This window comes from Oncorhynchus mykiss, chromosome 10 (genome assembly GCF_057628025.1).
Source record: "Oncorhynchus mykiss isolate SJ-2025 chromosome 10, ASM5762802v1, whole genome shotgun sequence".
NCBI lineage: Eukaryota > Metazoa > Chordata > Actinopteri > Salmoniformes > Salmonidae > Oncorhynchus > Oncorhynchus mykiss.
The window spans coordinates 17,440,347-17,501,294 of NC_143031.1; the positions used below are offsets into that span (position 1 = coordinate 17,440,347).

The 60,948-nt window shown below is 42.6% G+C and overlaps 1 protein-coding gene across 13 annotated transcripts; it reads right to left on the reverse strand.

The window, feature by feature from the left end:
- Nucleotides 1-7,214: 7,214 nt before the first annotated feature.
- Nucleotides 7,215-59,493, reverse strand: LOC110533427 (CMP-N-acetylneuraminate-beta-galactosamide-alpha-2,3-sialyltransferase 4). 13 transcript variants are annotated; one of them, XM_090186037.1, is made up of 13 exons: nucleotides 56,416-56,558; nucleotides 54,027-54,110; nucleotides 41,577-41,648; nucleotides 40,774-40,849; nucleotides 32,268-32,486; nucleotides 31,775-31,849; nucleotides 31,006-31,103; nucleotides 30,520-30,583; nucleotides 30,210-30,305; nucleotides 29,896-30,085; nucleotides 28,216-28,359; nucleotides 19,372-19,524; nucleotides 7,215-7,528 (listed from the first exon to the last, which is right to left on the reverse strand). In XM_090186037.1, exons 8-13 carry the CDS (start codon nucleotides 30,570-30,572, stop codon nucleotides 7,328-7,330), a joined length of 837 nt encoding a protein of 278 aa, XP_090042163.1. In that variant the 5' UTR covers nucleotides 30,573-30,583; nucleotides 31,006-31,103; nucleotides 31,775-31,849; nucleotides 32,268-32,486; nucleotides 40,774-40,849; nucleotides 41,577-41,648; nucleotides 54,027-54,110; nucleotides 56,416-56,558; the 3' UTR covers nucleotides 7,215-7,327. The 13 variants fall into 13 exon arrangements, 12 of the variants coding, with proteins under 12 accessions (XP_090042163.1, XP_090042164.1, XP_021473291.2 ...); XM_090186038.1 differs by lacking the exon at nucleotides 56,416-56,558 and adding an exon at nucleotides 55,510-55,630; XM_090186039.1 differs by lacking the exon at nucleotides 7,215-7,528 and adding an exon at nucleotides 15,105-18,927 and having other exon boundaries at nucleotides 56,416-56,637.
- Between the last annotated feature and the right edge of the window lie 1,455 nt (nucleotides 59,494-60,948).

The following is a 60,948-nucleotide window of genomic DNA, read 5'->3' on the forward strand; positions in this document are numbered from 1 at the left end:
ATCCCTGAGCTGACAAGACAAAAATCTGTCGTTCTGCCCCTGAACAAAGCAGTTAACCACACTGTTCCTAGGCCATCATTGAAAATAACAATTTGTTCTTTACTGACTTGCCTAGTTAAATTAAGGTTACTTTTTATTTATTTTTAAACACACCTCCTCAGAAATGCTGAAGGATGCCATGCTTTCAACAGGAGAAAGGCACTTCCATTTCATTTATCTCGTTGGGTACATCAAATGTAAATAGTTATTTTCAGATTTTTGGTGGAATGACACACAAAGAAAAATGCAGAGGTGCCCCGTGGCGCCATACCTTCCCTGTGTAAAGACACCCTGTGACAGTTTAAGCGTACACTGTTGTTTTTGCAGCAAGTTACCTGTAAGTTTACAGTAATGTAATGTTAAACCAAAGTTACTTTGTAATTTATGCTAACATACAGTACCTTTTTTACAGTAACTTACAGGTAACTGGCTGCCAGTAATTTACAGTAAAAACTACTATATTTTGTACAGTGTAGTCCTGGACTTTAAACCAAAAATATCCATTGAACATGCTTCTTATTCCAGGACTAAGCTTAATAAAACTGACCCCTCAAGTTCAAGTACTTCACAGCATGCAGGGTTTTGTTGTGAACATCAATAAGTGCATCCAGAGCAAATGTCAAAGGAACTAACCAAAGTCTCTGCAATTTGCAGTGAGGAGCCATAAACCCATAAAAAATCAGTTCAGCTACAGAATCCCGCAGCTCATTATCACTGACATTCAAATCCTCCAACCTAGTTTGGTTTGATCTGATCACTGAGGCCAGACCCTCACAAGCCTTCTCGGTTAGTCTACACCTCTCTAGTCTTCAGAGAGTGGAGATGAGGAGGGAAAAGATAGAGAGAATTTGAAGTGACAGTGCACATCCAAACAATCAGGGCAGTTCACCTTGAAATGAAAATTCTCTCTGGATACCTTTACCCCTACCCAGTCCATGGATGTTGATTTGAGCATCCACAGACAGTGATTTTTGGTCCAGTCCAGCCTGGATTTGGCCTAAAAATAGATGTCTACGATTGGTTCCGATTTGGGCCGGAACGGCCTTCATTTGGCCTAAAAATAGACGTTAATGATTGGTTAGATTTGTTTCGGACCGGCCCAAAAATCAACGTCTGTAGACGTTCAAATCAAGGCAAGGGCAGACCGACCAAATTCGGGCCTTGTTTGGGGGCAGATCTCATCAGAAATATACCCAGTGTGCTTTGCAAGTGTTCGTTTTCACATTTACATTCTGGTAATTTAGCAGACACTTATCCAGAGCGACTTACAGTCTGTGCATTCAACTAAGGTAGATAAACAACCACATATCACAGTCATGGCAAGTCAAATGTTTCCATAGCCATTACTGAGAATGTTGCTGTAGATTGTTAAAGTGTTCTGTTGATTGTGTCAAAAGCCCTAGAAAATGATCACTACCAATTCTGAAGGATATGAAATGGCTAACATAAGTGTGAGTGATATATGGGAGCAATTATACATGTTTCTTACTTCAATATCTGTTTTGCTCCAATTAGATTTTTATTTAGTATTTTTTATATCTGACATAATGCTTTCCTCTAACATTATAGGAGTGGCTCTTTTTACTGAATCCTTTGACTCATTCCGTTAATTTGCTTCAGTCATGTCCAGAGTACGCAGTATCCATTACCGGATGACCAATGAACAAAAATCTCAAAATAATCAGAATTCTACCACTCTCTCGTTCACCAACATTGGACTTATAGGAGCTACCACTTGTGACTGAGACGTATAAAAGTGTGCTTCAAACGATGTACATTTGTCATTGCTAGGCATACAAATAAGATTATTTCCTGATAACGTTGAAATGAGGTCCGTTGCATCTGCAACAAGAATAGATTGTCAACAATTCTTGGCGGAATGCAATTGCTTGACTGCTGCAAGGGAGAATAGCACAATATCGTCAGCGAACTGCAGCAGCCAGCCCCCCACATGATTAGTTCTCGAGTTTGTTGAGCAGAGGTAGGCTGTGTATCCATTTTTTTTGTTCTACCAGGCTGCGTCCATGTCCATCAATTATATTCAATAATCAATTAATTACATTAATACTTGCACCATGCGATCAATCAGTTCTAAACATGTAGTTTCCTGCGCATAGGCTACATATTATAGACAGTGGATGGTCGGAACATGTCTGGAGCCGTTGAGCCGGAGGTGTCATGTTGTGTCTTTCTGTCCTGTCCTTTCACCCTGTCTCCCTCTGCTGGTCGTATTAGGTTACCTTTTCTCCCCCGCTTTCCCCCAGCTGTTCCTTGTCTCCTCTTGACTACCTCGTCACCCCTTCTCCCACCTGTTCCCCTTTTCCCTCTGATTAGTCCCCTATATCTCTCTCTGTTTTTGTTCCTGTCCTTGTCGGATTCTTGTTTGTTGTGTTTCATGCCTGAACCAGACTATCGTCATGTTTGCTGTAACCTTGTCCTGTCCTGTCGGAATCTGCCGGTCTATCTGAGCCTACCTATGTTTGGTTATTAAAGAAGCTCTGTTTAAGTTAGTTCGCTTTTGGGTCCTCATTCACTCACCGTAACAGAAGAATCCGACCAAGAATGGACCCAGCGACTTCGGATCCTCTCCACTTAGCCGTCGAGATCCAGGGAGCGATGCTAGGCAGACACGAGCAGGAATTGTCTGCTGCTCGACATGCCGTTGAGACCCTGGCCACCCAAGTCTCCAACCTCACAGAACAGGTTCACCATCTCCGCCTCGATCCACCGGCCACTTCCAGGGCTTTCGAATCTCCGGAGCCCAGAATCAATAACCCGCCGTGTTACTCTGGGGAGCCCACTGAATGCCGCTCGTTCCTCACCCAGTGTGATATTGTGTTTTCTCTCCAGCCCAACACTTACGCCAGGAGCACTGCTCGTGTCGCCTACGTCATATCTCTCCTTACTGGACGGGCTCGTGAGTGGGGCACGGCAATCTGGGAGGCAAGGGCTGAGTGTACTAACCAGTATCAGGACTTTAAGGAGGAGATGATACGGGTTTTTGATCGATCTGTTTTTGGGGAGGAGGCTTCCAGGGCCCTGTCTTCCCTATGTCAAGGCAATCGATCCATAACAGACTACTCTATTGAGTTTCGCACTCTTGCTGCCTCCAGTGGCTGGAACGAGCCGGCTTTGCTCGCTCGTCTTCTGGAGGGTCTCCGCGCAGAGGTAAAGGATGAGATTCTCTCCCGGGAGGTTCCTTCCAGCGTGGATTCCTTGATTGAACTCGCTATTCGCATTGAGCGACGGGTTGATCTTCGTCACCGAGCTCGTGGAAAGGAGCTCGCGTTCTCCGTTGCCCCCCTCTCCGCATCACTACCATCTTCCTCTGCCGGCTCGGGAGCTGAGCCTATGCAGCTGGGAGGTATCCGCGTCTCGACTAAGGAGAGGGAACGGAGAATCACCAACCGCCTCTGTCTCTATTGCGGTTCTGCTGGTCATTTTGTCACTTCATGTCCAGTAAAAGCCAGAGCTCATCAGTAAGCGGAGGGCTACTGGTGAGCGCTACTACTCCTGTCTCTCCTTCAAGATCCTGCACTACCTTGTCGGTCCATCTACGCTGGACCGGTTCGTCAGCTTCCTGCAGTGCCTTAATAGACTCTGGGGCGGAGGGCTGTTTTATGGACGAGACCTGGGCTCGGGAACATGACATTCCTCTCAGACAGTTAAGGGAGTCCACGGCCTTGTTCGCCCTGGATGGTAGTCCTCTCCCCAGGATTCAGCGTGAGACGCTACCTTTAACCCTCACTGTTTCCGGTAATCATAGCGAAACCATTTCTTTTTTGATTTTTCGTTCACCTTTTACACCTGTTGTTTTGGGCCATCCCTGGCTAGTTTGTCATAATCCTTCCATTAATTGGTCTAGTAATTCTATCCTCTCCTGGAACGTCTCTTGTCATGTGAAATGTTTAATGTCTGCTATCCCTCCTGTTTCCTCTGTCTCTTCTTCACAGGAGGAGCCTGGTGATTTGACAGGGGTGCCGGAGGAATATCACGATCTGCGCACGGTGTTCAGTCGGTCCAGGGCCACCTCTCTTCCTCCGCACCGGTCGTATGATTGTAGTATTGATCTCCTTCCGGGAACCACTCCCCCCCGGGGTAGACTATACTCTCTGTCGGCTCCCGAACGTAAGGCTCTCGAGGATTATTTGTCTGTAGCTCTTGACGCCGGTATCATAGTCCCCTCCTCCTCTCCCGCCGGAGCGGGGTTTTTTTTTGTCAAGAAGAAGGACGGGTCTCTGCGCCCCTGCATAGATTATCGAGGGCTGAATGACATAACAGTTAAGAATCGTTATCCGCTTCCTCTTATGTCTTCAGCCTTCGAGATCCTGCAGGGAGCCAGGTTTTTCACTAAGTTGGACCTTCGTAACGCTTACCATCTCGTGCGCATCAGGGAGGGGGACGAGTGGAAGACGGCGTTTAACACTCCGTTAGGGCACTTTGAATACCGGGTTCTTCCTTTCGGCCTCGCTAACGCTCCAGCTGTCTTTCAGGCATTAGTCAATGATGTCCTGAGAGACATGCTGAACATCTTTGTTTTCGTTTACCTTGACGATATCCTGATTTTTTCACCGTCACTCCAGATTCATCTTCAGCACGTTCGACGTGTCCTCCAGCGCCTTTTAGAGAATTGTCTTTTTGTGAAGGCTGAGAAGTGCACTTTTCATGCCTCCTCCGTCACATTTCTCGGTTCTGTTATTTCCGCTGAAGGCATTAAGATGGATCCCGCTAAGGTCCAAGCTGTCATTGATTGGCCCGCCCCTAAGTCACGCGTCGAGCTGCAGCGCTTTCTCGGCTTCGCGAACTTCTATCGTCGTTTCATCCGTAATTTCGGTCAGGTGGCAGCTCCTCTCACAGCCCTTACTTCTGTCAAGACGTGCTTTAAGTGGTCCGTTTCCGCCCAGGGAGCTTTTGATCTCCTCAAGAATCGTTTTACATCCGCTCCTATCCTTGTTACACCTGACGTCTCTAGACAGTTCGTTGTCGAGGTTGACGCGTCAGAGGTGGGCGTGGGAGCCATTCTTTCTCAGCGCTCCCTCTCTGACGACAAGGTCCACCCATGCGCGTATTTTTCTCATCGCCTGTCGCCGTCGGAACGTAACTATGATGTGGGAAACCGCGAACTGCTCGCCATCCGGTTAGCCCTAGGCGAATGGCGACAGTGGTTGGAGGGGGCGACCGTTCCTTTTGTCGTTTGGACTGACCATAGGAACCTTGAGTACATCCGTTCTGCCAAACGACTTAATGCGCGTCAGGCGCGTTGGGCGCTGTTTTTCGCTCGTTTCGAGTTCGTGATTTCTTATCGTCCGGGCTCTAAGAACACCAAGCCTGATGCTTTATCTCGTCTCTTCAGTTCTTCAGTAGCCTCCACTGACCCCGAGGGGATTCTCCCTGAGGGGCGTGTTGTCGGGTTGACTGTCTGGGGAATTGAGAGGCAGGTAAAGCAAGCGCTCACTCACACTCCGTCGCCGCGCGCTTGTCCTAGGAACCTTCTTTTCGTTCCCGTTCCTACTCGTCTGGCCGTTCTTCAGTGGGCTCACTCTGCCAAGTTAGCCGGCCACCCTGGCGTTCGGGGTACGCTTGCTTCCATTCGCCAGCGTTTTTGGTGGCCCACCCGGGAGCATGACACGCGTCGTTTCGTGGCTGCTTGTTCGGTCTGCGCGCAGACTAAGTCCGGTAACTCCCCTCCTGCCGGCCGTCTCAGGCCGCTTCCCATTCCCTCTCGACCGTGGTCTCACATCGCCTTAGATTTTGTCACCGGACTGCCTTCGTCAGCGGGGAAGACTGTTATTCTTACGGTTGTCGATAGGTTCTCTAAGGCGGCTCATTTCATTCCCCTTGCTAAGCTTCCTTCTGCTAAAGAGACGGCACAAATCATCATCGAGAATGTTTTCAGAATTCATGGCCTTCCGTCAGACGTCGTTTCGGACAGAGGTCCGCAATTCACGTCTCAATTTTGGAGGGAGTTTTGCCGTTTGCTTGGGGCTTCCGTCAGTCTCTCTTCCGGCTTTCACCCCCAGTCTAACGGTCAAGCAGAACGGGCCAATCAGACTATTGGTCGCATCTTACGCAGTCTTTCTTTTCGCAACCCTGCGTCTTGGTCAGAACAGCTCCCCTGGGCAGAATACGCCCACAACTCGCTTCCTTCGTCTGCGACCGGGCTATCTCCTTTTCAGAGTAGCCTCGGGTACCAGCCTCCGCTGTTCTCATCTCAGTTCGCCGAGTCCAGCGTCCCCTCCGCTCAGGCTTTTGTCCAACGTTGCGAGCGCACCTGGAAGAGGGTCAGGTCTGCACTTTGCCGTTATAGGACGCAGACTGTGAGGGCTGCTAATAAGCGTAGAACTAAGAGTCCTAGATATTGTCGCGGTCAGAGAGTTTGGCTCTCCACTCAGAACCTTCCCCTTAAGACGGCTTCTCGCAAGTTGACCCCGCGGTTCATTGGTCCGTTCCGTATTTCTCGGGTCATTAATCCTGTCGCAGTTCGACTTCTTCTTCCGCGATACCTTCGTCGCGTCCACCCGGTCTTCCATGTCTCCTGTATTAAGCCCGTTCTTCGCGCCCCCGCTCGTCTCCCCCCCCCCCCCCCCATCCTTGTCGAGGGCGCACCCATCTACAGGGTCCGCAGGATTTTGGACATGCGTCCTCGGGGCCGTGGTCACCAGTACCTCGTTGATTGGGAGGGGTACGGTCCTGAGGAGAGGAGTTGGGTTCCCTCTCGGGACGTGCTGGACCGTGCGCTGATCGAGGATTTCCTCCGTTGCCGCCAGGTTTCCTCCTCGAGTGCGCCAGGAGGCGCTCGGTGAGTGGGGGGGTACTGTCATGTTGTGTCTTTCTGTCCTGTCCTTTCACCCTGTCTCCCTCTGCTGGTCGTATTAGGTTACCTTTTCTCCCCCGCTTTCCCCCAGCTGTTCCTTGTCTCCTCTTGACTACCTCGTCACCCCTTCTCCCACCTGTTCCCCTTTTCCCTCTGATTAGTCCCCTATATCTCTCTCTGTTTTTGTTCCTGTCCTTGTCGGATTCTTGTTTGTTGTGTTTCATGCCTGAACCAGACTATCGTCATGTTTGCTGTAACCTTGTCCTGTCCTGTCGGAATCTGCCGGTCTATCTGAGCCTACCTATGTTTGGTTATTAAAGAAGCTCTGTTTAAGTTAGTTCGCTTTTGGGTCCTCATTCACTCACCGTAACAGGAGGAGCGAATATTGCCCGTAGGATTCATTGCGGCCAGCAGGTCAAATTAACAACTAAAATGAATGAGTTACTCAGAAAAAAATAAATTATGACTCTGGTGTCAGTAAAAAGAGTTGTTTAAAAATAATCGATCGCCAGCTAGACAGTGTTTCCTCCGACACATTGTTGCATCTGGGTTAAGCGAGCAGTGTGTGAAGAAGCAGTGCGGCTTGGCAGGGTCGTGTTTCGGAGGACGCATGGCTCTTGACCTTCGACACTCCGGAGTCCGGAGGGGAGTTGCAGAGATGGGACAAGACCGTAACTACAAATTGGGGAGAAAAAAAGGTAAAAGTACAAGAAAATGATGAATTGTTTGCGAACTGCACATCACTGACATCTAGATATTATGTGACATTATGTACAGTTGACATTTAAACCATAGAAACGACAAACAAAAAAACAAAACAATTCTTCGTCATTAAAATATGCACTTTATAACATAGGACAAAGACTGATTTTCAACATCCGCAGAGTTGTCTTTTCAATGTCTATATAAAATATATCATAAGTAGACATAATTGCAAATTATTAAATCCTTCCAATATAATTTTTTTAAACCAATTTAATTAAAAATTTAACTTTAATTAAATTAGTTGACTCTTCACATGAGATGATTTCACCGAACAACAAAAGAAAGGGAATATTGAATGATCCCCAATTATCCATCGCATTTCCAAAAAACGTTTTCAACATACATCTGTAAAATGATAGTTTAGAAACTAAAGCTTTGGTTGTCTTCCTCTCAGGTTTCCATGTCTTCTCCCTGGACCTCCTCAATGTCCACCTCTTCAACATCCGATTGTGAGGCCTCATCTTCACTGTTACTTTTCAACATTGTTGAGGATGGCTTGTTGTCAGGCTCAAAAAGCCTCAGATTTGCCCGGATGGCCACCAATTTTTCAACCCTTGTATTGGTCAGCCTGTTGCGTGCTTTGGTGTGTGTGTTCCCAAACAAGTGCCAGTTGTGCTCTGAGGTGGCTGATGTTGGTGACTCCGCGCCCTCCAGGAGACTGTCAAACAGGATGACAACACCATCCCGACGTGTGTTGCTGGGCAGCTTCAATGTGGTGCTCTTATTCTTCTCACTTTGCTTGGTGAGGTAGATTGCTGCTATATGACCCTTCACATACCTAACCATTTCCTTGGCTCTCTTGTAGAGTGTATCCATTGTTTTCAGTGCCATGGTGTCTTTGAGGAGCAGATTCAATGCATGAGCAGCACAGTCAATGGGTGTGATGTGAGGGTAGGACTCCTTCACTTTAGACCAAGCGGCCTTCATGTTCGCAGCATTGTCTGTCACCAGTGCAAATACCTTCTGTGGTCCAAGGTCATTGATGACTACCTTCAGCTCATCTGCAATGTAGAGACCGGTGTGTCTGTTGTCCCTTGTGTCTGCTCTTGTAGAATACTGGTTGAGGGGTGGAGATAATGTAGTTAATTATTCCTAGCCCACGAACATTCGACCACCCATCAGAGATGATTGCAATACAGTCTGCTTTCTCTATGATTTGCTTGACCTTCACTTGAACTCTGTTAAACTCTGCATCCAGCAAATTAATAGATAAAGCATGGCTGATTGGAGGGGTGTATGCTGGCCCGAAGAACATTCAGAAATCTCTTCCAATAGAGGTGAACCAGTTGCATACACAACTCATGCCAGACATTCATCAGCATTTATCTGACTACGTCCCTCCATTGAGTCAAAACAACTTCTGATTCCAGGAGGACCATGAGCTGTTGCTATCGATAAGGTGTCTGATTCATCATTTTCACCTCAAATAGAAAATAGGGGACTTTTGTTAGAGGTTGCTTGTTGTGAACACTGAGGGAACTTTATGCACTTGGCCAGATTATTCTGCATCTTTGCTGCATTCTTCACATATGATTTGGCATGGTATTTACAAATGTACACATTTCCTTCTATGTTAGCTGCAATGAAATGTTTCCACACATCAGATAGTGTCCGTGGCATTTTCCTGTAAAGATTAGAAAGGGAATTGTATAAAAAACAACAAATACAATTCCAGGTACATATAAATAGTTAAGCAGTTAGATTAACCAACTCCTTTGTAAGATAAATGTTTTAAAATGAAACATGTATGAAACAGCTTAATTAACACTCCTCAGTTAGCAGTTAGAAATTATTTAAACACACTTTTGTCACGTTCTGACCTTAGTTCTGTTATATTATCTTTGTTTTAGTATGGTCAGGGCGTGAGTTGGGTGGGTTGTCTATGTTCGTTTTTCTATAATTTGGGATTTCTGTGTTCGGCCAAGTATGGTTCTCAATCAGAGGCAGCTGTCAATCGTTGTCCCTGATTGAGAATCATACTTAGGTAGCCTGGTTTCACTTTTGAGTTGTGAGTGTTTATTTTCCGTGTTTGTGCCACATGGGACTGTTCCGTTTGTTTCACGTTGTTATTTTCTGGTGTAGGTTTTTTTTATATTAAAATGGACACATACCACGCTGCAAATTGGTCCGATCTATCTTACTCCTCATCAGAGGAAGACAACGAACATTACAACTTTTCTGTAGGCTACTATTTACTAGTTAACAAAAAATCATGTATGTCTTATAAAATATATTCACCCCACCCAGTATTGTAATCAAAACTTACCAGAAAGCATGTAGTTCTTGGCTCAGACAGCATAGTAGTATGGGCTCAATAGCATCTCATTAGTGTGCAAGATTTACAATCAGCTGTACATGTGATGGAAGAATGCACTGTGCATGCAGAGGGTTGCAATTCCATTGAATTGGGGATAGTTTAACCAAAATATGCCACAAGACCTATAATTGCCTTGTGTTTATCCCACAAAAAAGGTTCACTGTTATAAGCTAACATTTTTGATGAATTTAAGCTAAATTCCCCAAATTCCAGGGCTTAACTTCCCATGGAAGACTTCCAGAAAAATTCTGGAGATTAACAAGAAAGTTTCCAACCCTTTGCAACGCTACATAGTCTTTAAAACATTAACTTTAACATCAGACTTCTTTTTAACATCATTTCGCTCACTGGGTATGCCTCTCACTTTCGATCTTTATCCCACACCGTACCTGTCTCTCACTGTCACACTTGATCAGGAAACACTGGTGGTCGTATGGTGGGTCAACAACAAACACACCAAGACAGTCGTGAAGAGGGCACGACAAAGCCTTTTCCCCCTCAGGAAACTAAAAAGATTTGGCATGGGTCCTGAGATCCTCAAAAGGTTATACAGCTGCAACATCGAGAGCATCGCAACTGTCAAATGCCTGGTTGCATCAATGCCTGGTACGGCAATGGCTCAGCCTCCAACCGCAAGGCACTACAGAGGGCAGTGCGTACGGCCCAGTACATCACTGGGGCTAAGCTGCCTGCCATCCAGGACCTTTACACCAGGCGGTGTCAGAGGAAGGCCCTAAAAATTGTCAAAGACCCCAGCCACCCCAGTCATAGACTGTTCTCTCTACTACCACATGGCAAGCGGTACCGGAGTGCCAAGTCTAGGACAAAAAGGCTTCTCAACAGTTTTTACTCCCAAGCCATGAGACTCCTGAACAGTTAATCATTTGAGACTGTTGTTGTTGCTCAGATCCAGTTCTCTGATATAGTTATTGGCACACATTAGAGATAATGCCACAGTTTCAAAGCTGTCTGGTTGAATCCGACAGTGGTCCAACCTGAGAAAAGTGTCAATGAGTGTCAACAGAAGCAAATGAGTGGCATATATCTGTTGAAGGAAGTGCAAACTCAGTTCTGTGAATAAATATCAAACAACATTGCTGTAAGTGAAAATACTCACAGAATTGTATTGTGTAACTTGATGACTGGCAAGCGGTTTGAGTGGCCATGTTGTTCTGCATTGTAGGCTTTCAAGTCAAAGACGTCCAAAGTTCTATCTGATACCATTAGTACACAGGCCAGGGCTAAGGATTGTGGGGCCATCAGTTCCATCACTGACTTCAAGGTGGTCAGAACCCCCTCCTGTGAGCATTATCATGCAGCTCAGCCAGACAGTGAAACAAATTGTTGTGTCTCTCTGAATTGAAATTTGCATTGCTCTTGTCCATAACATACCCACATCCCTTTTGTGTGAGTATCTTCACGGATCTTGCATTTGACATGCTCAATTGTTTCAATGAGGCGGTCAAAAATTCCATCCACTGTTGTGCATCCTCCGAAACACAACCCAACCAAGCCGCACTGCTTCTTGACACAATGCCCATTTAACCCCGAAGCTAGCCGCACCAATGTGTCAGAGGAAACACTGTGCACCTGGCGACCGTGTCAGTGTGCACTTGGCCGGCCTGCCACAGGAGTCGCTAGTGCGAGATGGGACAAGGACATCCCTGCCGGCCAAACCCTACCCTAACCCCTAAGAAATGTCACCATTCACTCTCCGTATCACAGTTGTGTGCTGATCATATAAACTCAATTGCTCAAATATAGATTTGTCAAATACTCCAGCCACCCTAGTCATAGACTGTTCTCGCTACCGCACGACACCGAAGCGCCAGGTACAGGTCCAAAAGGCTTCTTAATAGCTTCTACCCCCAAGCCATAAGATTCCTGAACAGCTAATCAAATGGCTACCCAGACTATTTGCATTGTCCCCCACCCCCTCTTTTACGCTGCTGCTACTCTCTGTTTATTATCTATGCATAGTCACTTTAACTCTACCTACATGTACATATTACCGCAATTACCTCAACTAACCTGTTCCGCGTGCGGGGGATTGACTCTGTACCGGTACCCACTGTTTATAGCCTCGCTACTGTTATTTTACTGCTGCTCTTTAAATATTTTTATTTTTTACTTATCTATTTTTTACTTAACACTTATTTTTCTTAAAACTGCATTGTTGGTTAAGGGCTTGTAAGTAAGCATTTCACTATAAGGTCTACCTGTTGTTTTCGGTGCATGTGACATGTACAATTTGATTTGATTAGACAGAGACGATTGCTCAAACCCAGACAATGAGCATTTGTTTTGTAATTCAAAAAGAACAGCTGACGTGGAAGAAGCTCAGATTAGAATAGGGCAGGCACAAATGATCAAATGCAGAATACAAATCTCTTATGATAGAATACTTACATTTGAAAGGTAATTTCCCTGACAAATGTTAAAACAAACAGAAAAAATTATTAGTAAATGGAAGAGGCATGAAAGCACAGCCACATGCAATTAGAATGATATAGCTCAACATGCAAAGCAAACAAAGACACCCACATTTAGAAGTGATACTTATGAGAGAAGGAGAGCGTATTGCAACATCCTCTCTGCATTGAGACTGGTCCCTTAAACAATGTACTTACTATACATTGGTACTAGGCCTGATCACCATTGTTTGATCCCTGGCAAGCTGTTCCCCAAAAACCATTGTTCCACTAAAACTGATAAATACAACATTGCAACTCTCTCTCTGCAAATCCTAATGTGGTTCTATAAAAATGGGGCAATGCTTCCAGACAATTTCCTCCGGCTATTGACTGGTTTAATTTGAAATACCAGGTATCAACGTTGCGCTTTAATAATGATGCATCGTAAAGAACCATCACATAATAGAAGCCAAGTATGGTCTTGGTGTTGAATTAAGTTTGACCAAATATAATACATGTGTTTTTGCTTGTATTTCTGTCTGTCTGTGTCTCCCCCTTGCTCTCTGTCAATATCGCTTTTTCTGACAACCTATACATCAGGTTTAGAATATTTCTATGCTTCTGTTGTCAGGTCCTGTAGACGATTTAATGGTACCTCACACCCGAATGAAGGATGCCATAGGACTGGAGTACTACATATAGAGGTGAATAAGTGGGCTTGGCTCACCATCTTGTTGCTGGTATGATGAACATTTGAATGCATGCACTCACTGTCGCTCTGGATAAGAGCATCTACTACAATAATAAAATGTCAAATGTAAATGTTTTACATACATATTTCATATTACTGTATTGAATTATCAAAAAAAGAACCCTGATTAGATCGTGAAAAAAACATTTCTTTACACAATAAAAGCTAATTTATCAATATTTCTGAAAACTCTTAATTTGCTGTTTGTTCTTGTTTTATCTCAGGAGAAATTGTTTTTGTTTGTTTTTGTTTCTGACTAATGTTCAAGAGCTGCAAAAAACTCTCAATCACACACTCTTACTGACACTTGTGGGTGCTTCACGTAATGTGCTGCTACCATGTCATGCTGCTGCCATGTTGTGTCGCTACCGGGCTGTGTTGTTGCCATGCTGTGTTGTTGTCTTAGGTCTCTCTTTATGTAGTGTTGTTTCTCTTGTCGTTATGTGTGTTTTGTCCTACATTTTAGTTTTTAATCCCAGACCCCATCCTCGCAGGAGGCCTTTTGCCTCTTGGTAGGCTGTCATTGTGCATTCGGAAAGTATTCAGACCCTTTGACCTTTCTTCACATTTTGATATGTTACAGCCTTATTCTAAAAATGGATTTGAAAAAAATCCCTCATCAATCTAAACAAAATACCCCATAATGACAGATTTTTAGACATTTTTGCAAATCAAGCCATGGGGTCGAAGGAATTGTCCGTAGAGCGCTGAGACAGGGTTGTGTCGAGGCACAGATCTGGGGAATATTACCCCAAAAAATCTGCAGCATTTAGGGTCCCCAACAACACAGTGGCCTACATCATTCTTAAATGGAAGAAGTTAGGAATCACCAATACTCTTTCTAGAGCTGGCCGCCCAGCCAAACTGAGCAATCAGGGCTTGGTGAGGGAGGTGACCAAGAACCCGATAGTCACTCTGACTGAGCTGGGAGAACCATCCAGAAGGACAACCATCTCTGCAGCACTCCACCAATCAGGCCTTTATGGTAAAGTGGCCAGACGGAAGCCACTCCTCAGAAAAAAGGCACATTACAGCGCAATTGGAGTTTGCCAAAATGCACCTAAAGCACTCTCAGACCATGAGAAACAAGATTCTCTGGTCTGATGAAACAAAAATTGAACTCTTTGGCCTGAATTCCAAGCGTCACATCTGTAGGAAACCTGGCACCATCCCTATGGTGAAGCATGGTGGTGGCTGCATCATGCTGTGGGGATGTTTTTCAGCGGCAGGGACTGGGAGACTAGTCAGGATCGACGGAAAGATGAACGGAGCAAAGTACTGAGAGATCCTTGATGAAAACCTGCTCCAGAGTGCTCAGGACCTCAGACTGGGGCGAATGTCCACCTTACAACATGCCAACGCACACAGCAAACAAGCCCTAAGCACACAGCAAAGACAACGCAGGAATAGCTTCGGGACAAGTCTCTGAATGTCCTTCAGTGGCCCAGCCAGAAACCTGAAAATAGCTTTGCAGCGATGCTCCCCATCAAACCTGACAGAGCTTGAGAAGATCTGCAGAGAAGAAGGGAGAAACTCCTCAAATACAGTTGTGCCAGGCTTGTAGCATCATACCCAAAAAGACTCGAGGCTGTAATCGCTGCCGAAGTACTGAGTAAAGGGTCTGAATACTTATGTAAATGTGATATTCCGTATTTTTATTCTGATAAATTTGAGACGTTTCTAAAAACCTGTTTTTGCTTTGTCATTATGGGGTATTGTGTATAGATTGAAGGGGGGACAAACAAATCCATTTTAGATTAATGTAACAAAATGTGGAAAAATCACGGGGTCTGAATACATTCCGAATGAACTGTAAATAAGAATGTGTATTACAACGTACACATTACAATGTCAGAAGTATTACAATGTAAACTTACTGTCTGCATATTTCAAAAACATGGAATATGAGGGTGTAGTGAGATACATAATGGGCTGAACGATTCTCATCACTCATCTTGAAAAAAACTTATATTAAAAACTTGGAAGTCAATCAATCCGCCATCATTGACACAATGGAAAATGTTTTATTATTGAAATAGGATGGGCAACCGAGAAAAAAACAAATTGGTACAATTTAAGGCAAAGCGGCAAACAGTAATGCAGGCACTAAGGTTGGGGGTGTGAGCATGCGGGTATGAGCAGATGAGATGCAGGCACTAAGGTTGGGGGTGTGAGCATGTGGGTATGAGCAGATGAGATGCAGGCATTGTTTGTGTTTGTCTTTAAGATGTTTTTCGTATGCTTTTGAAGTGCAAAAAAAAGGAATCTAATGAATCTCTCCAATCTTTTACAGGAATGATGTGTTAAGCTCGAAGCTCCTATTTGGACACTGAGGTGCTGTGGGGGTATCGCTTCACACCAGTCCTCTCCCTGGATAAGGGTTTCTATGAGGTGAACTACAACAGCTTCCACAGCATCTATGAGACCAACACGCCTTGCTGTAGTGCCAAATATCTGGCAACCACCACAGCCAAAAAGGTCCACCTCGAATCAGGTCTGGTGGCACTACCAACTTCCAGACAGTCTGTGTCATCAATGTGACAGCCACTTTTCAGCTATTGTGTATTTTCTAAAATTAATATCTTATATTGTCGCATAATTTCCCTACTCTATACTCTACCATGTGAATTAATGAATTAACGGCTCTATTCAATCTGTAGAGCTGAAAATCCGCTTTATAGTGATTGAGAATTAAAGGCAATGTTTCTGTGGTCCGGGAGACTGCATTCACGGTAAAAGCTGCATATATGTCGGCTCAATCGGAACTTAGTCTACCTTTACATTTTAACACGGATCTTCGGCAATAGGGATTGAATCCAGGCCTAAATAAATGTTATTTAATTTCAAAATTGTACAAAGGTTTCCAGAGTGAAAAGCAATAAGATGCTATGTGCAATGGTCACCTACAGGATAGGGAGGAATGTGTTGGAAATCTGTAGCAATTTTATGAGAACATGGCAAAAACATTAATGTGTCCAGTTTTTTGTGGGTTAGGTAAATATTCCATCAACATCCCATCAAACATACACAGAACGTGGTTGCCATGTTATCAGAATATAAGATATTAATGTTCTAGTCATTTTAGTACTGGCCAATGATTATAAAGATGAATCTGCATTTTAGCCAGGTAGCCTAGGATAACAAAACTAAAAGTAAGTACTGTAAGACAACATGAAGAGAGGAGGATGGCATTGGCATTTCTCTACAAGTAGGGTGAGTCAACATGTTTTTTCAACTTACACACACACACAAAAATCAGTACCATGGACAACCACATGATATTTATCTTATGTTGATTGGACTAAATCGTTTTTGGAATCTTTTAGTTGGCACTGTATTAGACTAAGCAGAGGTGATTTGACGATGTTGAAGTTAAAATGGTCCTGGAATGGTGGAGGCAGCTCCTGTTTCTTTGCAACTTGCGTTAACTCTCCGGTGTTCTAAATCAATAGCTTTTTAGTAGTCCAAAAATGTTGGAAGCATTAACTTGATTAACCATGCTGTAGGTCATGTTACATGCAATATGCTTTGTGGACTTCACCGGACAGTTGTTGCTCTCTGGTTTTGTGATGAAAAAAAAATGTGGTTGAATTTATTCTTCCACTGTGTCTTCTTATTGTCTCGGCCTTAGGCCTATATATCACAGTGGCAAGGCAAATGAACTAACACTTTATAGAGACAACACCGCAATTACAACAACACACAAGTCGGAAGTTTACATACACTTAGGTTGGAGTCATTAAAACTCGTTTTTCAACCACTCCACAATTTTTTTCACAAACTATAGTTTTGGCAAGTCGGTTAGGAAATCTACTTTGTGCATGACACAAGTAATTTTTCCAACAATCGTTTACAGACAGATTATTTCACTTATAATGCATTGTATCACAATTCCAGTGGGTCAGAAGTTTAAAAACACTAAGTTGACTGTGCCTTTAAACAGCTTGGAAAATTCCAGAAAATGATGTCATGGCTTTAGAAGCTTCTGATAGGCTAATTGACATCATTTGAGTCAATTGGAGGTGTACCTGTGGATGTATTTCAAGGCCTACCTTCACACTCAGTGCCTCTTTGCTTGACATAATGGGAAAATCAAAAGAAATCAGCCAAGTGCTCAAAAAATAAATTGTAGACCTCCACAAGTCTGGTTCATCCTTGGGAGCAATTTCCAAACGCCTGAAGGTACCACGTTCAACTGTACAAACAATAGTATGCAAGTATAAACACCATGGGACCACGCAGCCGTCATACCTCACAGGAAGGAGACGCGTTCTGTCTCCTAGAGATTAATGTACTTTGGTGCGAAAAGTGCAAATCAATCCCAGAACAACAACCAAAGACCTTGTGAAGATGCTGGAGGGAAACAGGTACAAAAGTATCTATATCCACAGTAAAACGAGTCCTATATCGACATAACCTGAAAGGCTGCTCAGCAAGGAAGAAGCCACTGCTCCAAAACCGCTATAAGAAAGCTACAGTTTGCAACTGCACATGGGGACAAAGACTGTTCTTTTTGGAGAAATGTCCTCTGGTCTGATGAAACAAAAATAGAACTGTTTGGCCATAATGACCATCGTTATGTTTGAAGGAAAAAGGGGGAGGCTTGCAAGCCGAAGAACACCATCCCAACCGTGAAGCACAAGGGTGGCAGCATCATGTTAGGGGGGTGCTTTGCTGCAGGAGGGACTGGTGCACTTCACAAAATAGATAGCATCATGAGGAGAGAAAATTATGTGGATATATTGAAGCAACATCTCAAGAGATCAGTCAGGAAAAAAGCTTGGTCGCAAATGGATCTTCCAAATGGACAATGACCCCAAGCATACTTCCAAAGTTGTGGCAAAATGGCTTAAGGACAACAAAGTCACGGTATTGGAGTGGCCATCACAAAGCCCTGACCTCAATCCTATAGAAAATTTGTGGGCAGAACTGAAAAAGCGTGTGCGAGCAAGGAGGCCTACAAACCTGACTCAGTTACACCAGCTCTGTCAGGAGGAATGGGCCAAGATTCACCCAACTTATTGTGGGAAGATTGTGGAAGGCTACCCAAAACGTTTGACCCAAGTTAAACAATTTAAAGGCAATGCTACCAAGTACTAATTGAGCGTATGTAAACTTCAGACCCCCTTGGAATGTGATGAAAGAAATAAAAGCTGAAATAAATCATTCTCTCTACTATTATTCTGACATTTCACATTCTTAAAATGAAGTGGTGATCCTAACTGACCTAAAGCAGGGAATTTTTACTCCAATTAAATCTCAGGAATTGTGAAAAACTGAGTTTAAATGTATTTGGCTAAGGTGTATGTAAACTTCCGACTTCAACTGTAGGTTGTAATATGGCTTTTTTCTCCTGCCTTGGCTCCCCCAGTGATTTTCCCCACCCACCGCTACTGTGTGGAGAGTGCTCCTGGGACAGTCCCAAGATCCCGGATACCCATGTTAATCCCTAAAACACACTGGATGTTTATCAGATTGTGATAAAGGTGTGTAGGAAAGGATAGTCCTTTTTCAGTGTCCCAACTATCTTCCTTCACTGTGGTCCTTTGTGGCTCAGTTGGTACATTAGTCTGGATCGTGGGTTTGATTCCCGCTGGGGCCACCCATGTGGAAATGTATGCTCATTTTATACCACGGCTGTCAGCCAATCAGCATTCAGGGCTCGAACCACCCAGTTTATAATATATCATATACAATTGTATCATTCACTTGTGCACTACTCTTAGTGTTGCATTGGTCAGGAGTGAGGGTGTAGGTATACAACAGCACCAGAGTCCTCTAGTCGCTTCAGAGCTTTCACCTCATGGGAGAGGTTGTGGTACGAATTCTGTCAGGAAGAGGAGAAATTAACAAATCTATTGATTTTCAAATATGTTAACACACCATGCAAAGTGGTTTGAAATTGTTCATGACAACAGAACGCCAAAGTCACTCCTCTGTATCAATACATTTAATTTGATGTGTCTCCACATATCATATTCAATGTTATTCATTTGTGACTTTGCATAGTGTTTTAGACAAGACAACTGATTGTTGATAGTCCAAGGGCTACATCCCAATTATCTTTCCTTCCTCCCAAAGTGTGCTCTCTTTCACTTGCTTTCACTGATTTGAAAGGAAATGACTGGTTTACAGAATGTGGTGGAAACTCCCTCTGGCCCATGCATCCACCAATCCAATGCTTTTAGATTTGTGGGAAGTAGTGAATGAGTGTACACTTCAGAAGAATGTAGATATTGTTGAAGCACCCCATTTCAATTTCCTCCCTCACCTTCATAGACTTCATGGTGTCATAGCCATAGTAGTGAATGGGGTGCTTCAGGTCTTCAGACTCTGGGTAGCCAAATCCAGCGATGTGGATCACGTCACAGTAGTTAAGGGCCACGTAGATGGCTAGAATGCCAGTTGTAGGGTGCGTTGGGATCTGTGAGGACAAGCGCAAGAGACACATTAGAGATATTATATTTTATTTCACCAGTAGGTGGCAGCACTAGTGTGTGAAAATAACAATGAAAGACGATCAGTCTTCTCCATCACTACAACATCAGTTTTAATATAATAATAATATGATATACACCATTTAGAAACACTTTTATCCAAAGTGATTTACAGTCATGGGTGCACACATTTTACATATGGGTGGCCCCAGGTATCGAATCCACAATCCTGGCATTGCAAGCACCATCGTCTACCAACTGAGCCATAATGCCTAAACACTGTACATACTTACATCCCTCCAGTTTCACACACACAGGTGAAGCCTAGTCCTGGATTAAAAAAATTATCCATTAAAAATACTTTTTAGTCCAGAACTACACTTAAATGGACCTTAGTGTATATACCGTACAATACAGTACCATTTAACTGTACCATATGAGTTACCATCTAACTCATGGGTGTCAAACTCTGGCCCGTGGGCCAAATTTGGCCCGCGGGGTAATTATATTTGGCCCGCGAGACAATACCAAATTACTACTAGAGCTGGCCCGCCGGTATTATACAGCGCATTCACCACTAATACTATGAATCCCATAATGCTCTGCTGTTTTCGCGTGCCAATCAGGACAGGACCCAGAAACGCTCTCTCCTCTGTGACAGTAGTCATAGCAACATAGACGCTACAACTGTCAGCGAGCTAACCCTTCCCAAAAATGGCGAAAAGAAAGGCAGAAAACAGGAGCTTTCTGGACAAGTGGGAGGCAGAATATCTGTTTACATATGTAAAAGACAAACCTGTTTGTCTTGTTTGTGGAGTCAACGTGGCTGTAAGTAAGGAGTACAACATTAGACGACACTATGAAACGAAACACCATGACAAATACAAGGACCTGGACATGACTCAAAGGAGCCAGGAAGTAGAGGAGATGAAAAGAAGTTTGGTTTCACAACAGAATATGTTTAAAAAAGCCACATCACAAAGCGAGGCTGCTGTAAAGGCTAGTTATATAGTGGCAGCAGAGATCGCAAAATCAGCCCGGCCCTTTAATGAGGGAGAGTTGTGGGAGAATCAGATGCTGCAAGGAAACCCTTGCCATTTTCCCTGCTGCCAATCCATAAAAGCGCAGATCTCTACCGCCGTGTTCCCATGCGCACAGTTTGCTGAAAAACTCAGTGTTCTCGCCGCTGAGTTTAGCCGGCGATTTGCCGACTTCGATGCCCAGAAATGCAAGTTTGAACTGCTTAGTAATCCCTTCGCAGTTGATGTGGAAAATGCACCAACCAACATCCAAATGGAGCTGATTGAACTCCAGTGCAACGACACGCTGAAGTCAAAGTATGATGCTGTGGGCGCCGCACAGTTTCCACGGTTCATCCCTGACACAATGCCTCAGCTCCGCACCCAAGCTGCTCAGATGCTCTCCATGTTCGGCAGCACTTATCTATGCGAGCAACTTTTCTCCTCGATGAAGATAACCAAAACAACTCACAGGAGACGTCTGACTGATGAACATCTTCGCTCTATACTGAGGATTTCTTCAGCTCAGAGCTTGAGCCCAGACATTGATGAACTAGCATCCAAGAAGAGATGCCAGGTATCTGGCTTGGGCACATCAGATTAGACCAGTGTGCAATAATTAACGTTTTCTTTATGCACTTTTTCTTGCTACAAGGCATGGGCTTGAATGGTTGATTGATTTATTATCATTTTATTTGTAAAATTATTAGCCAGTGGAAAAAGTTTATTTTGGTATTTAAATCAGAAGGCTGCAAATAGAAAAGAGGCATACCATTTTTATTTAAATGTTATTTATTTAATAAATTAATGCCATTGATGTGTTTTTTCATTTGAAATTCGATTTTGCATGTCTCCACTATTAAATTATATATTGTATGGTAATAAGCGATGCTTGTTCCATATTCAATGTTAAAGCAAAACTTGTTTGGGTCCATATTAAAAGGTTAATTTGTTCAATGTTGGCCCGTGACTTTGTTCAGGTTTTACATTTTGGCCCACTGGGTATTTGAGTTTGACACCCCTGATCTAACTCATTAGGTACAATCTAACTCATTGTTACCAACTAAATCATTAGGTACCATCTAACTCATTGTTACCATCTAACTCACTGTTACCATCTAAATCATTGTTACCTAACTCATTTGGTACCATCTAACTCATTTTGTACCATCTAATAAATGTTCCTTTTTGTATGTGTGCGTGTGTGTGTGGGGGGGGGGGGGGGGGGGGGGGGTAGATCACCTTTAATATTGCAGATATATTGTAGGTTCTATGAATTTAATTTTGCATAATTTCTAATCCCCCTTATTTTAATTTTCTTTATACTTTTTCCCTCCTACCCTACCATCCCTATCCTGATTGGAGTAAACTAACGGACAGCAATACTGCTACTTACAGCTATTTTCGCTCACATCTACAGTACCCGTAGTTAAATAATTATACGTATATTCCTAATATTCTCTTTCTTCAAGTGCTGGATTTAATCTCACAGTGGCCAATCCCCTAATCATTCCGATTTTAACTCAATCCCTCCAATGTCCACAGATTAACCCATCTTTCCAAGTATAATGATATTTCCTTTTGCAATACATCCCTCCATTTTACTATGATGTCTTATGAGGGTCCAGAATCTCCCTATTTATTACATTTCTACTGATATTGCCCTAAAAATAAATACCTTACCCCAGAGTATAATAATATTTTCCATTAACTGATCGTGGTTTTTCAGATCCCCTAACAATGTTTGCAGGTCCATCTAAACCCTAATATTTTGACATAACAACCGTACCTGGACCTGACTCCAAAAGAGAGCCACAAATGGACAGTACCAGAAAATATGTTCAATTGATTGTTTCCTCAAGACGGACTGTTCAATGCCTTATATATTGAGCATTATTTTTGTAGCAAGTATTTTATATAACAGCTTTAAATTGAAACGAACGGATTGTTTGTTTTATACTGTATGTCAGTTCATAGACCCGATGCCAAGGTATTGGGAAATCAAGAATGGTATTGCTGTCAAAACTTTTAGACTTTAAGCCATCATTTTTGGTGGATTTATAGTAACGATTTTAAGCCATTTATGATTCAATGGTGGTGCTGGTTGGTGGTTTGAAGATACCCCTCTAGTGGTGTGGGGGCTGTGCTTTGGCAAAGTGGGTGGGGTTATATCCTGCCTGGTTGGGGCCACAATGTCTCCCGACCCCTCCTGTCTCAGCCTCCAATATTTATGCTGCAATAGTTTGTGTCGGGGGGCTAGGATCTGTCTGTTATATATGGAGTATTTCTCCTGTCTTATCCGGTGTCCGGTGTGAATTAAAGTATTCTCCCTCTAATTATCACTCTCTCCCTCCCCTCCCGGAGGACCTGAGCCCTTGGACCAAGCCTCAGGACTACCTGGCTTGATGACTCCTTGCTGTCCCCAGTCCACCTGGTCGTGCTGCGGCTCCAGTTTCAACTGTTCTGCCTGCGGCTATGGAACCCTGATCTGTTCACCAGACGTGCTACCTTGTCCCGGACCTGCGGTTTTTGACTCTCTCTACCGCACCTGCGTGCTCTAACTCTGAATGCTTGGCTATGAAAAGCCAATTGACATTTACTCCTGAGGCGCTGACCTGTTGTACCCTCTACAACCACTATCATTATTATTATTATTTGACCCTGCTGGTCATCTATGAACGTTTGAACATCTTGGCCATGTACTGTTATAATCTCAACCCGACACAGCCAGAAGTGGACTGGCCACCCCTCAGAGCCTGGTTCCTCTCTAGGTTCCTGCCTTTCTAGGGAGTTTTTCCTAGCCATCTTGCTTCTACATCTGCATTTCTTGCTGATGGGGTTTTAGGCTGGCTTCCTGTATACCACTTTGTGTCATCTATTGATCTAAAAAAAAAGGCTTGATTGGGTGGCAGACAGACCAATTCTTTAATTTCTTCTTTACTTCATCTTTAAGTCATTGTCTCTTCCAATTTTGTGGCAGAGCCATGGTGAGTTGGTTCTAATTTTGTATTGAGTATACACCTCCATACACTGTTGTTAAATGCTTGTGTGACAATGTTACCGTTCTTGTTTACAATGTCCTTCATAAATATTATACCCTTGTAGTTTTTCCAATAAATATACTTTTTTCTCTTTCAGTACATTGTGGAGTTTAGACATATTATTTGCTGTAATATTAGATCTTCCTTTTCTGGAGGATGAAATTGAAATTGTAGCCAACTCTGTAAGACTTCATTTAAAAAGGAAGATACTTTAAAGAGGGACCCATTGTCAAGGTTTTAATCTGCAAAAAGGCAGAGCCCACTCTTAAACATAGGATGGGGCTCTCTTAGAAGGCTTGCTCGAAAACCAGTTTGGATTTAGATACAATTTCAGTAAAATGGAGGCTTTAAGGGAGAGATTTTATGCCTTAATATTTAATTGTTTTAAACCTCCAAACTCAAATATGCTTGTATAACGTTATCTGGTTTTCCATTCCAAATAAAGTGAAATATGTTTTTCTTCGCATGATTTGAAAAGTCGGTACAGTCGGCAGAGCAATGAATAAATACACTATATATAACACTATATATACAAAAGTATATGTGGATTCTGACAAAAAAATGTGGATTCAGCTATTTCAGCCACACCTGTTGCTGATAGGTGTATACAATTCAGCACACAGCCATGCAATGTCCATAGACAAACATTGGCAGTAGAATGTCCTTACTGAAGAGCTCACTGACTTTCAACGTGGCACCGTCATTTTTTTATTTGACCTTTATTTAACCAGATAGGCTTGTTGAGAACAAGTTCTCATTTACAACTGTGACCTGGCCAAGATTAAGCAAAGCAGTTCAACACATACAACACATACAGTGGGGCAAAAAAGTATTTAGTCAGCCACCAATTGTGCAAGTTCTCCCACTTAAAAAGATGAGAGAGGCCTGTAATTTTCATCATAGGTACACTTCAACTATGACAGACAAAATGAGAAAAGAAAATCCAGAAAATCGCATTGTAGGATTTTTAATGAATTTATTTGCAAATTATTGTAGAAAATAAGTATTTGGTCACCTACAAACAAGCAAGATTTCTAGCTCTCACAGACCTGTAACTTAATCTTTAAGAGGCTCCTCTGTCCTCCACTCGTTACCTGTATTAATGGCACCTGTTTGAACTTGTTATCAGTATAAAAGACACCTGTCCACAACCTCAAACAGTCACACTCCAAACTCCACTACGGCCAAGACCAAAGAGCTGTCAAAGGACATCAGAAACAAAATTGTAGACCTGCACCAGGCTGGGAAGACTGAATCTGCAATAGGTAAGCAGCTTGGTTTGAAGAAATCAACTGTGGGAGCAATTATTAGGAAATGGAAGACATACAAGACCACTGATAATCTCCCTCGATCTGGGGCTCCACGCAAGATCTCACCCCGTGGGGTCAAAATGATCACAAGAACGGTGAGCAAAAGTCCCAGAACCACACAGGGGGACCTAGTGAATGACCTGCAGAGAGCTGGGACCAAAGTAACAAAGCCTACCATCAGTAACACACTACGCCACCAGGGACTCAAATCCTGCAGTGCCAGACGTGTCCCCCTGCTTAAGCCAGTACATGTCCAGGCCCGTCTGAAGCTAGAGAGCATTTGGATGATCCAGAAGAAGATTGGGAGAATGTCATATGGTCAGATGAAACCAAAATATAACTTTTTGGTAAAAACTAAACTCGTTGTGTTTGGAGGACAAAGAATGCTGAGTTGCATCCAAAGAACACTATAGCTACTGTGAAGCACGGGGGTGGAAACATCATGCTTTGGGGCTGTTTTTCTGCAAAGGGACCAGGACGACTGATCCGTGTAAAAGAAAGAATGAATGGGGCCATGTATTGTGAGATTTTGAGTGAAAACCTCCTTCCATCAGCAAGGGCAATGAAGATGAAACGTGGCTGGGTCTTTCAGCATGACAATGATCCCAAACACACCGCCTGGGCAACGAAGGAGTGGCTTCGTAAGAAGCATTTCAAGGTCCTGGAGTGGCCTAGCCAGTCTCCAGATCTCAACCCCATAGAAAATCTTTGGAGGGAGTTGAAAGTCTGTGTTGCCCAGGAACAGCCCAAAAACATCACTGCTCTAGAGGAGATCTGCATGGAGGAATGGGCTAAAATACCAGCAACTGTGTGTGAAAACCTTGTGAAGACTTAGAGAAAACGTTTGACCTATGTCATTGCCAACAAAGGGTATATAACAAAGTATTGAGATAAACTTTTGTTATTGACCAAATATTTATTTTCCACCATAATTTGCAAATAAATTAATAAAAAATCCTACAATGTGATTTTCTGGATTTTTTTTCTAATTTTATCTGTCATAGTTGAAGTGTACCTATGATGAAAATTACAGGCCTCTCTCATCTTTTTAAGTGGGAGAATTTGCACAATTGGTGGCTGACTAAATACTTTTATGCCGCACTGTAGTTACACATGGAATAAACAAACATACAGTCAATAATAAAGTAGAAAAAGTATATATACAGTGTGTGCAAATGAGTTAAGATAAGGGAGGTAAGGCAATAAATAGGCCATGGTGGCGAAGAAATTACAATATACCAATTAAACACTGGAGTGATAGATGTGCAGAAGATGAATGTGCAAGTAGAGATACTGGTGTTCAAAGGAGCGACTGCTGAAGCACGTAGGGAGAAAAAAAAGGTCTGTTCTCGGTTAAAACACTCACTACCGAGTTCCAAACTGCCTCTGGAAGCAACATTAGCACAATAACTGTTAGTCGGGAGCTTAATGAAATGGGTTTCCATGGCCGAGCAGCAGCACACAATCCTAAAATCACCATGTGCAATGCCAAGCGTCGGCTGGAGTGCTGTAAAGCTCGGCGCCATGGAACTCTGGAGAAGTGGAAACGCGTTCTCTGGGGTCATGAATCACACTTCACCATCTGGCAGTCCCACGGATGAATCGGGGTTTAGAAGATGGCAGGCCAGGAGAACGTAATATACCCAAATGCATAGTGCCAACTGTAAAGTTTGGTGGAGGAGGAATAATGGTCTGGGGCTTTCATTGTTCAGGCTAGGCCCCATAGTTCCAGTAAAGGGAAACCTTAAAACTACAGCCTACAATTACATTCTAGATGATTCTGTGCTTCCAACTTTGTGGCAACAGTTTGGGGAAGGACCTTTCCTGTTTCAGCATGACAATGTCCCCATGCACAAAGCGAGGTCTCTACATAAATGGTTTGTTGAGATTGGTGTGGAAGAACTTGACTGGCCTGCACAGAGCCCTGACCTCAATCCCATTGAACACCTTTACGATGGATTGGAACGCTGACTGCGAGCAAGGCCTAATCGCCTAACATCAGTGCCTGACCTCACTAATGCTCTTGTGGCTGAATGGAAGTAAGTCCCAGTAGCAATGTTCCAACAGCTAGTGGAAATCTTTCCAGAGGAGTGGAGGCTGTTATAGCAGCAATTGTGGGACCAACTCCATATTAATGCCCATGATTTTGGAATAAGATGTTTGACAAGCAGGTGTCCACATACTTTTGGTCATGTGGTCATGTATGTAAACTGAGAATTCACTAGAAAATGAATTAGGGTAATCTTCTCGTAAATGGAGAGGTGTTCTCAGAGAAGTAACTGTTATCTATTATTTTACATAAAGGTTTTTGAACAATACTTTTACCCATCTTAAGTTGAAAAAAAAACAGGCACTAAACAGATTCTAGACGTACTGTATCAAATGCTTTCTCAAGATCTGCTATAACGGTTATACATGGTTTACCTGCATTCTCATAGTTTTCCATTATTTGTAGTAGTTGTCTAACGTTGTCTCCAGTATATCTTCCCTCTAAGATCCCGTCTGATTGTGATGAATAACGTCCAGAAATACCTTTTTTAGTCTATGAGCAATACATTTGGCCAATATTTTTGCATCACAACACTAAAGGGTCTAACTCATTGTTACCATCTAACTCATTAGTTACAAAGGACAACTAGTAACCCCAAGGACCAAAGTTCAGACACCAAGGTCTGTAGGTTCCAAAACATAGATGACTCTCCACCCTTTCAGTCATTTCCCTTACAAAACAAGGCTTGTTTTCTTAGTCACGCCTTCCAGAGAAAGAAGGAGACGAGAGAGGAAGGATAGCATCAGTGACCCAACTCCTAGCTGTGACTAATGGGAGGAGCGCCATTCCCTAAAGTGACCTCATCAAGAGTGGCCATGTCACAGTCATTAAATAATTTAATCAAGTTTACAAGACACAGGCTAAGCTCTACTATTTTTTTTAAATGTTTTTTATATTGAACAGATAGAACAGTAGAGAGGAGACAGGAAAGATTGGAGGAGATAGAGCCAAAGGGCAGTGGGCGAATGCAAACCCATGCCAACTCTGTCACTAGTGCAGTGGGTCAGTGGCGAAACCACTGGACCACACAGAAAATGCATCCTCCTGCCTTCCCTTCTTTGAGCTAGTCATTGATCAGTATGTGATTGTATAGTTGAAAGCAAAGGTCCTATAACATACCTTTCACCAATCCGGCAAGCGGTACAAGAGCGCCAATTCTAGGTCCAAGAGGCTTCTAAACAGCTTCTACCCCCAAGCCATAAGAATCCTGAACAGCTAATCAATTGGCTACCCAGACTATTTGCATTGCAGCTCTCACCTGGTTGGTCTTTGGAGGTGTGTTGAGAGGCAAGCGGAGCAGGCGGCTGGCCGTTTGCTGCAGGAAGTAGGGGTCCAGGATGCGGATGTGGCTGGTTTTACCCAACCAGATCTCAGGAGGGGGTTTCCAGAAGCCCTTTCTGATCTGAAGCCACAGATAGGGTGAATAGAGTGAGTCTAGTTAGAAAGAGTCCTGGGTGGTCCGTATGTATCAAGCGTCTCAGATTAAGTGTGCTGATCTAGGATCAGGTCCACTTGTCCATCTATTCTTATTCATTATGAAGGCAAAACTGATCCTAGATCAGGACTCCTACTCTGAGACGCTTGATAAATACGGCTTCTGGTTAAAACAGCTTCACCAGTAGGTTTACGTTCCACACCAGCACACTACTTAGTAGGGCCAATATCCACACCAGCACACTACTTAGAATCAGACCTGGATTCAAGTACTATTTGAAATAATTTCAAATACTTTCGCTCGGTTTGATTGAGCTAGCAAGGCGCAATGGAATTGTTGCAAAAGTGCAAACCCTACCCATCTAGGACTGCAGGCAGACTACACCAAACACTAGAAGTATTTGAAAAATGTCAAATTGTATTTGAACCCAGGTTTGCTTAGGATGCATTCCCAATACATTGCTGAATTTTAAAGTGCCGTAAAAAAGTATTTGCCCCCTTTCTGATTTTCTGTATTTTTGATATTGACTGTTATCAGATCTTCAACCAAAACCTAATATTAGATAAAAGCAACCTGAGTTTACAAATAACAAAACAAATTATACTTATTTAATTTCTTTAATTAGCAAATTTATGCAACACCCAATTCCCCCGTGTGAAAAAGTGATTGCCCCCTTACTCTTATTAACTGGTTGTGCCACCATTAGCTGCAATGACTGTAACCAAATGCTTCCTGTAGTTGAATTGGATATTGCATAACTTTTAAATAAATAAAATAAGTATAATTTTTGGGGGTTATTTGCAAACTCAGGTTCCCTTTATCTAATATTAGGTTTTGGTTGAAAATCTAATAACATTCAGTATGAAAAATGTAGAAAATCAGAAAGGGGGCAAATACTTTTTCACAGCACTGTATGTGCTAAACTAGCATGGAAATTACAACAGAGCCTAGATCTAAGTATTAACTCCTGCCCAGTCATTGGTTGATCACACTTGCCTTCTCGTCCCTCTTAGAATTAGATTACTGTGTAAATGAGGGTGGCATGACCCTACACCCCAAGGCCGTTCCTTTCAACATTATTATTAGACACTGCTCCAACACAACCTACTAACAGAGCCTCAGGGTAGGAAGATAGGGTGGGAAATACAATGTTCCAGCAGGTGAGGGTGATCATGTTTAAACAGACAGGGTGTTTTAATGTGGCATTGGGGAGAGAAGAGTGTGTGTATGGATGTATGTGTGTGTGTGTGTATGAAACAGAAAGAGGTAGACTAGACTAACTAGAAAGAGTAATCAGTTGTATAATCCCCTGTCCTCCATTCATGTTTTTTACCTCATATATGATACTGTATGCCCTGTAATCAATTTAAAGTTACAAGGCACATTTCTGTATAAACAGACAATAAAACCTTACTTCATCTATTCATATGTTGTCTTAAAGGTATATGGGGAGTAATGGGCATCCCTGTCTTTGTGTTGAAAATATCACATCCAGTATAGTACCCTCTTCTCATTGTACAGGATCTCTTTGAGCCAGCGCACGTCCTGCTGCTTGAAAGGCACGAGGACCATGAGGGTGTCAGGGTCATTGTGGATGCTGGGGTTGTAGGAAGCCGACTCAGGGTAAAAGAGGCGCATGGTAGTCTTGTTCCCCACGTCGTCCTCATACCCCCGAACTGGTGCATCGTTCAATCTGGGTATGACCAATAAGACATTGCATGAACCATAGTCACACAGCCTACATACTGCTGTTAGAACCATGACATAATGTGAAATAAATGTGACATAGCAAGACATAAAGCACTCAGTCTCTTTACCTGATCACTATGTCATACTTGTTAATGGCACTTCCTAACGAGGTGTTCTTGATCGCGAACCCATTTCCAACCACCATGCAGGTTTTGCAAGGCAAACTGAGGGCAGGAAGAGGACAAAACAGTACAGCTCAACCAAGGTATCATGGTAGACCTTTAAAAAACATGAATTGTCCATCAGGAACGTGTCAACTGTCAGCTGAATAAAATATTAACATCAATAGATTCATAAACTAGATTGTAATCTGATGCAAACAATGACTAGTTTCTACAGTAGCGTCATTGTCAGGGATGAGATATACTTTGACCTAACTGTTTTATCGTCTCAGGCATGTCATAGCTAGCCATGGCTGCCAATGCTTTCATGAGAAAAAGCTCTGGAAAACAGAAAATTAACATAAGCATCTCACACAAGAAATGTAAACATGAGACACAGACATGGTTAATGCAGATAACACTAGTAACATTGATGCTTGCTATTACATGTCAGTAATAACACTGTCATAAGAATAACATAACATGCACTAGTCGAGTCCAAAAGCATAATTCAAATAAAAGCACACTGAAAAGTACCTTGAACAGAATATGCATTTTGTATGAAGTACCCAGAGGAGGCTGGTGAAGGGGACGACGGCTCATAGAAAGGATTGAATGGAATGGTGTCAAACACGTGTTTGATGTGTTTGATACCGTTCCATGAATTCCGTGCCAGCCATTACAATAAGCCTGCCATTCTATTTAAAATGCCACCAGCCACCACTGGAAATACCCTTTGAAGTGGAGGATGGTGACAACATACCACTGCCCTTAACACCATAAGGCAAGGCTGACGTGGACAAGTAGCGTCGCCAGAAGAAATCCTCCAGCTTCAAGAAAAGTTGAGCATTCCTGCTTACACTGGTAGGACAAAAACACAGGTAGAAATACATACACCTGCTGATAAGAAATATTAAATCAATGTGGCATAGACTTATTTAAATGCCATCAATGTGGCATAGACTTACATAGACTCACTTAAAATAACTATGATTTTGGAAGGAAGATGTTATATACTTTCTTCGAAGCCTGATTTAGATACGAATTTGTTAAGAATTACACTTGTGTTGAGAAACAAACCCAAACTCATTGTATCATTGCAAAACCAAATTAGTTTGTTAACGGTCTAAAATTAAAAAAAAAAACTTCTGTTACCATGGCAAAACATGACACACCTAACTGGTCACATTTCCAAGAAAGCACAAAGTTAAAAAAAAAAACAGAAGAGACAAACATGCACATGTTTTGAATGGCCATTTGTGATATTGTTGTCACTACCAAAGTTGCAGATGTATTTTTTTTTTCCTTCTATGCTATATTTACATTAATTATTCAAATAGAGCCTATGACCCAAATATTTGGCAGTTGAGAAAGGAAAGCTTCATCTTATCTGCAGCAGAGGGTGAGAGAGAGAAAGAAAGGGATAAAGAATGAGAGAATGAGAGTGAAAGAGGGAGAAAGAAAGAATAAAAACAAATCAACTCCCCCCTCCTCTCCTCCATGTTTCTTATCAAGTAGACTTTATTACTCACTTGAAGTTGAGTCTCTCCCACTTCTGAGAGATATTCCAGCTGTCACAGAGGGCCTTACTGAAAGCCCTTTCACTACTGAAAGACACAGAACATGGAAACGAAACAGAAACACTCAATTGAAATAGAGACTCGACTGAAACACACACAGTATGGGGTCTCTGGGATGGTTAAAGGTCTCAACTGGGAACCAACAGCTGGGGACATAACGTCGGTTTCCACTGTGGATATCTGTGGTAGAAATTAGCCACCTGTGGTAAACTGTGGGGTGTTGGGTTGAGCGTGCAGAGATTGACACAGAGACAGAGAGGCTTTAGTCCGCAAAAACAACTTTACTAAGACAAAAAATAAATATATCAAAGAAATAACTTAGGTTTTGCTCAGTCTTCCTTCTCTCTCTTAACTGGTGTCCGTCTCTCTCCCTTCTCTCCCGCGGTGTGCCATCGTGCTCCTTTTATTTAGCCTCCACAACTGGTTGGCACTTTCCTCTAATTACCTTCACTTAGCTGTCCGTGTCGGGGTGCCCAGCTCACGTATTCCCAGCAGAGGGAGCCAACATCGCCTCAAGTACCTCCCTTCTATTACCATCCCCCGGGGTAGACCTCCTGGGATGCCACCCCACCCCCTTGGCCCTGACTAGGAGGGAGGCATGCTCAGGGCTAGGTTTGCATCCCTCCTGGATAGGGCGTCCGCATTGCCGTGCTGGGACCCTGACCTGTGGATGATAGAGAAAGAGAATCGCTGTAAGGACAGGAACCAGCGGGTGACAGGGTCATTCGTGTCCTCACCTCGTGCCATCCACATGAGGGGGGCATGGTCAGTAATCAGGGTGAACTTCCTCCCGAGGAGGTAATACTTGAGGGTGGCGAGGGCCCACTTCACGGCGAAGCAGTCCTTCTCGACAATTGAGTATTCTTTCTCCCTCGGGAGAAGCTTCCTGCTGACATACATGATGGGGTGCTCCTCGCCTTCCTGCTCTTGGGACAAAAAGGCCCCTACCCCGGTGTCAGACGCATCTGTCTGGACCAGGAGTTTTTTTTGAGAAGTCCGGGGTGACTTGTACCGGGTGCGAACATAGCACATCCTTCAGGGCCTTGAACGCCGCCTCTGTGTCCTCCGCCCATCTCACCGTCTGGGGTAGTCGTGCCTTGGATAAATCTGTGAGGGGAGAAGCTATTGCGGCAAAGTTAGGTACAAATCTAATAGCAAATTGTTTTTCTTGTGGTTTCAAATTTCCCCTCCCGATCTGATATCCCAGATACTCCACTTCGGCGTAGCCCAGCTTGCACTGTTACGCACAGCGCCTTGCGTGGGTGCCATTTCTTCAGTAAATTCACATGGTAAAACTGGTGGGGTTTCTCTGCACTGGTTGGCGGACCTTATAATTGACGTCGCCTACCCGCTCAATGATGTCGTAGGGTAATACCCCATACAGTGGGGAGGACAAGTATTTGATACACTGCCGATTTTGCAGGTTTTCCTACTTACAAAGCATGTAGAGGTCTGTAATAATTATCATAGGTACACTTCAACTGTGAGAGACGGAATCTAAAACAACAAATCCAGAAAATCACATTGTATGATTTTTAAGTAGTTAATTTGCATTTTATTGCATGACATAAGTATTTGATGCATCACACAAGCAGAACTTAATATTTGGTACAGAAACCTTTGTTTGCAATTACAGAGATCATATGTTTCCTGTAGTTCTGGACCAGGTTTGCACACACTGCAGCAGGGATTTTCACCCACTCCTCCATACAGACCTTCTCCATATCCTTCAGGTTTCGGGGCTGTCGCTGGGCAATACGGACTTTCAGCTCCCTCCAAAGATTTTCTAATGGGTTCAGGTCTGGAGACAGGCTAGGCCACTCCAGGACCTTGAGATGCTTCTTACGGAGCCACTCCTTAGTTGCCCTGGCTGTGTGTTTCTGGTCGTTGTCATTCTGGAAGGACCAGCCACGACTCATCTTCAATGCTCTTACTGACGGAAGGAGGTTGTTGGCCAAGATCTCGCGATACAAGGCCCCATCCATCCTCCCCTCAATACGGTGCAGTCGTACTGTCCCCTTTTCAGAAAAGCATCTGCAAAGAATGATGTTTCCACCTCCATGCTTCATGGTTGGGATGGTGTTCTTGGGGTTGTACTCATCCTTCTTCTTCCTCCAAACACGGCAAGTGGCGTTTAGACCAAAAAGCTTTATTTTTGTCTCATCAGACCATATGACCTTCTCCCATTCCTCCTCTGGATCATCCAGATGGTCATTGGCAAACTTCAGACGGGCCTGGACATGCGCTGGCTTGAGCAGGGGGACCTTGCGTGCGCTGCAGGATTTTAATCCATGACGGCGTAGTGTGTTACTAATGGTTTTCTGTGGTCCCAGTTCTCTTCAGGTCATTGACCAGGTCCTGCCGTGTAGTTCTGGGCTGATCCCTCACCTTCCTCATGATCATTGATGCCCCACGAGGTGAGATCTTGCATGGAGCCCCAGACTGAGGGTGATTGATCGTCATCTTGAACTTCTTCCATTTTCTAATAATTGCGCCAACAGTTGTTGCCTTCTCACCAATCTGCTTGAGTATTGTCCTGTAGCCCATCCCAGCCTTGTGCAAGTCGAATTCAAACAGGTGCAGTTAATACAGGAAATGAGAGGAATACAGGAGGGAATCTTAAAGAAAAACTAACAGGTCTGTGGGAGCCGGAATTCTTACTGGTTAGTAGGTGATCAAATACTTATGTCATGCAATAAAATGCCAATTAATTACTTAAAAATCAGACAATATGTTTTTCCGGATATTTGTTTTAGATTCCGTCTCTCACAGTTGAAGTGTATCTATGATAAAAATTACAGACCTCTACATGCTTTGTAAGTAGGAAAACCTGCAAAATCGGCAGTGCATCAAATACAGTGGGGCAAAAAAGTATTTAGTCAGCCACCAATTGTGCAAGTTCTCCCACTTAAAAGGATGAGAGAGGCCTGTAATTGTCATCATAGGTACACTTCAACTATGACAGACAAAATGAGAAAAAAAAATCCAGAAAATCATATTGTAGGATTTTTAATGAATTTATTTGCAAATTATGGTGGAAAATAAGTATTTGGTCACCTACAAACAAGCAAGATTTCTGGCTCTCACAGACCTGTAACTTCTTCTTTAAGAGGCCCCTCTGTCCTCCACTCGTTACCTGTATTAATGGCACCTGTTTGAACTTGTTATCAGTATAAAAAACACCTGTCCACAACCTCAACCAGTCGCACTCCAAACTCCACTATGCCCAAGACCAAAGAGCTGTCAAAGGACACCAGAAACAAAATTGTAGACCTGCACCAGGCTGGGAGGACTGAATCTGCAATAGGTAAGCAGCTTGGTTTGAAGAAATCAACTGTAGGAGCAATTATTAGGAAATGGAAGACATACAAGACCACTGATAATCTCCCTCGATCTGGGGCTCCACGCAAGATCTCACCCCGTGGGGTCAAAATGATCACAAGAACGGTGAGCAAAAATCCCAGAACCACACGGGGGGACCTAGTGAATGACCTGCAGAGAGCTGGGACCAAAGTAACAAAGCCTACCATCAGTAACACACTACACCGCCAGGGACTCAAATCCTGCAGTGCCAGACGTGTCCCCCTGCTTAAGCCAGTACATGTCCAGGCCCGTCTGAAGTTTGCTAGAGAGCATTTGGATGATCCAGAAGAAGATTGGGAGAATGTCATATGGTCAGATGAAACCAAAAGATAACTTTTTGGTAAAAACTCAACTCGTCGTGTTTGGAGGACAAAGAATGCTGAGTTGCATTCAAAGAACACCATACCTACTGTGAAGCATGGGGGTGGAAACATCATGCTTTGGGGCTGTTTTTCTGCAAAGGGACCAGGACGACTGATCCGTGTGAAGGAAAGAATGAATGGGGCCATGTATCGTGAGATTTTGAGTGAAAACCTCCTTCCATCAGCAAGGGCATTAAAGATGTAACGTGGCTGGGTCTTTCAGCATGACAATGATCCCAAACACACCGCCCGGGCAACGAAGGAGTGGCTTCGTAAGAAGAATTTCAAGGTCCTGGAGTGGCCTAGCCAGTCTCCAGATCTCAACCTCATAGAAAATCTTTGGAGGGAGTTGAAAGTCTGTGTTGCCCAGCAACAGCCCCAAAACATCACTGCTCTAGAGGAGATCTGCATGGAGGAATGGGCCAAAATACCAGCAACAGTGTGTGAAAACCTTGTGAAAACGTTTGACCTCTGTCATTGCCAACAAAGGGTATATAACAAAGTATTGAGATAAACTTTTGTTATTGACCGAATACTTATTTTCCACCATAATTTGCAAATAAATTCATTAAAAATCCTACAATGTGATTTTCTCAATTATTTTTTCTAATTTTGTCTGTCATAGTTGAAGTGTACCTATGATGAAAATTACAGGCCTCTCGCATCTTTTTAAGTGGGAGAACTTGCACAATTGGTGGCTGAGTAAATACTTTTTTGCCCCACTGTAGCCAGGAATTTACTCTGCATGGTAGGGATCAGCACCAAGACCTTCTCACCGGGTTGGAACTCTTGTGGTTGGGCCCCCCGGTTGTAGACACGCTCCTGGGCATGTTGTGCCTGGGCCATGTGCTCTCTCACCACTGGCCAATCCCCGTCATCCTCTCCCTCATCTCCTCCACATGTTCTACTATGCTGCGAAGGGGGGTCCGCTGCTCTTCCCAGACCTCCCTGACTAGGTCCAGCAGCCCGCGGGGCCGACGGCCATACAGGAGCTCAAAGGGGGTGAACCCAGTGGATGCTTGGGAACCCCGTGGATGCTTTTTCCTTTTCTTCCTTCTCGGTGTGCGCCCAACAGGAAGTGACGTAACTCGCCATCCGAGTTGTCCCAGAGCTGTGGGGTGCGGAGGGCATGGCCTCCTCCCGGGCGGGACAGCTCCACGCGAGGTGCCCCGGCTCACCGCACTCATAGCAGAGTCTCTGATCGGGGTCCAGCAGCCGCCGGCGTCGTCGGTTTGAGTCACCCTCCCGCTTCACAGCCTTGGCTGGTTCCGTCCGGGCCCCCTTCAGCTCCTCGCCTCTCTTTGTGTTGGTCGCCCCCCTCGCCGCGTCTCCTTTCTCCGCTCGGGCCCCTCTCAGCAGGTCCTGGGTGTTCTGGTGAATTTCCACCGCTGTCAGCAATTCCTCCAGGCTCTGGGGGTTCTGTATGCTCACCATCTTCTTCATCTCGTAGGGCAGGGCCCAAAGGTATTTATCCAGGACAAGTTTGTCGAGCATCGGGAGGGATGGTACTTCCGTCAGTAGCCAGCCACACCAGGTCGCTTATCTGCGCACGCGGGGACAGGGTGGGGTCAAAGGTCCAGTCGTGGACCAGTTGTGCACGGCGTGCGAGATTGAACCCATAACGGCTTAGTATCTCCCGTTTGAGTTCCTCATAATTTGCGGCCGGGTCAGTGTTCAAATCAAAGTAGGCCTTCTGGGCCTTCCCAGAGGTAGGGTGCCAACAGGCTGGCCCACTGGGGTTTGGGCCATCCTTCCCGATGTGCCGTCCTCTCGGAGGTGCACAGATACGGCTCCACGGCATCTTCCTTCCTTAACTGAATCAAGAACTGATTCGGGCCAGACTCCTGAGGCCTCCCAACCTTCAACTGGGCTACCTCAGCTACCAGTCTGCGGTTTTGTTGGAGCTGCTCCTCCAGTGCTTGCTCCTGGAGAGCCTGTTGCTTCTGCTGGCTGAGGATGAACTGAGCTACCAGCTCAGCCCTCCATGGTAAACTCCGCACACTCGACCCCACGGCACCCAAATCTATTGAGTTCCCCGCAGCCCTCCATGGTAATCTCCGCACACTCGACCCCACGGCACCCAAATCTATTGAGTTCCCCGCATCTCCACCATATGTGGTAAACCGTGGGGTGTTGGGTTGAGCGTGCAGATTGACACAGAGACAGTGAGGCTTTAGTCCGCAAAAACAACTTTACTAAGACAGAAAATAAATATATCAAAGAAATAACTTAGGTTTTGCTCGGTCTTCCTTCTCTCTCCCTTCTCTCCAGCGGTGTGCCATCGTGCTGCTTTTATTTAGCTCTCCGTGTCGAGGTGCCCAGCTCCCGTATTCCCAGCAGAGGGAGCCAATGTCGACTCACGTACCTCCCCTCTATTACCATCCCCCAGGGTAGACCGCCTGGGATACCACACACCACTTTGCCCAAGGTTATGCCACACTTAGGGTTTCAAAAGGGTTCTTCAGCTGTCCCCATAGTAAAACTATTTTTGGTTCCAGGTAGAACTACAGTACCAGTCAAAAGTTTGGACACACCTACTCATTCAAGAGTTTTCCTTTATTTTTTAGATTCTCCAAAGTAGCCACCCTTTGCCTAGATGACAACTTTGCACACTTTTGGCATTCTCTCATCCAGCTTCACTTGGCACTACTTCCAACAAGGAGTTCCCACATATGCTGAGCACTTGTTGGCTGCTTTTCCTTCACTCTGCGATCCAACTAATCCCAAACAATCTCGATTGGATTTAGGCTGGAGGAATGTGGACTCCAGATCATCTGATGCTGCAATCAATCACTCTCCGTCTTGGTCAAAGACCCCTTACACAGCGTGGGTCATTGTCCTGATGAAAAACAAATGATAGTCCCACTAAGCGCAAACCAGATGGGATGGGCGTATCACTGCAGAATGCTGTGGAAGCCATGTAGGTTAAGTGTGTCTTGAATTCTAAATAAATCACTAACATTGTCACCAGCAAAGCACCCCCACACAATCACACCTCCTCCTCCATGCTTCATGGTGGGAACCACACATGCAGAGATCATCCATTCACCTACTCTACATCTCACAAAGACACAGATTTCCACCGGTCTAATGTCCATTGCTTGTGTTTCTTGGCCCAAGCAAGTCTCTTCTTATTATTAGTGTCCTTCAGTAGTGATTTCTTTGCAGCAAACAGTTGATGGTGAGATGTGTCTGTTACTTGAACACTGTGAAGCATTTATTTGGACTGCAATTTCTGACGCTGATAACTCTAATGAACTTATCCTTTGCAGCAGAGATAACTCTGGGTCTTCCTTTTCTGTGGCGATCATCATGAGAGTCAGTTTCATCATAGCGCTTGATGGTTTTTGCGACTGCACTTGAAGAAATGTTCAATGTTCTTGAAATTTTCCGGATTGACTGACCTTCATGTCTAAAAGTAATGATGGACTGTCATTTCTCTTTGCTTATTTGAGCTGTTCTTGCCATAATATGGACCTGGTCTTTTACCAAATAGGGCTATCTTCTATATACCACCCCTACCTTCTCACGACACAACTGATTGAATCAAATGCATTAAGAAGGAAAAAAACTCCACAAATTTACTTTTAACAAGGCACACCTGTTAATCGAAATGCATTCCAGGTGACTACCTCATGAAGCTGGTTGAGAGAATGCCAAGCTGTTATCAAGGCAAAGGGTGGATACTTTGGAGAATCTCAAATATAAAATACATTTTGATTTATTTAACACTTTTTTGGTTATTACATGATTCCATTTGTGTTATTTCATAGTTTTGATGTCTTCACTATAATTCCACAATGTAAAAATAAAGAAAAACCCTGAAATGAGTAGATGTGTACAAACCTTTGACTGGTACTGTACCTGGAACCAAAAAGGGTTATTCAAAGGGTTCTCTGCTAAGAGTGGGTGGGTGGATATCTTATAATTTGATAAAAGTGGGTGAAAGAGTGGGTGAAAACACGCTGAAATTGAAGTGAAATTTCACTTCCTTATGTTATACAATACATTTTACCAAGACAAATATGAATATTCATGTTATGAATCATTCAGTGGGCTCTTTCTCTAACATATAACTAACTACATTCTATATTTTTTTTAAATCAGATTTCACAACCTAATGAATGCAATAATAAGCACTGAACTCTGTTGACATAGTGGTGCAGGTTTCTCATAACTTTTGATGATTTTACATTTTGTTGTTGACGACTTCAAAGTTGTTTCCGCAGGTAGCTAAAAGCTAAATTATCATGACACGAGCTGAATTAAATGTAAAAGGCTTTAAAAAATAAAAAGCTTGTTTTTGTGAGAAAAGTTTGAAAAAGAACAGGAATTTCTAATTAATATGAAAAGTGTATACTAAAATATGAAAATACTACATGTCATGTCTCTATGTTGTTTCATGTCCTGCGGATTTGAGACGAAAGATGACAAGTTCAATGGGAAAGTGAGCCTGTCAGGTAAGCCATTAGCCTTAATTCTGGCACAGAATCCAGCCTAGCTGACGCAGTGCAATTTTCCAGATTTTTGACCACTTTTTTTCTCTGGCCTCCGTTGATTTAGTCACCGTAATTCTGCTATCATACAAGGGTAAAACCTCAAATAACCTTTGAACGGATAATGACAGACGTGGTTTGGACTACTGGTTTTCTTAGACGATTGTCTAGACAATTAACATATCATTTTACCCATTGGTCAAAAGATGCAAATCCTAAACTTGATTCGATGGTCTGGTCGAAGCTATCTGTCATCGGTACTGCTCTATTTTTCTCTTATACGTACAATTTGTAATGTTCTGTAATTTTTCTGTTTAGATAGCTATACTGAATAAAATGTGCCGCTTATCGAAGTCTAGCAGACCCTCCTCTGTCTTTCTCTAACAGTGCCTGGTCAGGGCAGCCCTGAACCAAGCTTAATCTCTCCCCCCAGCAGTGCTAAAGAGCACATGGGTACGTCCCAAATGGCACCCTATTCCCTATATAGTGCACTACATTTGAAGAGGGCCCCATAGGCACTATTTTGGACCGGAGCCCTATGGGCCCTGGTCAAAAAGTAGCACACTATATAGGGAATAGTGTGCCATTTGAGACGCAACCTGTATCTCTCTTACAAGCCACACCGTGCTTACATAAACTCTGCCATCCTCTGTAGCACTCAAATCCTGTCAAATGCAGAAGGACCTTGAGGAGCACCAGGTGGCTGAATGAAGACAAAGGGGAGCTTTACCTCTGAAGGAAGAAATGTGAATAGTAGTAGGACACACAGCACAGCAGCAGCACAGGTACAAGTACTCTGGACCATGCTGCAAATTAACACAGGGAGGTGATTTTAATGTACAGATACCTTTTGCACGCTTCACAGCACACAGCATGCCATACTCGCCTGGGTCAAAATCCGTAAAAGAAAGGCAGACACAAAATAATCTCCCTGGTGGTATTGAAGATACAAGGGCATTTGTTATTTCAATTTAATGCAATAAAATATTTTTCACTAGCCGATTTTGACCCAGGCGAGTGCAACATGCTGTGCAATGCTGTGACACAAATAACAAAAAAAGACTGGTCAAACTCAAGCTCTGGGGGCTGTATATATCAATCTAGGATCAGTTTATCCTTTCAGATAATAATATATGAGTCATTGAAAATGTGACCTTTAAGTGAATTGAACTTGAACTTCAAGACAGTGAACACGCCCTGGAATTTGACTAATGGTAACCGACCTGTTTTTCAACACATTACATATAGCAGAGTAGCAACAAAATAACGTCTGGGGTGCTTATTAACAATAAGGCGTTACAAGCAACACATTTCAATATAATCACAAAGAAAAGCCCATTTTCTTTACTAACCTCCGCTCACATTTGAACTGACTAATGTTATGGAAAACCCAATAGCAGAATATACAATAACATAATACCATAACTGACTAAATTACCTGGCATTAGGTTATCTGAAATCTGAAGCATCTGACAATTCTCAAACTGATAGAATTGGATCTAATTCATTGAAATGCTGGTTTAAATCACTTACTTTTGGTGTTCTTCAGGGACATCTTCACCTGCTCCTTCTTATGTCTGGAGTGTTTGTGGTGATGGTTTCACCCTGAGTGAGTGAGTGAGTGAGTGAGTGAGTGAGTGAGTGAGTGAGTGAGTGAGTGAGTGAGTGAGTGAGAGAGAGAGAGAGAGAGAGAGAGAGGAACATCCCATTTAATAGATTGCCCAATCAGCTAGCCACCAGTCAGCTGTAACACTGCCCTTTTCCTCCCTCCCCTCATAGGTTGGTCTACACACACACACAAAAGCTCTCTCTCTCTCTCTCTCTCTCTCTCTCTCTCTCACACACACACACACACACACACACACTAGCTAGGAATTGCCAGGGTCCTCACGATACAATATTATCACAATACTTAGGTGCCGATACGATATGTATTGCGATTCTACATGCTTTGCCATTAAATAATGTGATTTTATTGAGATTCCATAGTCCAAACATATTGGGACACGAGAGAGCCATGATAAAATGTTTTGGTCAATCATGGAAATAAAAGTGCTGAAAACAAATTGGCTCCTTATTTAAAAAGAAGATGGAGAACAAGCTATGAAGGAAAAATGCTGGAGTTTTGGTGCAGGTACAACCAATTAGTGCAAAAATAATACTGCGATATTGTCAAAAAGATATCTTGTCAAAAATAATATTCCGATATGTAAAAACAATTCAGCATCACTAACACACACAAATCTAATTTTATTTGTCAAATGTGCCGAATACAACAAGTGTAGACCTTACCGTGAAATGCTTACTTACAAGCCCTTAATCATCAATGTAGAATTTTTTTTTAAGTAAGAAAATATTAGCAAAAATAAATAAACACAAAATAAAATAAGCTAAAGTAAGAAAAAAAGTAACAAAATAACAGTAACGAGGCTATATACAGGTGGTACCAGTACCTAGTCAATGTGAGGGGGTCAGAGCATGTGAGCGGAGTTGAGCAGTTGGAAATCTCACTCATGGAGCTGTGCTTGCAGACAGCTCCAGCGCTCCATGTGGCATTGAACGTTTTAGCAGGATTCTTTCTCTTCACAACTGGCTACGTGATTATTGCAGCTCAATGGGTGTAATTTTGTTGACAATTTTGATACCTTTTGGAAACAAAACACGTTTTATAAGGAGTATGGGATCCAAACAAATAATTTGGGTTCCTGGATCCTTTCACAGCATTATAAGGCTACGTTGAGACAATGACTTATCAATGCCCCAGCCCAAATACGTTAATCCCTACCATTGTGACTCTGAGTCGTCATAATTAGCTTTAGCAAATGTACATTATACCAGGGGAGTTGGTAGACACAATGTAAGTAACCTCATTTATGTCCCTCTAACTGCCCTGAATGCCTCTGCTGATCCTACAGCTATTGTATGCAGCAATCATATGCCTATGAACCAGATTTATGCTGTTTGTACTGAGGTGGTGTGCCCTAGTAGGAATGCCACTGTGTGCAGCTCACCCTGCACTAACATAAATAACATGAGAATATCTACTTCTGCTAAGCTTCCCAGTAAAGCAATGAAAAGCATCACAGAACAGAGCTCAAAATAGCCCATGTTAACATATGTAGCTTAAGAAACAAGGTTCATGAAATTAATAACTGGCTAGTAACAGATGACATTCATATTCTGACTATCTCTGAAACTCACTTAGATAATACATTTGATGATACAGTGGTAGCAATATAACATTATAACATTTACAGAAAATGTGCTTAAAATCAGTATCCAGATCCATCAGATGTAGTGATCACAATATAGTAGTCATATATAGGAAAACCAAAGTTCCAAAGGCTGGGTCTAATATAGTGTATAAGAGGACATGCAATTCATGTTGTAGTGATTCCTATGTTGTTGATGTAAAGAATATTTGTTGGTCTGTGGTGTGTCATGAAATGCAAACAAACGCTGCACTTAACACATTTGCAAAATTGCTTATCCCAATTACTAATAGGCATGCACCCAATAAGAAAATGACTAAAAACTATTAAATCACCGTGATTGATAAGGAAGTGAAAAATTATGGTTGAGAGGGATGAGGCAAAAGTAATGGCAAATAAGTCTGGCTGCACAACCGACTGGCAAACTGAGAAAGTTGAGAAATCATGTCACTAAACTGAATAAAAAGAATAAACTACACGATGAAACAAAGATAAATGACATAAAGAATGATAGTACAAAGCCTTGGAGCACCTTCAATTAATAAAAAAAAGGCAAACGCTTATTCATCACAAAACCGACTGATATTGCCAACGACTTTAATGATTTTTTTCATTGGCAAGATTAGCAAATTTAGACATGACATGCCAACAACAACCGCTGATACGACAAATCCAAGTATATCTGAACAAATTATGAAAGACAAACCTGTTACCAACCCTAAGTAAAGTTTTGAAAAAAATGTGTTTGACCAGATACAATGCTATTTTACAGTAAACAATTTGACAACAGACTTTCATCACCCTTATAGGGAAGGACATTCAACAAGCACAGCACTTACACAAATGACTGATGATTGGCTGAGAGAAACTGATGATAAAAATATTGTAGGGATGTTATGTTAGACTTCAGTGCAGCTTTTGACATTACCCATCATAGTCTGCTGCTGGAAAAACATATATGTTATGGCTTTACATCCCCTGCTATATTGTGGATAAAGAGTTACCTGTCTAACAGAATACAGAAGATGTTCTGCAAGAAGCACAAGTGACTCGGTCTATAAAAAAATTGTCAGATGAAGCAGATGCTAAACTACAGGACTGCTTTGCTATCAGACTGGAACATGTTCCGGGATTCTTCCGATGACATTGAGGAATACACCACATCAGTCACTTGTATTATCAATAAGTGCATTGACGACGTCGTCCCCACAGTGACTGTACGTACATACCCCAACCAGAAGCCATGGATTACAGGCAACATTCACACTGAGCTAAAGGGTAGAGCTGCCGCTTTCAAGGTGCGGGACACTAACTCGTAGGCTTACAAGAAATCCCGCTATGCCCTGCGACGAACCATCAAACAGGCAAAGCGTCAATACAGGGCCAAGATTGAATCATATTACACCGGCTCCGACGCTCGTCCGATGTGGCAGGGCTTGCAAACAATTACAGACTACACAGGGAAGCCCAGCAGCAAGCTGCCCAGTGACACGAGCCTACCAGATGAGCTAAATCACTTCAATGCTCGCTTCGAGGAAAGCAACACTGAGGCATGCATGAGATCATCAGCTGTTCCGGACGACTGTGTGATCACGCTCTCCGTAGCCGACGTGAGTAAGACCTTTAAACAGGTCAACATACACGCGGCTGCGGGGCCAGACGGATTACCAGGACGTGTGCTCCGGGCATGTGCTGACCAACTGGCAAGTGTCTTCACTGACATTTCCAACATGCCCCTGATTGAGTCTGTAATACCAACATGCTTCAAGCAAACCACCATAGTCTCTGTGCCCAAGAACGGAAAGGCAACCTGCCTAAATGACTACAGACCCGTAGCACTCACATCCGTAGCCATGAAGTGCTTTGAAAGGCTGGTAATGGCTCACATCAACACCATTATCCCAGAAACCCTAGACCCACTCCAATTTGCATACCGCACAAGCAGATCCACAGATGACACAATCTCTATTGCACTCCACACTGCCCTTTCACACCTGGACAAAAGGAACACCTATGTGAGAATGATGTTCATTGACTACAGCTCAGCGTTCAACACCATAGTACCCTCAAAGCTCATCACCAAGCTAAGGAGCCTGGGACTAAACACCACCCTCTGCAACTGGATCCAGGACTTCCTGACAGGCCGCCCCCAGGTGGTAAGGGTAGGTAACAACACAGTTAAGCAGTCCTCCAGGACTCTTTCCAGATATGGGCGTTTAGATTCGTGTTTAGTGGACATATTCCCCACAAAGTGAAGTGGTCGTTCGCAACGACGTGATGTGCCATTTCTGTTCAAGGTGAAAGCAGATCGACTTTTCGGATTTTGAGTGGGCTTGGCTTGATCAAGCGGGCCCTGGATATGGTCTCGAGCGAGATAAATTTGAATTTTAACGTCCTTGCTATGGGTGTTAATTCCTGCGAACCTGGTGTCCGGTAATTCCCCGTCTAGTCCTTGTGACTTATCTTTTACCCTTTTCTCAAATGTTTCTCACTTTAGTTCTTCACGTAGTGGAACTTCTGGAGAACATTGGTCTACGTTTTGATCGTCCTTTAACCCTTTGTTACCCTTGTGCTCTGACACTTTGTGTGGATCGGGTGCAGGAACGTAGCGAACAGGTCGATTGTAGCGGTAGGCGTTTCAATGGCGACGTACTTTACAGTTATTTTGACCGCAGAGGTTATTGGAATCGTGGTTTCGTGGTAGAAACCGTTGTTGAAACCGTCAACGCTCCAATACCTGATAATGCACCCTTTAACTGGAGTGAGTGCTCCTGGTCAAACTTCAAAACCGAGTGGTCAGGGCTCTTAGCGTTGTGAACTTTTGATGCCTCAAAAGCTGTGCTTGCATTCTCTCTGAGTTGTAAGATAGGCAAGCCAATGTGGGCTGCAGGGCCCAAGTAGGTAATGAAGGTGGGATACATGTTTGATAGAAACATTTGTTTGAATGGTAACAGCTCTTCCATTCCTGTTTCAGTGAGTAGACCAAAGTAAGCTGAACGAAGCCTATGATAATAAGCTTGTGGGTGTTCGTTCCGAGCTTGTTTGACGATGTTAGCCATTTAGCTATCATGTTTGCGAGTCGCAAAACCACTGAATTCTAATTTCAAAGCTATGGCAAGTTTAGCGTAGTCATTTAGCACGTGTTGAATGAACCCCGTCATGTGTCTATTTGATGTTCGCTTCAACAGGTAAACTCTGTCAGAACCCGTAGCATCCGGTTAGCCATCCAATGCGTCCTCTATGTCAGCTAGGAACGTCTCGGTATCGTTTGGCTGACTTGGAACAGCGTCAAAGATGGGGAAATTCTGCGACAAGCGGGCGGAGAGGGTTGGTTTCCTCCCGTGGGAAAATTGGGGCCAAAAGGCCAAGAGGAGAAGCCAAGCTTTGGCTTTGTTGGCAAAGAGGCACCATATTACTCAGTGCCGAATGGCCAAGAGGAGAAGACTGAGGGACACATGAGGAGGCAGTTCCAGAGATAGCAGAATTTTTCCCGGTTCTCTCCACCTGTCCCCTTATGTCTACCATTACCTGCTCATGCTTCAGCTGGTTAATGTGGAAAAAGTTTAAATTGTCTCATTGTAGAAACCCAATCAATTTGGATATTATTTAAAAGGTCCACCTGAAAAGGAAAATCTGGTAATTCTAGTTATTAGTTCAATTGAATGAGACATTGATATCCAGTCAATTGCGATTGGCTGGATATCTTAACGTGATCCACATTTGGGTGTTACATAATTCCTTTTGAAGAAAATGTACTGCCGATTCTTCACCAGCAGGGGGTCACTGATTGCAGAAAGCTGAAATCAAACGGAAATACCAAGGGCGGCACTTTCAATGTGACACAGGAAAAACAACATGTCTGCTTTCCCTTTGTTAGCTTAGCCTATCATGCTAAACTTATCCTATTTGTACAGAAATCTCACTTCCAAGCACAAAATAGGGTGATTTTACTTATAACGTAATTACGTTCAAACCATTTCTCTGCGTTATCTTTTAGATGTTTTAAACAGAATGCACGGCAATCAACGAAATGCACCGTGTTCTACTCGCGTGGAAATGTGAGAAAGATAATTATCGCTCGTCAAGCTAATTTCTACTCAATTTCAATTGACTGGCTCTTTGTCCTTGCTTGAGAAATTAATAATGACTGAGCTACCCGGTTCTGAAATGCGGGAGGCAGAAATTGCCCACATTTGGCCAAACGCTCCATTTCTCAAATTTCTATAAGTAGCTGGATTGTATCCTAGCACTAGAAATGTATTGCTAATGTTACCCACTGGCTACTTCAGAAACCACGACTATTCTTATACAGCACAAGGAATTCAATAACACATTGAACTGGGTTTTTCCTAGTGACGTCTCACATTAACCTATTCGGCATACTTTTTGCTAGCATTATATTACCGGAGTGCATCATAAATAAAAACAGATACGCCTGTGGCCTACCAACACTGGCTTAGCGCGGTAGGTGGACAGATCTATCCTCTAATTTCTAACCTTACTGGCTCTATGCCCTTGCTCTAGAAATTAATATTGACCAACAGAAATCATACAGTTTGGCCTGACGGAAGATTCCCTAGTGGGCTAAGCCGATATGAAAGCTTGGTGGACAACAGGAAGTGGGTGCGGACTGAGAAAGAAACTGGAAAGACCAAAGGGATCACTACACACAGTTGATAATTATATTCATTGAAATGCTAATCCTTTGCACATGAACGCTCACTCATTCGGGAATAATTGCAATGAATATATATTTACGCCCATGTGTCGTTGTGGTCTTTGTTGGCATCCGGTCCGTCTGGTGGAGAGTTCATTAGAGTCTCTCTCTCTCCTTCAGTTTCCTTGAAGATCAAAGTCTTTCGTGGTTAGGATGGATACTTCAGAGTACCATCTCTTCTCATAGAATAGATGTTGCGGCGGTTGTCGGTATTCTTGTCCCAGGTTTACATAATTTCTAGCTGCAGACTAGTAATTAGTATCTATGATTTGCGCTTATTCTGTAGGGATCGATAGTCTCAGAGTTTAACCATTTCCAGCCGTGTAATTCTCCACGTGGTATGGTTTTCTAATCTTGGTAATCAAACCTGTGCCACCTCAGTTTACATCGAGGTATGCGTGGTCTAAACTATTCACAATCACAGCTCACGCTAGGGGTTTGCTCAGTTTAAAGAGGATTTTCTTAGGGGCTTTTATTTGTAAAAGTAGAAAAGGCGCCTGATCATATCTATGCTCACATTAAAGGTTAAACATCACATTACATCATTTCACAAATAGTTTCATCATTACTCATTCATTTTATACAAGAATTAGATGCAAACCCCATAATTGAGAAATGTACCCATTCAGAGACATATTTATGTGTGTTTCCTGTCCTCTCTGAGGTCACCAAATGAAACACACTCATCATAATGTCCCTTTAGTGTCCACGGACCATTCCCACCATCTCACAAGTGGACATATTGTTTCACTTTCCCATTTTGGGGAGTTAGGAGTTCGGCCACGTGAAATCCTTTGTTCACTCTGTGGTCTCTCTGTATGAAAAGGGGGAGAGTTTCCGCCAGGAATTTACGATCTGAGATAACAGAACCTGGGTGTAGGAGAGAGTGAGAGAGGGGGAAGCCACAATCTATACCCAGAAAAGGCCACGTCATGACAACACCTTGCTATATTGTTAGCTAGCTAACTACAGCTACTGACACAGATTGTCATTTTGCTATGTTTTGGGGGAAGAACATTGTTTGCATCCATGAGCTAGCTAGCTTTTTCTATGACCAGCACTATAGGTGCGCGAGACTTTACCTGTAATGGTCGTCGTATGAAGGAGAGGACCAAAGCGCAGCGCAGTAAGTGTTCATCAATAAGAAACGTGAACACTGAAACAAAAACAATAAACGACAACGTGAAATAACTAAACCGAAACAGTACCGTGTGGAACAAACACTGACACGGAAAACAAACACCCACAACTCAAAAGTGAAACCCGGCTACCTAAGTATGATTCTCAATCAGGGACAACGATTGACAGCTGCCTCTGATTGAGAACCATACCAGGCCAAACACAGCAATCCCAAATCATAGAAAAACGAACATAGACAACCCACCCAACTCACGCCCTGACCATACTAAAACAAAGACATAACAAAAGAACTAAGGTCAGAACGTGACATTACCAGCATCATACCATGCGTATCGATGAATCGTTGTGACATATGAAATACGAGTGATAGTGTAATCAATGTGTAATAACTATGTAAAAAAGTATGAACGCGTTAAATTATTATGTAACGTGCAGTCATATTCAGGTCCTGATTGGTCAACAAGCTAATTTGACACGTCAAATAGTGTTATTTGACTTGTATCTGTTTTTCACATGCAAAGCCCAAAACGGCATTCCATAGAAATCCTGATTGAGAATGAAACGACAGAACAAATGAACAACGAAACAGCACAGCAAGTAAGTGAAAAAACAGTGTTTGATAATGTTTTACTGGTAATGTGGACATACGTAAATGCCAACAATATAACTTTTTGGTCAGTGTGGTGTGTGTATGTGTAACCTTTTTTTAACTAGGCAAGTCAGTTAAGAACAAAATCTTATTTACAATTGACGGCCTAACCCGGCAAAATCCGGATGACTCTGGGCCAATTATGCGCCGGCCTATGGGACACCCAATCACGGCCAGATGTGATACAGCCTGGATTCGAACCAGGGACATTAGTGACGCCTTTTGCACTGAGATGCTCCGTCCATGTGTGTGTGTTAACTATTTAACTGTATTAGAATGCTAAAAAGGCTGCTAAAATGTTAAACATCGGTTTATCGTTATCGTTTTTTTCTGGCGCGGAAAATATCGGATATTGGTATCGGCCAAAAATGTCACATCGGTGCATCACTATTAGTTTTGACTTAAATTTGCTTGAAAATCTATGGCAATACTTGAAAATGGTTGTCAAGTAATGATCAACAACCAACTTGACAGAACTTGAAGAATTCTGAAAATAATAATAAGCAAATATTGTACAATCCAGGTGTACAAAGCCCTTCGAAACGTACCAAGAAATCTCATATCTGCATTCACTCCCAATGGTGATTCTAATATGTATTGTCCCAGGGCATGTAAATGAGATATTGTCAATAAATTAGCAAATGTTTTCACTTTGTCATTGTGGGCTATTGTGTGTAGATGGGTGAGAATTGGTTATCTCCATTTTGAATTCAGGCCGTAACACTAAAATGTGGAATAAGTCAAGGGTATGAATACTTTCTGAAGGCACTGTATGTACAGTATCTGGCTAAATTATTAGAAAACAAAATCTGCATGAATATTTTCTAATACTGATTTTTGGTTTGTAAGTGAATGTCAAAGTGACGGACATTTGTGGCCTTTTCTCATTTGGGAAAAAGTCTGTCCTCCACCCTCTCTCCTCCATGACCAGGAACCCGATAAATGGATGTCAATTTGTTAACAGGCGAACAGAAGAGTGTCCTCCCCTCCTCGATAGCCACTTTTCATCGAGGATAAACATGCAAGTCCTTTGTGGAAGAGTTTTGAAATCTACCAAACCCACTTTGAATCAGCATTATGTTTTTTCTGAGGAGAATAACATGCACACGTTGAAAAACATATAATTTTATCTGTAAAATGTCTGGCACAACTAACTTAATATGTTTTTATCACTTTACACATTTATTTTGGGATCCACTCCTGTAAACGTCATTCATGCGCCATGCGACTGGAGAAGTAGAGTAATTTCATACAAGCATATCTTCGTCCACATTACCTCACCTCGCTGCCACTCCATGATTACTTTTGGCCTTTTTAAAAAGGAGGCGAGAGAGGACGGAGGACAGGACACAGGATTTTAGCAAATTCAACTGCGAAAAGGCCTGTGTACCAAACCACCACCATTCTCAATGTGTTCCTCCCTCTGAGGTCCTACCGTAGTAGTGTTGTCGTGTTTGGGAGTCTAGACACTATAGCTTGCCGGCATCCTTGAACTTGCTGAGCAGGCCTTGGTCAACCCGCAGAGGGAAGGAGAGGAAGCGACTGTGGTAGTACTGGGAGTCTGCCTGGAGGTTCTGGATCAAGTCCGAAAGCAGGTGGGCATGCTCCACCCCACAGCCCGGGGCCTTGTAGCTCAGGGCGGTGAAGTGGATGTGGAAGTGGTAGTAGGAACAGCTGGTAGTGGAGGTGCACCTTCAGCTTACTGACTGCCAAATAAACAGTCAGTAGTCTTAGGAAAAGTAAGTCCCATCCCTATAACAATCGCAATACGCTCAACAAGCAAGGTATAAATATATCCTATAAATCACATTGGCTACGGATGCCTGTCTGCATCAAACTTTAAACATTTCATCAACTATTAACTTAGTTCCGCCTGAAGCTTGAGCTAGTGAACTTGCAACATTGTATAAAATATTCTGGGCTCTCAGAGTTTCCTGCACCAGTGAGCTTGGGACAGACACAGCTGTAGGCTATTTGCGCAAGGGATAAGAAACAGTGCTTGACTTGGGCAGGAGTTCACCAGAGCTGAGTACCGGCACCTCAAATGTTCTACTGCTTGAGCTCTTGTTCATCCTATAGAATATTAGCTCAAAGGTAATGTGGAGCTCCTGCACCTACATATAAACAATACCAGCACCCAAAATGAGTACCGGAACCTATTTCAGTCCAAGTCAAGCACTGATAAGAAGTATGACATTTCCACTGGATCAGAACATTACATTTTTACCTTTCACGCTGAGTGGTTATCGAGTGGTTATCGAAAGGGAGAGGTGGAAAGATTTTTCAAATACATTGAGGAACTATTGTAACTCCAAATAATGTTAAAACATACTTTGTTTGCTTGCTGTTTGAGGTGAAGAAAACATTACTTTGAGAAGCTCCACAGGTCATTCATTAGTGGTGGTATGTTAACCCAATCAGAAATACTATCAGATCCCCAAATGGGCACATTTATATTCCTCCATTTGCGCACAGGCCAGGTAGCCTATAGATCTACCTCTATGCTTGCGCGTTCTTACTCAACATTAACAGGAGCGCTCCAAACAAAAGGCAATGACTAGTCCAAACAAAAGGCAATGACTAGTCGACAAAACATAAAGTTGAGTGAGCTAGGACGAAAATAGTTAATATAACTATTTGTTCAGCACTTTAGAAATGTACAGCGACAGAATTCAGAACATGGGCCAGTCTTACAGTATTCTCCCTGTACACCAAGTCAGAACCGCAAGATAAATAAAGGGGGCATATACAGTGCCTTGCGAAAGTATTCGGCCCCCTTGAACTTTGCGACCTTTTGCCACATTTCAGGCTTCAAACATAAAGATATTAAACTGTATTTTTTTGTGAAGAATCAACAACAAGTGGGACACAATCATGAAGTGGAACGACATTTATTGGATATTTCAAACTTTTTTAACAAATCAAAAACTGAAAAATTGGGCGTGCAAAATTATTCAGCCCCTTTACTTTCAGTGCAGCAAACTCTCTCCAGAAGTTCAGTGAGGATCTCTGAATGATCCAATGTTGACCTACATGACTAATGATGATAAATACAATCCACCTGTGTGTAATCAAGTCTATAAATGCACCTGCACTGTGATAGTCTCAGAGGTCCGTTAAAAGCGCAGAGAGCATCATGAAGAACAAGGAACACACCAGGCAGGTCCGAGATACTGTTGTGAAGAAGTTTAAAGCCGGATTTGGATACAAAAATATTTCCCAAGCTTTAAACATCCCAAGGAGCACTGTGCAAGCGATAATATTGAAATGGAAGGAGTATCAGACCACTGCAAATCTACCAAGACCTGGCCGTCCCTCTAAACTTTCAGCTCATACAAGGAGAAGACTGATCAGAGATGCAGCCAAGAGGCCCATGATCACTCTGGATGGATAAAATTGATGGGAAGATGGATGGAGCCAAATACAGGACCATTCTGGAAGAAAACCTGATGGAGTCTGCAAAAGACCTGAGACTGGGACGGAGATTTGTCTTCCAACAAGACAATGATCCAAAACATAAAGCAAAATCTACAATGGAATGGTTCAAAAATAAACATATCCAGGTGTTAGAATGGCCAAGTCAAAGTCCAGACCTGAATCCAATCGAGAATCTGTGGAAAGAACTGAAAACTGCTGTTCACAAATGCTCTCCATCCAACCTCACTGAGCTCGAGCTGTTTTGCAAGGAGGAATGGGAAAAAATTTCAGTCTCTCGATGTGCAAAACTGATAGAGACATACCCCAAGCGACTTACAGCTGTAATCGCAGCAAAAGGTGGCGCTACAAAGTATTAACTTAAGGGGGCTGAATAATTTTGCACGCCCAATTTTTCAGTTTTTGATTTGTTAAAAAAGTTTGAAATATCCTATAAATGTCGTTCCACTTCATGATTGTGTCCCACTTGTTGTTGATTCTTCACAAAAAAATACAGTTTTATATCTTTATGTTTGAAGCCTGAAATGTGGCAAAAGGTCGCAAAGTTCAAGGGGGCCGAATACTTTCGCAAGGCACTGTAGACAGACAATGAAAGCTCTTTCAATATTCAATGATTACATTTCTCTAAAACAGGCTATAGGCTACATGTGCACCACTAAGTCAGAACAGTAGGTTCGGTTATGAGGGGGAAAGGACCACATTATTAGGGTGAGGCACGTAGGCTACTAACACAACATACACTTAGTATCACTTTCTTAGCTACAGTATGCATATCTCCCTGTCATATTACATAATTTATGCAGCAATATACAATATTTGTTTTGACTCACCTTGTTGTGCTGTCCTCTTGAAAAGAAAGGTGGTGCGGCCGTCCTTCTTGCGGGCAAATGCTGGCATCAAAGAGACCCTTAAACCTAGATTTGGACCACACATCCACTCCACTGAATAGCTGATTGCTTTCCAACGTATGCAGTTAGCCAATGATTCCTTCCAAACCACTCATTTTTGAATTTGCCATTTCCAAATAGTTGTGTAATATTTATGTCCAATGACCACCAATACGTTTTTTCTATAATTTCTCTTCATATGACAAGGATTTGCCAGTAGATTGTGGACTTGATTCATGATGGTGACTGCTTGTCTATCTTGCTAGCTAAGATTTTGAAAGTATGATGTTGACATCAGTCCAATCAAAGCTACGGTAGATATAATGTGATTTGACGTCATTTTATCTGCGACCTTGAGCCTTCTTGGATGGGCACTTTGAATGTAACTCTATGGTAGCACCCAAGGGGCTTGGAATTTTTGTCCCCATGAGTGACATAACACTGAGTCAATCACGGCGCAACTAGAGATCATTACCAACCCCGACACTCCGTATATTCCCGCTGGCTGACTCACCACCACAGAAAGCAATGAGCTTGGCTAACACACCTGCATGTTGGAGGTGCCTTACTCAAGAAAGCAAAAAAAGAGACAATTTTCGTATGCGGCAAAGCTGTCATAAAGGCAAATGGTGGCAACTTTGAAGAATCTCAATTATAAAATATATATTTATTTGTTTAACACTTTTTTTGTTGCTTCATGATTCCATATGTGTTATTTCATAGTGTTAATGTCTTCACTATTTATTCTACAATGTGGAAAATAGTAAAAATAAAGAAAAACCTTGGAATGAGTGGGTGTGTCCAAACATTTGACTGGTACTGTATATATTTGTTTCTGCTCGACTAAAACCATTTGAGTCGACTAACAGCATAACAACCAAACAATCTACTAGTCGACTAATTGGGGTTAACCTTATTATTTACGCAAAGAAAGATTCTACAAGAGAACATTGTGAGAGCTATTGATTTTATGGTCCTGCCAACCATCCTAAGCATATATATATTTTTTAACATTAATTAACTAGGTAAGTCAGTTAATAAGAACAATGCTTTGCGGGTCCAATGCTTTGTGTTTCTGCTTCGGACGGCCTATGTTAAGATTGAAGATTAGTTGGGACTAATAGTGTCATTGACGTCACACGTGGCAGTTCGTAACGTACAGAACACCGTTTGGGATTGAATATTAGGCTATATCGTCCATTCACTGTAATTTCTACAGACAGTATGGCACAAAGCCAATACAACAACAAAAAATACAAAAATAAAGCAAAATAGAATGAATGTTGTGTGGTACCCTAAATTAACACATAACTGTTGTACTTGTTGTTATTGCACTTAATAGCACCACCGCCAATTTCACTAATAACTGCTGCTTTTTAGGAAGATTTTACTTGCAATAACTGTGATATGTAGATGTTTTACCTACCTTATCTGAATGCACTGACTGTAAATCACTCTGGTATAAACTAAATGACCAAAATGGAAATGAATGTCACACTCCTGAAAATAACAAATGACCAGTATAAGAAGAAAGAAACACAATAAACTATTGCTGTGTCAGTTGGATGTGAAACATTGACTAAACCGGAAATCACACAGAGGAGGAAACAGCACCAAGACCACACTTGACTCTCTGTAAAAACAGCATTTTTGATAAGTTCTCTATCTCGCTAAATCACCAATTAAGGTCAGGGGTTGAGCTTTCCAAAATAATTTTCATACCATTGATTGAAATATGGTCATTACTGTGGATCTGTAGTTGTTCCACTCACAAGGTAGTGAAAATCTCACAAGGTAGTGCATTTGAGCCTTATTAGCCTTATTATTTACGCAAAGAAAGATTCTACAAGAGAACATTGTGAGAGCTATTGATTTTATGGTCCTGCCAACCATCCTAAGCATATATATATTTTTTAACATTAATTAACTAGGTAAGTCAGTTAATAAGAACAATGCTTTGCGGGTCCAATGCTTTGCGTTTCTGCTTCGGACGGCCTATGTTAAGATTGAAGATTAGTTGGGATTAATAGTGTCATTGGAGTCACACGTGGCAGTTCGTATCGTACAGAACACCGTTTGGGTTTGAATATTAGGCTATATCGTCCATTCACTGTAATTTCTACAGACAGTATGGCACAAAGCCAATACATCAACAAAAAATACAAAAATAAAGCAAAATAGAATGAATGTTGTGTGGTACCCTAAATGAACACATAACTGTTGTACTTGTTGTTATTGCACTTAATAGCACCACCGCCAATTTCACTAATAACTGCTGCTTTTTAGGAAGATTTTACTTGCAATAACTGTGATATGTAGTTGTTTTACCTACCTTGTCTGAATGCACTGACTGTAAATCACTCTGGTATAAACTAAATGACCAAAATGGAAATGAATGTCACACTCCTGAAAATAACAAATGACCAGTATAAGAAGAAAGAAACACAAGAAACTATTGCTGTGTCAGTTGGATGTGAAACATTGACTAAACCGGAAATCACACAGAGGAGGAAACAGCACCAAGACCACACTTGACTCTCTGTAAAAACAGCATTTTTGATAAGTTCTCTATCTCGCTAAATCACCAATTAAGGTCAGGGGTTGAGCTTTCCAAAATAATTTTCATACCATTGATTGAAATATGGTCATTACTGTGGATCTGTAGTTGTTCCACTCACAAGGTAGTGAAACTCTCACATGGTAGTGAATTTGAGAGTGGTTACATTACATACATACTTTCCCAGCCCCACCACTCAGCTTTCTACCAAACAGAAAACATTGGTTAACTGCTTGCGATGGTGGCAGAGGTGGTAAGAGATGCCAAAGCAAATTCCAGGTAAATATATAGTCCCAGCCCACTCATCTGAACGTGGCACATCCTACGTTGTTTGTGACACATTTGTAAACAAAATATGACCCCAATCTTAATGGTGTCTGTAGGCTGAAGTACCACTGCAATTTGAAATATATTTGAGAGTACTCACATACACACACACAGACATGTCTAAATTAGAGTAATGGTGAAGCAATTCAGGGTTGCAGTGGGAAATATGTGCTACCATTGGCTGTATAATACACCAATTGCCATTATACAAACTCACCACTCATTGCCCAGACCAGCACAATCTTAGCAGGATCTACATCATCATTATTAAACTTTCCCAGACATTACTGTGTAACCAATAGACCTGCCCCAACAGGACGGAAACAGACCATTTTAGTGAACAATGCTTTCATTTTAGTGAACAATGCTTTTTTTCAGAACCCGGCATCAAGCACATGGCTCCCCACTGGAAAACGGGGTTAATTTCCTGTCTCCACCCTTCCTCCTGTGTCTCCCTCATTTCTATCTCCCCATATGTGTCCATGCCTGTCTTAACAAAGCCTGATAAAAATACCTTAAAGTAGAGTGGATATCCACTCTTTTTAAAAAACAAAGGTCACTTAAAGGTAAAGTAAAAGACACAAAAACTAAACTTAAGAACAGAAAGCATATAAATAACGCACATAGAACAGATCTACCTCTTCTTAGACTTGCTTTCAATGAGAACGACAGATCTATAACTAAACATTTCTATGTGAAATTGATCAGGTTGATTGTGTTTCACAGAGAGACAAACACTGCACCTTGAATTTGTATCTCTACATCAGATAAGCATTTTGAAATAGTAGCCTGTAGTCACTCCCTATCAGTTTCTTGAGAAGCACCTGCATCAAGGATAAGATTACTTCAATGTGACTGTTCACAAACAGCCTAAAAAACATTGTCACTTAGTTGACTGAAATTCACCCCAGTTGACGAGTCAGAATTGCTCAGTCTCACTTTATGTGATTAGTCACATTTCTACATTCATAACATCTTTAGGATTATGAAAAAAATTGATTCCTCAGGATATATCAAATGTTATGGTGTTCATTATGGTTTTGAAAAATTAAGCACATTAAAAGGGGTCTTCTATTGAGGTCTTTTTCACACGAAAGGTTAAGGTTAGGATTGAGGGAGGGGAAGCTGATCCTAGAGCTGTACCTAGGGAAACTTCACCTCGGAAACTAATAGCAGCAGCAGCAGACGAAATGAATACAATACAATGTAGCAAAAGTAACCTCTTTAGCGTCTATCTGGCTGCTATAGGCCTACACACCATATTTAATGTTTCCTCTATTCTACTTGACATGTAGACATCTGGTGCTATTACTACTATAAAACACCCAATCAACATGGTTCTGTGTCTTGATAGTCTGTAATGGGTTGGTGTGTTTGCAATGAATTCTTCACCATCCCTTCTTCTCATATTGTTTGAGAACTTTTAAGTCCCCAGTTGAAATTAGATTATTTATTATGAATATATATATGGCATTATCATATTCCTTAATCCAAACATCATCCCTATAAATTAGTGAAGGCTACATTAGTTAAAATGTAATGCTGCAATGTTGGTAGCCTAATAAAACCTGCAGGAATTCAATAAATTATACACAAAATACCCATTATTCAGTGATGCCATGTGTTTTTGCAACTCGCATTGTTATTCATGCCAAAGATTCAGAATTTTACCAACAGTCCACAACTTGTTCTTCTTACCATAAATAGATTTAGAAAATAGTAAATACATTTAGAAAACCGAAGAAAAGCCGAGAACTTACCCTGTAGAACCACAAATATTGTTCCCTGTAGCTGTCAGCTGAAGGTAGGTCTATACAGTGGATACATGCATACAAGACTGAGGGATGGTGGCTATGCTTCTCAAATATGACACAATTCAGAAAGATAACAATATTTGAAGACGATGTTTTCAAAAGTACACCATTTGAAACGCTGTTGTCAAGAAACAACTGCTTTTACGCACGATATTGGACAAATACCCAATGACTTCTAGGCTACACTTAAACGGATGCAACATGCACTGGAAATTTGTCACTACAGAAGAATCTTTCGGTTTTTACCAACTGTACAATGAGAATGGCGCTGAAGGAGATGGCTGCCATTTTACGATCCCGTAACTAATTGTGCTATTGTGTATGTTTTTTCTCGTTATTTGAAACGTATTTTGTATGTGTCTTATGACCGAAAAGAGATTCTAGATATCAGGACAGAGATTACTCACCCCGTACTGGAGAGTCGGGCGGGAAGGATTTACTTTAGACGCCCGAAAATGCCCTCATCCCCGTCACTCGCAGGAGAAAGAGACGGAGGTATCAGGGACGAAGCTAATCAGGGTTGGTCCTGGTCAGTCCCTGGATGGGAGACCAGATGCTGCTGGAAGTGGTGTAGGAGGCACTCTTTCTTCTGGTCTAAAAAATATCCCAAAGCCCCAGGGCAGTGATTGGGGACATTGTGCTGTGTAGGGTAAGGTCTTTCAGACGGGATGTTAAATGGGTGTCCTGACTCTCTGAGGTCATTAAAGATCCCATGGCACTTATCATAAGGGTGTTAACCCTGGTGACCTGGCTAAATTCCCAATCTGGCCCTCAAACCATCATGGTCACTTAATAATCCCCCATTTACAATTGGCTCATTCATCCCCTGTAACTATTCCCCAGGTCGTTGCTGTGTTCTCAGTCAATTTACCTGGTAAAATAATGGATAAATAAATAAAATAAAATATTAGCCAATGTACAATCAATCAATAATCAAATAGACAAACTATGACAACGTCCACTACAGTTGAAAAGTTTGGGGTCACTTAGAAATGTCCTTATTTTTTAAAGAAAAGCACATTTTTTTGTCCATTAAAATAACTTCAAATTGATCAGAAACACAGTGTAGACATTGTAAATGACTATTGTAGCTGGAAACGGCAGATTTTTTTATGGAATATTGTTAGGGTTGCGTCAATTCGAATCTGGTATCAGGATAAATATGACATTGAGTCACCGATTGTATACTATGTATTTTTTACAGAGTACCACTCTCCATATTGTTTGAGTGGCTGAGTTAGTTTTGACATAAATCTGCTTGAAAATCTATGGCAAGACTTAAAATGGTTGTCAAGCAATGATCAACAACCAACTTGACAGAGCTTGAAGAATTCTGAAAAGAATCATAGGCGAATATTGTACGATCCAGGTGTGCAAAGCCCTTCGAAACGTACCAAGAAAGCATCGGTTCACATTGGCCGGTAGGGATATCCTTGTCTCATCGCGCACTAGCGACTTCTGTGGCGGGCCAGGTGCAGTGCACGCTGACCAGGTGCTTCCGGGTTGGATGCTCGCTGTGTTAAGAAGCAGTGCGGTTGGGTTGTGTTTCGGAGGACGCATGGCTCTCAACCTCAGTCTCTCCCAAGCCCATACGGGGGTTGTAGCATGAAACAAGACAGTAACTACTAATAATTGCATACCACGAAATTGGGGAGAAAAAGGGGGTAAAAATATATATATAAAAAAAAATATATATAGAGTTCACCAGAGCTGAGGACTAGCACCTCAAATGTTCAACTGCTTGAGCTCCTGTTCCTCTTATAGAGTATTAGCTCAAAGTATCGTGGAGCTCCTGCACCTACATATAAACAGTACCAGCACCCAAAATGAGTACCGGAACCTATTTCAGTCCAAGTCAAGCACTGATAAGAAGTATGACATTTCCACTGGATCAGAACATTACATTTTAACCTTTCACGCTGAGTGGTTATCAAGAGTTTATCGAAAAGGAGAGCGATGGAAAGATATTTCATATACATTGAGGGACTATTGTAAATCTCAATCATGAACTTTGTTTGCTTGCTGTTTGAGGTGAAGAAAACATTACTTTGAGAAGCTCCACAGTTCATTAGTGGTGGTGTGTTAAGCCAATCAGAAATACTATTAGATCCCCAAATAGGCACATTTATATACCCACATTTGCACGCAGGCCAGGTAGCCTATTGGC

What these genes read in the sequence shown, in the direction of transcription:
- LOC110533427 (XM_090186033.1), bottom strand. Translation starts at nt 41,598, where the DNA reads ATGTCCCTGAAGAACACCAAAA. An exon ending in TGGGAGAGACTCAACTTCAA is followed by an intron (nt 31,104 to 31,774) that starts GTGAGTAATAAA and finishes TTGTCCTACCAG; the next exon opens with TGTAAGCAGGAATGCTCAAC. An exon ending in TTATGGTGTTAAGGGCAGTG is followed by an intron (nt 30,584 to 31,005) that starts GTATGTTGTCAC and finishes TCTGTTTTCCAG; the next exon opens with AGCTTTTTCTCATGAAAGCA.